At 50.1% G+C, this 69,585-nt stretch overlaps 4 protein-coding genes across 6 annotated transcripts; all 4 read right to left on the bottom strand.

Annotated features, from left to right (window-relative positions):
* Nucleotides 1-21,168: 21,168 nt before the first annotated feature.
* GJA4 (gap junction protein alpha 4) lies at nucleotides 21,169-23,935 on the bottom strand. 2 transcript variants are annotated; one of them, XM_034648863.1, is made up of 2 exons: nucleotides 23,848-23,935; nucleotides 21,169-22,688 (listed from the first exon to the last, which is right to left on the bottom strand). In XM_034648863.1, exon 2 carries the CDS (start codon nucleotides 22,669-22,671, stop codon nucleotides 21,670-21,672), a length of 1,002 nt encoding a protein of 333 aa, XP_034504754.1. In that variant the 5' UTR covers nucleotides 22,672-22,688; nucleotides 23,848-23,935; the 3' UTR covers nucleotides 21,169-21,669. The 2 variants fall into 2 exon arrangements, with proteins under 2 accessions (XP_034504754.1, XP_002917182.1); XM_002917136.4 differs by having other exon boundaries at nucleotides 23,654-23,927.
* A 7,266-nt stretch (nucleotides 23,936-31,201) lies between these two features.
* On the bottom strand, nucleotides 31,202-34,884 carry GJB3 (gap junction protein beta 3). Its single transcript, XM_011222233.3, has 2 exons — nucleotides 34,749-34,884; nucleotides 31,202-32,030 (listed from the first exon to the last, which is right to left on the bottom strand). Exon 2 carries the CDS (start codon nucleotides 31,994-31,996, stop codon nucleotides 31,202-31,204), a length of 795 nt encoding a protein of 264 aa, XP_011220535.1. The 5' UTR covers nucleotides 31,997-32,030; nucleotides 34,749-34,884.
* Nucleotides 34,885-54,023: 19,139 nt separating this feature from the next.
* Nucleotides 54,024-56,951, bottom strand: GJB4 (gap junction protein beta 4). Its single transcript, XM_019797408.2, has 2 exons — nucleotides 56,876-56,951; nucleotides 54,024-55,531 (listed from the first exon to the last, which is right to left on the bottom strand). Exon 2 carries the CDS (start codon nucleotides 55,443-55,445, stop codon nucleotides 54,645-54,647), a length of 801 nt encoding a protein of 266 aa, XP_019652967.2. The 5' UTR covers nucleotides 55,446-55,531; nucleotides 56,876-56,951; the 3' UTR covers nucleotides 54,024-54,644.
* A 1,609-nt stretch (nucleotides 56,952-58,560) lies between these two features.
* GJB5 (gap junction protein beta 5) lies at nucleotides 58,561-61,835 on the bottom strand. 2 transcript variants are annotated; one of them, XM_011222234.3, is made up of 2 exons: nucleotides 61,715-61,835; nucleotides 58,561-59,536 (listed from the first exon to the last, which is right to left on the bottom strand). In XM_011222234.3, the coding sequence occupies exon 2, from the start codon at nucleotides 59,507-59,509 to the stop codon at nucleotides 58,688-58,690; it is 822 nt and encodes a 273-aa protein (XP_011220536.1). In that variant the 5' UTR covers nucleotides 59,510-59,536; nucleotides 61,715-61,835; the 3' UTR covers nucleotides 58,561-58,687. The 2 variants fall into 2 exon arrangements, with proteins under 2 accessions (XP_011220536.1, XP_002917195.1); XM_002917149.4 differs by having other exon boundaries at nucleotides 58,561-59,533; nucleotides 61,715-61,832.
* Between the last annotated feature and the right edge of the window lie 7,750 nt (nucleotides 61,836-69,585).

Here is a 69,585-nt window from a genome sequence, read left to right as displayed (position 1 = left end):
AAACAGAAGTAAAAATAAAAATAACTTGAAAAAAATCACTCACAGTTTTGTCATTGGTATATGGAGGTTGTTCCAGGGACCCAACCAAAGCTCCTCATCCTCTGAATGCCTGTGGTCACTATGGAATTCCAAAGTCTCCTTGATGTTCTTACTGTCAGCCACAGACTCCTGTTCAACTGTGCTTTTCAGCCTGTGCCCCAATGGCTTCCCTGTTGTACTGTCAGTCCCCAAAGGGCAAGGGACAAATGTAACCAGAGTTGGTCTCGTGTTCATCTTCCCAGTAGAAATTGGCCCCTTCGATAATGTGTTCAGGGGGACAGTCTCCTCATGTGTCACTGCCAACTTCTCAAGTTTCTTAAAGGGCTTCCCCGGTCAGACAGGAGAAGTAACTTTTAAGGTGTCGGTGAGGCAGACTCCGTGGGTTCTCACTACGGAAACATTCTGTGCAGTATATAAATTGCCATAGATGTTACTGTGTGCGTTTGGATGGTGAAGACAGTTTCTCTGACATTCCGGAGCAATGTATTCTCCAGTGCACCTAGTTTCATATTCATGATTGATCGTTCTTTATCTCACCCACTGCCAAAATAAAGAACAATGAGTCACTGTCAAAGGAATTAAAAGGGCAAGGATTACAAGAGGCCTGTGAAATTCAAAACCTTTGATAGAAAGCTATGGGGTAAAAACTCAAGAGAAGTAGAGAGAAGAAACTCTTCATTTACATCAGGTTCTTTACCGCCAACTGTCCACTGGTTTTAGTGCTCAACTTCTGAAGAAAGTGTTGCTCAGTTAAGAAGCAGACATTTCAGGAAGCACTTGTATATTTGTTTCTTCTTGAATGTTCTTTGGTTCATTGTGTCTTTCAAGGAACTTGCCCATTTTATCTGAATTGTTGAATTTGTTGGCATGAAGTTGTTCATAATATTTCTTTACCATTCTTTTAATGTCTATAGTGGTGGCCACTCTTTGATATTTGTGATTTGTGTCTTTGATCAATCTGGCTGGTTGTTTATTAATCTTATATGTCTTTCTAAAGAACCAGTTTGGTTTCATTGACTTTCTCTATTGTTCATCTTTATCTCTTTTCTACTTTGTGGACTTCTGATCTCATCTTTGTCATTATTATTTTTTTTAAATATGGATTCACTTTGATCTTTTTTCTAGCTTCTTAAAGTGGAAGCTTAGACTTTTGCTTTTGGAACTTTTTCTTTTCTAATAGAAGCATTTAAATCTATCCATTTCCATCTAAGCACCATTGAGCTGCATCATAAAATTTTATGTTGTGTTTTCATTTTCATTCAGTTTAAAATATTTTCTAATTTTCCTTGTGACTTCTTTTTACCCCTGGCTTATTTATAAGTGTGTTATTTTCTAAATTTTTTTTCCAGGTATCTTTCTATTGGTGATTTCAAATTTAATTCCACTGTGGTCAAAGAACATATTTTGGATGATTTAAATTCTTTAAAATTAATTCAGGTTGGTTTTATGGCCCTAAATATGATCTGTCTTAGTGATGTTTCATGTGAACTCAAAAACAGTGTGTATTCTGTTCTGTGTTAGGTGGAGACTTGTATAAATGTCCATTGGGACAAATCGGTTGATAGTAATTTTTTTTAACCATTTATTTATTTATTTGAGAGAGGGAGAGACAGCACACGAGCAGGGGAGGGGCAGAGGGAGAGGGAGAAGCAGCCCTAGCTGAGTGGGGAGCCCAATGCAGGGCTTGACTTCAGGACCCTGAGATCATGACCTGAGCTGAAGTCAGATGCTTAACTGGCTGAGCCATCCAGGCATTCCAGTTGATAGTATTGTTAAAGGTTTTTATATCCTTAATACATTTTTTGGGTCTATTTTTTCTACCAGATTTACTGAAAGAAGGGGATTGAAATTGTTAGCTATAATTACAGATTTATCTATTTCTTCCTTCAGTTCTATCAGTTTTGCTTCATGTATTTTGAGACTTTTCCTAGGTGCATGCATACCTATTGCTATATCTTCTTGAACTGGTGCCTCTACATTATGAGATGCCTTCTTATCCCTGGTTATATTCCTTGTTCCAAAGTCTATCTTGTCTGACATTAGTATAGCTACTCAATTATCTGTTAGTATTTTCACAGTAAATTTTTTCCATCCTTTTTACTTACAAAAAAATATTTTTTTACAGCACTTTGAAGTTCACAGCAAAATTAAGCAGAAAGTACAGAGAGTTCCCATATATCTCACTTCCTGTCCCCACCCCCAAACCTTTCCCACTATCAACATCTGGGACCAGACTGCTACATTTGTTATAACTGATGAAACTACACTGATACATCATTATTACCCAAAGTCTAAGGTTTACGTTAGGGTTCACTCTTGGCGTTGTATATTCTATGGGTTTTGACAATTGTATAAGGACATGTAGTATCATACAGAATAGTTTCATTGCCCTAAAATCATCTGTTTGTTATTCATCTTTGCTATTCAGGATTATTCATCCCTCTTTCCTCCCTAATTCCTGGCAACCAGTACTGTTTTTACTATCTTCATAGTTTTACCTCTTCCAGAATGTCATAGTTGAAATCATACAGTATGTAGTCTTTTCAGATTGACGTATTTTACTAAGTAATGTGCATTTATGTTTCCTTCATCTCTTTTCATGACTTAATAGCTTGTTTCTTTTTAGTGCCAAATGATATTCTGTTATTTGGATGTACCACAGTTTATTTATCTATTTACTGACTGAAGGACATCTTAGTTGTCTCCAAGTTTTGGCAATTATGAATAAAGCTATAACCATCTATGTGCATGTTTTTTGTAGAAATGAAATATCAAATTTGGGTGAATACCAAGGAGCACAATTGCAGGATCAAGTGGTAAGAGTATATTAATTTTATAAGAAACCACCAAACTGTCTTCCAAAGTAGCTATACTATTTTGCGTTTCCACCAGCAATGAATTAGAGTCCTTGTTGCTCTATATTCTCACCAACATTTGATGGTTAGTGTTCTGGACTTTGGGGATTCTAATAAGTGTGTAGTGGTATCTTGTTTTAATTTCCCTAAGACATCTGATGTGGCTTATCTTTTCATATGCTTATCATCTGTATATCTTCTTTGGTGAGATGGCTGGTAAGGTCTTTGGCCAATTTTTTAATTGGGTTGTTGATTTATTATCATTGAGTTTTAAGAGTTCTTTGTATATTTTGGATAACAGTTCTTTATTAGATGTCTTTTGCAAATAATTTTTCTCAGTCTGGAACTTGTCTTTTCATTCTCTTGACAGTGTCTTTCACAGAGGAGAAATTGTTAATTTTAATAAAGTCTAGCTTTTCAATTACTTCTTTTATGGATTGTACCTTTGGTGTTTATTTAAAAAGTCATTGCCAAACCCATGTCATCTAGAGTTTCTCCTATGTTATCTTCTAGGAGTTTTATAGTTTTGCATCTTATATTTAGATCTGTGATCTGTTTTGAGCTAATTCTTGTGAAGAGTTTAAGATCTGTGTCTCGATTTTTTTTTTTTTTGCATGTGGATATCCAGTTGTTCCATCATTTGTTGAAAAGATGATCCTTTCTCCATTGTATTGCCTTTTCTCCCTTTTCAAAACTACCATATTTATATGGGTTTATTTCTGGGCTCCCTATTCTGTTTCACTGATCTACTTCTCTGTTCTTTCACCAATATCACCTTGTCTTGATTCCTACAATTTTATAGTAAGTCTTGAAGTTGGGTAGTGTCAATCTTCAACCTTTGTTTTTCTCTTTCAGTATTATGTTGGCTCTTCTGGGTATTTTGCCTCTACTTATAAACTTTATGGTTGGTTTGTTGATATACACAAAATAACTTGTTAGGATTTTGATTTGGGTTGCATTTAATCTATAGATCAAGTTGGGAAGAACTGACATCTTGATACCATTGAGTCTCCCTATCCATGAACACAGAATATCTCTCCATTTATTTAATTCTTTGATTTCTTTCATCAGAGTTTTATAGTTTTCCTCACATAGATCTTGTACATATTTTGTAAGATTTATACCTAAATATATAATTGGGGGGGTGCTAATGTAAATGGTATTGTGTTTTTAATTTCAAATTCCAATTATTTATTGATGGTGTATAGGAAAGTGATTGATTATTGTATGTTAAACTTGTATCCTGGCAACCTTGCTACATTGCTTGTTAGTTCTAGGAGTTTCTTTGGTTGATTCTTTTGGATTTCCTACATAGATAATCATGTCATCTATGAACAAAGACAGTTTTATTCTTTTCTTATCAATATCAATATCAACTAATCCAAATCCACTTTCTAATGATATTCTACCACTTCATGGGTAGTGTGGGTAGCTTATGATAATGAAATAATCCTAGTTCTTTCTCACTGTCCTTTTCATTTGTATGAACACACACGCACACATACAGACACACTTGAATAGATATTTGCTATTATTGTTTTTGAACAAACCTATCAGATCAAATAAAAATAAGAAAAATAAAAGTTTTTATTTTATCTTCACTTATTCCTTCTCTGGTTTCTTTCTTTCTTTATGAATTTCTGACCTATATAATTTTCCCTCTCTCTAAAGAACTTGTTTCAACATTTCTTTCATGGCAGGTATACTGGCAAACAAGTTCCTCAATTTTTGTCTGTCTGAGAAAGTCTATTTCTCCTTTATTTTTGGTTGGTGACTTTTTCTCTCAAATCTTTAAATATTTCACCCCACTCTCTTCTTTCTGAGAAGAAATTGGATATAATTCTTAGCTTTGTTCCTCCACAGGTAAGGTGTTTTTTTTTACTCTAACTTCTTTCAGGACTTTTCTTTATTTTTTGTTTCCTGCAATTTGAATATGATATGTCTAGGTCATATATTTCACATATCTATGTCATATCATATTCAAATTTCAGGAAATCAAAAATAAAGGTGTTAGTGTTTTCTTTTGGAGAGGGGTATTTATCTTGCTTGGTGTTCTCTGAGCCTCCTTGATCTGTGGCTTGTTGTCTGACATTAATTTGGGGAAATTGAGTCATTATTTCTTCACGTATTTCTGCTATTCCTTTCTTTCTTCTTCTGGCATTCCTATTATGTGTATGTTATTTTTATAGTTGTCCCACAGTTATTGTATATTCTATTCTGTTTTTTTTTTTCAGCTTTTTTCCATCTTGTTTTTAGTTTTGGAAGTTTCTATTGAGATATCTTTAAGCTCAGCGATTCTTTCCTCAGCTGTGTCCAGTCTACTAATAAGCCCATCAAGGGCATTTTTCATTTCCTTTACAGTGTTTTTGATCTCTACTATTTCTTTTTGATTCTTTCTTAGAATCCATCTCTCTGCTTACATTACCCACCTGTTCTTGTATCCTACTTTATCCATTAGAGTCCTTAGAATATTATTCATTGTTGTTTTAAATTCCCAGGCTGACAAATCCTGTCATATCCTTGTCTAGTTCTGATGTTTGCTCTGTTTCCTCAAACTGTGTTTTTGCTTTTCAGTATGCTTTGTGATTTTTCTCTTGATAGCTGGTCATGATGTATTGGGTAAAAGGAACTGCTGTAAGTAGGACTTCAGTAATGTGGTGATAAGGTGTGGGTGCAGGGGAAATGTTCTAGTCTCATGATTAGTTTCAGTCTCTTAATGAGCCTGTGCTTCTGGATTATGAACTTCACAAGTGCTTCTCAGCTCTGTCCCCATATCCCCTCCTCCCAATTATGTGGGACAAGTTGGCTAGAGTGGGCTGGGGTTGAGTATTTTTCTTCCCCTAGGTCAGTTAGGCTCCTATAAAATGCTGACAGATTAGGCTCTGGTTCAATAGTTTCTCTGAGGGCAGACCTTGTTCAGAACAGAACTCTCTGACGTATTTCAAAATGGCTACTTTTCCCTCCCATTGCAGGAAGCATGAGGGGACTTTTCTCTGATATTCACTGTGAGAACCTAGTTGAGCCTTTGAAGGTAAAGCTCACAGAAGTGTGGGGACCTCCCCACCCCATGACTGGGTCCCCTTGGAATTTTGGACTCAGACTTGTCTGTGCTGAGTTTCTAGGAATTTGTCAATTATTACTTAGGTTTTCCTACCGTGGCACTTGTTCTGTCAGAGGTCTCAGTGGGTGGGTCTCATCTGTTGTGATTTTCCGTATTCACCTCTTGGTCTTTCTTTTTGGGGGGCAGCAGTTTGCCTTATGGCCTCAATTCTCTTACAGATTGAAGGAAAGTTGCTGGTTTTTCAGTTTGTTCAGCTTTTTACTTGTTGTTAGGATGGAATGATGACTTCTGAATTCCTAACATGCGGGACTGGAAACTGGAAGTCTCACTTTCACTTTCAAAATCTATTTTCCCTGAGTTTAGAGTTCTAGATTAATAGTTCTTTTTTGTTGTTGTTGTTTTGTTTTTATTTATTATTACTTATCATTCTTTATTAGGAAACATTTCAAACCTTCAGAGATATATAGGATAGTAGAGTGCCCAGGAATCCATTCCCAGTATTTAACAAATGTTAATACTTATGTACTCTAGATAATTTAAAAAAATAACAATTTCTTGATTCAGCTGAAATGGACCTGCATACCTTCCCCAAACCAATTCCCTTCTCTCTCTCTCTCTCTCTCTTTTTCTTCCCGTCAAGATAAGTACTTCTTAATGGGACAAATAGGTGATGGGGACTAAGGAGTACAGTGATAGTTCTTTTTTAACTTTAGAAATATTGTCCCATTTTTCTTTGGCTTGCTTAGTTTTCGATGAGAAATTTTCTCTCGTTTTTTGTTCTTTTATATGCAATGCTTTTTAAAAATTGTGGGTGCTAATAAGATTTTCTCTGCATCTCTGGTTTTCAACTATTTGATTGTGATGTACCTCGGAGTGATTGTATTTATTCTTCTTGTGTCTTATTGTGCTCTTTCATTGAGGTGTTGTGGCTTCCATCAACATCAATTTTTTCAGTCATTTTTTTCTTTAAATATTTTTTCTGTCTTTTATTCTTTCTACTTCTAGTATTTTCCCACTTCTTTGTTAGACTACTTGATATTGTCCCATAGGTGGTAGGACTCTGCTCAACTGTTTTTTTTTTCAGTGTTTCTTTTGCTCTTCATTTGAATAGTTTCTCTTGGTATGTCTCCAGTTTCACTCATAATTTTTACTACAATGTCTAATCTGATGTAAATCTCATCCAGTGTATTAAAAAATTTCAGATATTGCATTTTTCTATAAGTTACATTTTGATCTTTCAAAATATTTTTCATTGTTGTCTTCAGTATGCTCATGTTTTCTTTTATATCCTTGAGCATAACATTATATATATGTTATATACACAAATTTATTAGATATATAAATTATTATATATATTATGTATAATATATAATAATATATTTTATATATAATAACTCTTTTAATTCACTTTTTTGGTAATTCCTTCATCTCTAATTATTGGGTCTGTTTCTATTTATTAAAATGTCTCCTGGTTATTGGTTACATTTTCATGCTTCTTTGCATGCCTGGTAATTCTTATTGAATTGTATTCCTTTAAACAAAGTTCAAATTGTTCTAGTGTACAACTAAGTTACTTGGGATTAGTTAGATCCTTGTGAAACTTACTTTTATTTTTTTTTTTAAGATTTTATTTATTTATTCGACAGAGAGAGACAGCCAGCGAGAGGGGGAACACAAGCAGGGGGAGTGGGAGAGGAAGAAGCAGGCTCATAGCGGAGGAGCCTGATGTGGGGCTCGATCCCGTAACACCCGGGATCACGCCCTGAGCCGAAGGCAGATGCTCAACCGCTGTGCCACCCAGGCGCCCCGTGAAGCTTACTTTTAAGTTCTGTTAGGGTGGGTCCAGAGGACCCTGTAGTATGCAGCTAATGTAACCCCACTACTCTGCAGTGCCCTCTCTGGGACTTTTTTCCATTGCCTCATGATTTATGTGGTCTTTCCAATCTGGCAGGTGGAAACATGAACTGTTCCCAGACCTGTGGAGTTCCAGGATTTGTTCAGCTTGGAGTTTTCCAGCGATTCTCGACTTGTCTTCATAGGGTGTCACCATGGACTCAAAGGACCCTTCTGAGGCTCTCTGGAGTTCTTTCTCTGTGAGGCTCCATCTTCTGTGTTACTCTGCCCTAGACAGCCTACCTGTCTTGGCCTCCCTTAACTCTGATCTCTTTCTCTTGAATTCGGCAAGACTGCTGGTCTCTGTCTGACCTGCTTCTCTACTCTGAACCCTGAAAACTGTTTCCACACAGTGAACTGGGGCAATTGTAGTGCCCGCCTTGTTATTTCCCTTCTCTGAGGGATGATGGTCCTTTACTGCCTATTGCTCGAAGCCCAAAGGAGTTGATTAATATATTTTATCTGGGTTTTCTAGTTGTTTGTAACGGGAGAGGATGTTTTCATAGCACTTGATTCTTTGTGAGTAGAAACACAGTTCTCTGTTAGTTTTAAATTTCAATAACTTCTAAAAATGGTTCCGTAAGTTTGATTTAGTTCTCTAAAATGCATGGACCTTAATTTCTTAACAATATCTTTTTTGCTTTTTCTTTTTTTTAAATCATTTTAAACATATTTGTGTAATTTACCTATTTATCTAATCATATTACCCCAAAACTTAGTAGCCTTCTTATGTATCTGTGTTGATTGGCTGGGACCGCTCTGCAGAGCGAAGCTAAGCTCAGCTGGGAGCCTCTGCTTAACGCTGAGGCGGCTGGCATGGCTCCACTTCTCACTGCAGACCTGTGGTCAGCTGGGGCAGCTCTGCTTCTAGAGTGTTTATTCAGGGCCCTGGCTGAAAGGGCAGTAGCCACTGAGGGGAGGATCTTCTTATGATGATTGAAGAGGCACAAAAGAACAAACAGAAATAGATGAGGCTTCTTAAGGCTTAGTCTGGGAACTGATCCATGGTTCCTTCCTCCACATTGGCATTGGTCAAAACAAGGCATCTACTTAAGCTCTGAGTTAAGGGGGTGTAAAAGTGCACTCTGCCTTTGATGAGGCCATTGCAAGGGTGTAGATGCAAGGAAGGATAAAGTATTGGGGCCAATCATTCATTCTATCACAATTCAATCTATTGAACCTATCCAATGATTCAATAATTTGAAGTTTTGGGGAGGTCAAATTCTTTCGTATGTTGTTTTGCTTACTCTAATTCATAGTGCATTATTTTCTTGTGTGTTTTGTAATTTTGGATTGTGTGCTCATATATAGTAGGACTCTTTCTTTTTTTTTTAAATGAATTCTTTTTTTTTTTAAAGATTTTATTTATTTATATGACAGAGAGACAGCCAGCGAGAGAGGGAACACAGCAGGGGAGCGGGAGAGGAAGAAGCAGGCTCCCAGCGAAGGAGCCCGATGTGGGACTCGATCCCGGAATGCCGGGATCACGCCCTGAGCCGAAGGCAGACGCTTAACGACTGTGCTACGCAGGCGCCCCCAGTAGGGCTCTTTCTATGGGATTTCCATGTGGCTTTGCTTAAGGAAACATCCCTCAAAGAGTGACTTTGTTTCTTCCAGGTATCCTAAGGTTCATCTTGGTTAAAGACTACTCATCATGTGCATTTCTAAGCTTGGGGTATCTGTGTCACAAAGCAGAAATTGAACTCCATAGTTGTGTGAGAACAGGTTTCTGGTTACCAAATCTCAAGGGAGGCATCCCCCCCGCCCCACCCCACCACCTACTAGCACCAGGGCTGAGAGAGAGAGAGAGAGAGAGAGAGACGCTATTGGCTTTATCAGGAGTCTCAGTTCCAAATCTGCCACAAGTGGGCCCAAAACCTTGTCTCCTGTTCCCATATCATTATTAAAGTGTAGGCTGGTACTCTGACCTCTGATTTCCTGACCTTCAGAACTGTGAGAAAGAAACAATTGTTGTTTAAGCCACCCAGTTTACGGTATTTTTGTTATAGCAGCCCAAATTGACTAAGACACCATCACACCACTGGGCTCATCTCTACCTGTCCTGTGTCTAGGCAGCATTTCCAGGAGGGTCCCAGGCAGAAACATCTGATTGACTGAACTTAAATCATGGTCCCTGGTTGCTAGGTTCCAAGGAGAAGGTGTTTTCTCTTCATTTCAGCTTCCATCATGGGAGGTAGACCCTGTCTTCAGTTTCTCCTAGGACTCCTTCACCACTGGGACGGGTGTGGATGCCTGTTTAGAGCGGCTGAACTTCTCTTATCCGCCCGGGTCTCTGCCCCATTTCCCCTACCTCTGCCCCACGCTCCAGGGATGTAGCTTCCTTTCCTTTCCTCTTGTGACACTTACATGCCTTCAGGCAATATCTCGGCATTCTCGCCTCTAAAATTGGTTGTAAATCTCTTGCTCTCTACTTCTTCATATATTGCAGATAAGCTCATGGACTTTTTACTCTTCTGAAAGTGTTCCTGCTGTGACCTGTCAGAATCTCTGAATTCTGTTCCGTTAAATTCTGTAAACTCTGATGAACCCATTTTTTTCTGTTTCAGAAAATGGATACTTTTTGTGGGAATTTCCTGACTGTGGGTTTTGTAGATGCACAGTCCAGACCCTCAGGGATCTCATGGTCTAGTGGAGGAGACCCAGAAACTCAGATTATTAAAATCCTTAGTCCAGATTTCTCTTTTCAAAGAAAAGCCTGGGCTACTTTTACTTCTTGAGGCTCTTGCCTATTAGATAGTAAATAATTGTCTATTAAAATTGTGGTAAGTTTCAAAGATGTAAATTTTGAATGCTTTTGACAGACATGCTAAAGCACAATTGTATGTATAATCTCACTTGGAAGTAGTGTCAGAACTTCCACGGATGTTACTGCTGGGTTGGTGTTCTCAGTCCAGGCTTGTCCCCTCATTGTCTCTACTCTAGGTATGTCTGGCTCAGATTCACCCTGCTGTTATCTCTCAGTTCCTCTGGGGGCCTCTCTCAAGCCAATCCCGGGAAGCTATCTGGGCTCCCTGCCATACTGCGTTTTGTTCTCTGTGGGGACTGATTGCTGTAAGGCTGAGAATAGTTCTTCCTATGGCTAAAGCTTGGGTTGGGCACCTGTAGTCCTAACCTAATGCCTGGGCATCTGGTCTTGAGAAGCTTTATGGGTCCTGTGCTGAACTTGACCTTCCATGTCTGTTCCTAATTCCCCTTGTAAGAATCCACTATCCCCTGATCCTTGGGTTTCTGTTTCCGCTCTTAGAGATCCTCTGGGTCACAGCCAAGCTGGGCTGATTGAGATTCTCCAAGTTCAGGACATGGCCTAGGTAATCAGGTCCCCCACATGCTCAGGTTCTCTGTGATACTTCGCTGTTCTGTGCTGACTTCCCTCCTGTGGAATGGGGTGGAGCAAGGGATATGGTCTTTTAGAAATAGTATTTTGCATTTAACAAAGATCCTAAATGTACAGACCCAGGAATAAATGTAGACTCCACCAGGGAAAGCCACTTAATTGTATTAAACTCTCAGACTTACCAGATGAAGGATAAATCCGATTTATCAAAGCTAAGAGTGGCTAATACTCTGGATGAGGGTCCAGATTTAAGAGGATGGTTCTTGTCAGTTGGCATAATGGGCTGAAATGGACATGATGGCATTTTGCTGTTGTAGATGTCAGATGTGTCACTTTTATTGCCCACATTCCCAATTACATAAGCTTATACTTCATAATAGCTTAGTGACAGCCCAACAAACTAGTATAACTCTGATACACAATGTCTCCACATGGCACAGAAAGAAGCCAAGGAGCCATTTTATTTAGGGCTTTTAGTTGAAGTGTAAGCAAAGTGAGAATAGATGGTGTGATTACCAAAGGCTGCCCAAACACCTAATTCAAATAGCATTTTCTTTTTTCTTTTTCTTTTTTTGTGGGAAAATATAAAGTACTAAGATTCATGAAGAAGGAGCTCTGAGTAGGCAAATAGTTGCTGGAGACAGTAAAAAAAATTTTAAAGAATGACATAAAAAAGGCATTGAAAGAAGAGTTACTTATTCTTCTCAAACTATTCCAAAAAATAGAAGAGGAAGGATAACTTCCAGTTTCCTTCTATGAGGCCAGTATCACCTTGATACCAAAACCAGATAAAGACACCACAAAAAAAGAGAACAAGAGGCCAATATCTCTGATGAACATAGATACAAAAATCCTCAACCAAATACTAGAAAACTGAATCCCACAATACATTGAAAAAATCATTCACCATGATCAAGTGGGATTTATTCCTGGGGTTCAAAGGTGGTTCAATATTTGTAAATCAATCAGTATGATACATCACATCAATAAGAGAAAGGATAAAAACCATACAGTCATTTCAATAGACGCAGAAGAAGCATTTGACAAAGTGCAACATCTATTTATGATAAAAATCCTCAACAAAGTAGGTTTAGAGGGAAAATACCTCAACATAATAAAGGCTATATATAAAAAAACCCACAGTGAACATCATACTCAACAGGGAAAAACTGAGCGCTTTTCCCCTAAAGACAGCAACAAGACATGGATGTCCACTCGCCCCACTTTTATTCAACATAGTACTGGAAGTCCTAGAAACAGCAATCAGACAAGAAAAAGAAATAAAAGGCATCCACACTGGTAGGGAAGTAGTAAAACTGTCACTATTTGCAGATGACATGACTATATATAGAAAACCCGGGGGCACCTGGGTGGCTCAGTCAGTTAGGCATCTGCCACTAGCTCAGTTTGTGATTCCAGGGTCCTGGGATTGAGCCCCATGTCGGGCTCCTTGCTCAGTGGGGAGCCTGCTTCTCCCTCTCCCTCTGCCTGCCGCTCCCCCTACTTGTGCTCTCTCTCTCTGTCAAATAAATAAAATCTTAAAAAAAGAGAAAACCTGAAAGACCACCAAAAATCTATTAGAACTCATAAACAGATTCACTAAAGTCACAGATACAAAACCAATGTTGCATTTCTATATACTAATAATGAAGCAGCAGAAAAAGAAATTAAGAAAACACTCCCATTTACAATTGCACCAAAAATAATAAGATACCTAGAAATAAAGCTAACCAAAGAAGTGAAAGAACTGTATTCTGAAACCTATAAAACGTTGATGAAAGAAACTGGAGATGACACAAAGAAATGGAAAGAAATTCCATGCTCATCTGATTGGAAGAACAAATATTGTTAAAATGTCTATATTACCCAAAGCAATCTACAGATTTCATGCAATTGCTACCAAAATACCAACAGTATTTTTCACAGAACATCAACAAACAGTCCTAAAATTTGTATGGAACAACAAAAGACCCCAAATAGCCAAGGTAATCTTGAAAATAGAAAAGGAAAGCTGGACATATCACAATTCCAGACTTCAAGTTATACTACAAAGCAATATAATCAAAACAGTATGATCCTGGCACAAAAGTAGACACTTAAATCAATGGAACAGAATAGAAAACCCAGAAAAAAACCCACAATTATATTGTAAGTTAATCTTTGATAAAGCAGGGAAGAATATCCAATGGGAAAAAAACAGTCTCTTCAACAAATGATGTTGAGAAAACTGGACAGCTATATGTAAATGAATAAAACAGGACTACTTTTACGCCACTCACAAAAATAAACTTAAAATAGGTTAAAGACCTAAACGTGAGACCTGAGACCATAAAAATCCTAGAAGGGAGCACAGGCAGTAATTTCTCTGACGTCGGCTGTAGCAACATTTTTCTAGATTTGTCTCCTGAGGCAAGGGAAATAAAAACAAAAATAAATGATTGGAACTACATCAAAATGAAAAGCTTCTGCACAGTGAAGGAAACAATCAACACTACAAGGCAACCTACTGAATGGGAGAAGATATTTGCAAATGACATCTGATAAAGGGCTAGTATCCAAAATATATCAAGAACTTATACAACTCAACCCAAAAAAGCAAATAATCCAATTAAAAAATGGGCAGAAGACATGAATAGACATTTCTCCAGCAACAACATACAGATGGCCAACAGACACATGAAAAGACGCTCAACATCACTCATCATCAGGAAAATGCAAATCAAAACCACAATGAGATACCACCTCACACCTGTCAGAATGGCTAAAATCAAAGACAAAAGACATAGGTGTTGGGGAGGATGTGGAGAAAAAAGAACCCTCATGCACTGTTGGTGGGAATGCAAACTGGTACAGCCACTGTGGAAAAGAGTATGGGGGTTCCTCAAAAAGTTAAAAACAGAACTACCCTATGATCAAGTAATTTCACTACTGGGTATTTATCCCAAATGTACAAAAACACTAACTCAAAGGGATACATGCACTCCTATGTTTATTGCAGCATTATTTACAATAGCCAAATTATGGAGGTAGCCTAAGTGTCCATCAACAGATAAATGGATAAAGAAAGAAGAAGTGGTATAAATATACAATGGAATAAAAGGAATGAAATTTTGCCATTTGCAATGACATAGATGGATCTAGAGGGTATAATCCTAAGCAAAATAAGTCAGTCAAAGATAAATCCCATATGATTTCACTGACATGTGGAATTTAAGAAAACAGATGAGCAAAAGAAAAAAAAGGGAGAGGGAAAGACAAATAAAGAAACAGACTCAACTATAGAGAACAAACAGATGGTTACCAGAGGGGGAGGGTGGGGGGACGGGTGAAATAGGTGATGGGGATTAAGGAGTGCACTTGTGATGTATGGAAGTGCTAAATGTTAACTGTACTGGAATTAAAATAAAACAATAATAAGTGAAGGCAAAAAAAAAAAGGCATCAAGTCCAACTGGCTTTAAAGGCAATTTTGGGGGCTCCTGGGTGGCACAGTCGTTAAGCGTTTGCCTTTGGCTCAGGGCGTGATCCCCGCGTTCTGGGATCGAGCCCCACATCAGGCTCCTCCGCTAGGAGTTTGCTTCTTCCTCTCCCACTCCCCCTGCCTGTGTTCCCTCTCTTGCTGGCTCTCTCTCTCTGTCAAATAAGTAAAATCTTAAAAAAAAAAATAAAGGCAAGTTTGTTCAGATCTTCAAGGAATCATGCTATTAAAACAATTGCAGAGTGTATAGTCTACCTGCATCCGTCATTGGCCTGCGTATAGAATTCCAGGTTGAAAATCACTTTCCTCAGAATTTTGAAGGCATCTATCATCCTATAGCTTCTAGTATTTTTGCAAAGTGTGATGCTATTTTGAGACCACATGTGGAACTCTGTTCTCTCTCTGCAGACTTGTAGGATCATCTCTTTTTTTCCTGTGTTCTGAAAAATTTCAGTAGAGTGGGCCTATGTTGTCCATTGGGCTGGGCACTCAGGGGTCTGTTTTAGACTCTTTCCTATAAGATACTTTCCAATGCTTGGCATCCTTGGCTCTGTGCTCATATTAAGGAAGGGTCACCCCAAAAAACCTGGGATGCTCAGAGTGAATGGGTGGGGCTTTCTGACCTCTCTTTCGTTGCATGGCCATACAGCGGTCCGTTTCCTTCGGCCACCCTTACTGGCCACATCTTTCAGTCTTTTCTTACGGGTCTGTCAGATTCCACTGAGAAGATCTTCCAAACACCTGCATAGAGAATATATACCTGGCTTTCAGGATTCTGAAGAGAAGTAAAAAAAAAAAAAAGGAGAAGGTATTCTACCAGATTTTAGAATGTATTACAAAACTACACTAGTGCCGAGTGTCAGTATCATATAAATTAATAAATCAATAGAATGGCATTTTAGGGAGTCCAGAAATGGATTGTTTTATGTATAAAAATGTAGTGTATGGCCAAGCTGATATCACAAATTAGTGTAGGAAGAATCATTCAGTAAGTACTGGTGGAATCATTAGTTAGTGGGGGGAAAAGTTAGCACCTCACTATTTTTATTATTTTTAATATATTAAAATTAATTTATGTCTTCACTATTTTATTCAACAATTATTTACTTGTCTCCTATTATGTTCAAGACAGGTCAAACATTAGAAGCTGAAAAATAATTGTGGAGAGGGGGAAACAGTATAAACATGAAATTATTATACAGAAAGAAATTGATAAATTTGACTTCATAGAGATTAGAAAGGATAAAATAATACACTAAGGAAATTTTTATAACAAATATGCCCCAAAAAAGAGTTGATATCCTCTCTCTATAAAGAGCTTAAATAAATTGATCAGAAAACACCAAAATCTGAGAGAAGAATGGGTGAAGAAAATCCACAGAAGAAACATCAGTGCTGAAGAAATAGTTTTAAAATGTCCAGCCTCACCAGTAATCAGGGCTCTTGTGTTAAAAGGTGAAATCATATTTTTTTCTGATTAATAATTAACAGAGAAATTAAAAAAATTTTTAATAATGTTAGCGTGGGTGCCTTGCAATGCTATTGAATATATAAATCATTTTTTTTTTTCTGGAAAGGAACTTGCAGGTCATATCGAAAAAAGTCCTAAACAATGAATAATATATCAAGCCCCCTTCTTTCACAGCCTGGAGAAAGTTGTTCCCTCTGCCTGGGATGCTCTCCCCATCTCTTCCCGGAGCATCCCTCCTCACCTTTCGGGTGCTGAGGCTCACTTCCTCAAGGCAGCCTTCCTCCGCCTGCAGTCTAGATCAGATTCTCTTTGTATAGCCTCATCTAGAACCAGCATTCTGGGAGCCAGCTGCAGGGGAGAAGAGGGTCTCACCATCAACTACGTAAACTTCTATTCAATTCCCCCCCCCCCCCCTTTTTTTTAAAAAAAAAAAAAAAAAAAAAATCCCATCCCCCCCCCCCCCCGCCGTGTTCTTTACGCAACTCCCACCCTGCACTCTGCATGGTGTCTCTCCTTCCATCTCTGCTTTGTCGTTTCCTGAGAACAAGCTCCCATCCCTCTCAGGGTGGGGGAAGGAGGGTTCTCTGTGCCCTGTGCCTTAAGTCAGCTCTCCTGTTTTCAGCTCCACCTTCTCCCCCACGCTCAGAGGTGGCTGGTGCCTTTCCTTCTTAGGATTTGCTTGTGCATTTCTGAATCATCCGTAGTGTATTACTTCCACAATCAGAAAAAAGCCCCTAACTTTTTAAAATGAAAAATGCCATACCTTTGACCCAGTAATTTCATTTCTTGGAATGTCTTTCTTTTAAGGAAACAGGCAATTTGGAAAACACTTTTGTACAGGCATCTGCATCACAGTACAATTTATAATAGAGGATAATTAATTGCAAACAACCTAAAAATCCAATATCAGGTCATGGTTAAGTAAATAATGATAAAGCCATTAAGTAGTGTTTCCAACTTGATGACATGGGGAAAAGGGTTATGACTTATGTAAAATGAAAAAGAATACTAAACTGTAGGTATACCTTCATTCAGATTTTATTTAAAAATATTCATGGAAGAGCCTGAAAAGAATTATTTCTGAATATTCATAGTTATTATGCCTACGTGATGGGATCTCATTGTCTTTAATGATCATGCGTGACCTTTATAATCTGAGAAAAATTTCTATATATGGAAAAGGGAAGAAAATAGAAAAGTTAATACAATCCTACGTTGCATTAATAGAGGTAGAAATTTTGTCAACAGAGGTGATAATCTGGATCCTGACCACCTTGGCTATCATGTCTAGCACCCAGGGGAGTGAGGCACACGTTAAGAGGAAAGTAGACAGATTGTTGATTGGCCAGAGACATCTGGAAATCAGAGTCAGCTGGAAGAATAGGAGAAGAGCAGACTCAGGACCAGCCTGGGGGCTATCTGCCTATGGCTACGGTGTTTGCATGGGAAGGACCGAATGGTTGAGCCTTGTGTGGCACTTGGGGTCAGAGCCAGGGCTGGTGGGGGAAGTTGTAAGGTGGAAAAAGAAGTTCTAAGAATTCATGATGGAGATCCCTTCCTACAAATGTCAGCGGTCATGCTGAGGTTCGTGTAAAAAGGAAATGAAGGCTCTCAGCGGAGGCACTGGAGGCTGGTGGTAGAATCATGAGGTCAGCACCCCAGTGGCCAGTGAGCCCGCACACTAGAGCCAGCATGTTAGGTGGGGAAGAGGTTTGACATCACCCAGCCTGACAGCTCTGTTTATGTGCAGCCCATGACGTTCACATGCTCCCGTGGGTCATAGATAAGATGACCTTGGGTTATGCAAAATTCCCAGTGCACTCCACATAACCCCATCCCTTTCTTTCCTACTCAGGAAGGCAGAGTGAATTCAAGTGACTGGAACTGATCTTATTATAGGAACAAGTTGGAATCCATTCTGATTGATGAAAATAGCCCATCACTTGTGGGCTCTAGACTAGTGATGAGTCACAGGTTACTTCCTGCAATGCTCCTCATACCTAATTGCCACATACCTGTTTCTCAGCTGAGGCCCAGAGAGGGAGAAGGACCAGCGTCAAGTCATTGTGGGGAGTGGGAGGCAGGAGTCAAGCCTCCTATGGCCCTTTCTGTGACTGAGAATTGCCTGTTACCATCTTAGATTTGGGTGGCGGTGAGGAATAGCCATGTGGGAGGAAGAAGCGAGGTGGAATGTGCTGGGTTCCATCCAGGCCCACGTCACCAAGGAGGTGCCTGAGTCCAATACCTACTTAACATTCTCCTTGGCCTCACTCGACTAGTGCTTAGAGGGGAGGTGGGGCTGGTGGGGTGGTGGTGTGGGTTGTGTCTCTGCCCCCCAAAGAGGTATGTTGAAGTCCTAACGTCTAGAGTCTCAGAATGTGACCTTATTTGGGAATAGGGTCTTTACAGAGGTCATCAAGTTAAAATGAAGTCATTAGAATGGCCTTAAAATCCAATATGGCTGATGTCCTTATGAATAAATGTGGACACGGAGACAGACACACACAGAGGGAGAAAGCCATGTGGAGATGAAGGGAGAGATGGGGTGATGCTTCTATAAGCCAGGGAATGTCAAAGATGGCCAGCAACTCACCAGAAGCTGGGAGAGAGGCCTGGAACAGACTCTGCCTCACGGCCCCCAGGAGGAACCGACCCTGCAGACACCTTGATGTCAGACTTCCAGCCTCCAGGATCTGTGAGAGAATAGGTATCTGGTGAAGCCACCCAGTCTGTGGCCCTTTGTTAGGAAAGCCCTAGGAAATGAGTACAGGTGGGTTAAAGCTTATAGTCACTCTTCATCCATGAGTCTTCACCCTACTGCCTTGCCCCCCTGCCACTCTGTGTGGCCCCATTCCCACGACAGTATTCTCATCCTTAAACCACAGCCTTTGTGTTTGTGTGGCCACCAGCCTAGGACCCAACCCCAGTCTTGCTCAAGATCCAAGTCCCTGGCCTGACCCCAGACCCCAGACCAAGCTCAGAATAGATTAACTTTGAGGGAAGGAAAGGATACCCTCCTTGCTCATCTACACCTTTCTTCTCTCACCTTTCCAAGCTAGGATGGGTAGGGAATACCTGCTGGAAGCACAAACTTCTAGAACCTTCCGGTTGGGCTGGCTCTAACAGACTACCCTCTAGCCCAGAGATCTGCCCTTTCACGTTGGCTGGCGGAGAATCTCTCGGAAGAGGACCTCAGCCTCTTGGATCATGCCCTTCTTATGCACGAACAGCTTGCTTTCCGCCAAGTCTAAGTCAGTCCCTCATTTCACAGACAAAGTGAATGATGGGCTAGGCCCATGGGGAATAAAAGTCACTCCCTGGCGATCCTTAGAGACTCACTGGGGAGATGAAATAGGCTCATAATAAGCAGTGGTTCAGTTTCCTGAGGTAGAGATCATCACTGGGGACTGGCTGGAGAAATCAAGGTGGGCTTCCAGGAGGAAGAAGGACCTATGGTAGCCTTGTCTGAGGCTGAGCTGAATTCTATTGCATGACTACTAGGATCCAGGGACAATCTTGTGCTTTCTCTTGTTTTTATGTCTTGTTACTTGTGGGGCAGGCAATGTTATCTGCATATTATAGATGATAGAACAGAGACTCAAAGAAGTGAAATGATTAAGACTGCATGGCATTGCACATGTCAGAAGCAGCATTGAAATGGAGGACCCTCTGATGTCAAAGCTCATCTCTCTCTCCGCACTCGGGTACTGCCTTTTTCAGGGTCCTGTAGTGTTTAAAGGACCAGTGGGTCTTGGAAGTGGGGGGAAGGGATGTTCTGGGCTGGCAAAGGACCAAGGTGAGAACACACCCAGATGAGTCTGGAGAGCTGTGGGGAGGCTGGTCTATCAATCAGGTCTCTGGGATTCAGAGGGAACAATGGGAAGCAGAGCTGGAGGACTTACAGGGCTGTAACTTTTCAGGCTGAGCATTCAGACTTGATGGGTAAGTAGTGAGTAAGTTAGTTTTGAGGTGAGAGATGCAGAACTGGTGTTTTGGAGACCTATCTTGATGGGAGGGGGACAAGTTGCCGACCTGCTGCAAAGGCTCTCAAGGAGAGGCATGTGGCCACTTGAGATGGACCCAGTCCCCTCTCCAACCCCAGCTCTCCTGCATAGGGGAGGACAGCTTGTTTCTGAGGGCCACTGTCAGTGTTCTCCACCCGTGTCACCTTCCAGAAGAGGTCCACTCTGCCAACACCAGGCTCATCCTCAACCATACCTCCCACATCCTGGATGGCTCATCAGACCCTAAGCACCCCCTGAACCCCCAACCATCCCTCTTCTCCATGCTTTTGCAGAAACAGTTTTCTTTGCCCAAATACTCCGTGATCTCTCCACCTTCCCAGTGAACTCCAATCCACTGGTCAAGATCTAGTTCCACTGTTTCTTTTTTTCTGCAAACTTTGTGAGTCAGGCAAGATTTGGTCCCTTTACAGTCCCTTCCACTTCTCTGTACTGCCGTCGTCTGTTCTTACTGAGTATTCAGTGCATGGGGAGGAGATATGATGCAGGCCCTTAAGTTGCTCCTTCTGGTGGACAGACTAGAAAGGCCAAGGTAGGAGGAGGCAAGTGATCTAAGCCTGCCTCCCCAAATACGAAGGGGTCCAGGATGGGGTGGGATAGAGTGCAGGGCCCACTTGAGCTGGACTGTGAAGGACGTGGCCGGCAGACATGCTTGGGTAACAGAGTGTCCAGCAAGGAGGCACACTGCACACAGTGTGGCCATGGCACTGGATGGCCATGGGGCGGGACTGACACGGCTCTGGCTGTTGTGGGGGGCTAGGGAGTGGGGATGGAAAGAGGAGGAGGACCGTGGCGGAGGCATTTCAAAAGGTGAGTGTTTGGGACTCAGGGCTGCGGAGAGGCAGGATATAGGGGTGTGAGGGTTTAAGGTACTGGGTGGAGTTGGGGCTGCAGAGGTCAAAGATCACACAGGGCTGCAAAGAAAAGGAAGATGGGAAAGCAACTGCTCCCCAACCCCCGGAGTCATATTGTGACAGCATCCGTACACATCCAACTTGTGATCAAGTCTTGTTTATTTTAGAAGCATAAACAGTGAAACTAGGAAGGAGTGATGAGAACGAGACACCAGTCCCCTGGACAGGGCCAGATCCAGCCCAGGCTGTGTGTGTATTCAAAGCCGACCCAGCAGCCTCGACCAGCCTTCCCCTGGGAGGACAATGTGGGCAGAGGTGAATCTCCCATGGGGGTGGGGTAAAACTGGCTCCAGGTTTGCTCGGAACCGAGTGAAAAAGTCCAGAGGCGCCACAACACCCTTGGCCAAGAACACGCCAAGCTGGCTCGGTCCATGCCTGGGGCCAAGTCATGTTCTGGAGGGGAAACCATCGTGTCCTCTGCTCACCAGGAAGGCCCCCCATGTTCAAAAACAGGCTGCAGTGAGGCCCCCTGGCCAGCAAGCACCTGCTTCCCCTGCTCCCCTGCAGTCTTCAAGGAGAGGACATCCAAAGCAGCCAGACTTCCCGGGGGCCCCTCTGGTGGGTGACAGAAGCCCCAGGCCCCTACACATACTGCTTCTTGGAAGCAGAGCTGCTGGGGCGACTGGGGGATTTCTGGCCATTCTCGGGGGGCGGGTCCAGAAAGAGGGGGGCCCTGGAAGAAGCCAGCCTCTCCTCTGTAGTCAGGTTGGCCCAATTCTGCTCACTGGATGAGAGCCCATTGTAGGTGGGGCACGGTGGGGACGAGGGTCCCTCGCCCATGGGGAGGTAGAAGAAGACCTGGTCAGCGTAGGGCTCCGAGGAGGTGCGCGGAGTGGGGGGGGCATCCTGGCCCTGCCGGGCCTTCATCCCCCGGCTGAGGCAGCGGCACAGCAGGTGAACCAGCTCCAGCAGGTTGAGCACCAGGGAGATGAGCCCAACCACCAGCATGAAGATGATGAATATCGTCTTCTCCGTGGGCCGCGAGACGAAGCAGTCTACGAGGTAGGGACAGGGTGCCCGCTGGCACACAAACACGGGCTCCATGGTCCAGCCGTAGAGACGCCACTGGCCGTACAGGAAGCCTGCCTCCAGCACGCTTTTGCAGAGCACGCTGGCCACATAGGTGCCCATCAGCGCCCCTCGGATCCGCAGGCGACCGTCCTCTGCCACTGAGATCTTGGCCATCTGACGCTCTATGGCTGCCAGGGCCCGTTCCACACGTGGGTCCTTGGCTGGCAGCGCCCGCAGCTCCCCCTCCTTCTGGCGCAGCCGCTCCTCGCGCCGAGACAGGTAAATGACGTGGCCCAGGTAGACCAGGGTTGGCGTGCTGACAAAGAGGAACTGCAGCACCCAGTAGCGGATGTGGGAGATCGGGAAGGCCTGGTCGTAGCACACGTTGGTGCAGCCCGGCTGGGCTGTGTTACACTCAAAATCGGACTGCTCATCGCCCCACACCGACTCGCCAGCCAGGCCCAGGATGAGGATGCGGAAGATGAAAAGCACCGTCAGCCAGATCTTGCCCACCACAGTGGAGTGCTCCTGGACCTGGTCCAGCAGCTTCTCGAGGAAGCCCCAGTCGCCCATGGCTCCCCGGCCTCCGTCTGCAGGGAGACACAGGACACAGTCAGCAGGGCATCCTCCTCAGTTGTCCTAGCAACAAGCCTGCAGGGAGGTTGGCCATGCCCATCTTGCCTACAGGGACACTGAGGCTCAAGGAGGGGAAGGGACTGGCCTGGGGGCTCATACCCAGCAGTGGAGGGGGGGCAGTAAGGACTAAAAGCTGATCTTTAGAGGATAGCTACTAAGTTCTGGCAAAATACAGCTAGGGTCCTTGTCTTGTCATCCATCTGTGGCCCTCTTGTTCCCAGCCCGAGTCCCAGGATGACACAAGATTTGGATCAAGTTGAGGCTCCTGAGCTAATGGGAACAGAGAATTTAAGGAACTTACCTAAGGTCACACAGCTATGCTATGCCCCTCCTTCCTTCTGCCCATGACAGGCTGTCTGTCCCAGATCGTGGGGGTGGTGGTGCTATCTTCAGCTTCTCAGGGGGCCCAAAGCCTCGGGTCCCCACTCTTCTGCCCATTGTAGCTCCCCCAGCTGCCCTCACTCTAACCTTTGAGCTGGTGGTGGGGGAGCGGGTGGGAGGGGTGTGAGATGCTAAAGGCAGCATCCTGTAATAGTTCCACCTGTCAGCAATAGTGACCACCTGCCACTTAAGCGTGGACACGGATTCCACCCGCTTTCTCCATCCCTCCCCCCTCCCAAGCTGCCCCAAGCTGTTGCTGCCCAATTCTAGACTCTTAAAAGAATTGTCATAGCAGAGTGGAGGCACAGGCCTCGAAGTTCCCAGAGCACTGGGGAGAGGAGGGGAGAGGAGAGGAGAGTTGGGAGAAGAAATGCAGGGAAGGGTGCAGGGGAGTGCTTCTTCCTTGGAGCAAACCTATTTAGAGCCAGGCTGTGGAATCAGACCTGGGTCCTCACTCCCTCTTGCTAACTAAGCTTGGGTAAGTGTCAGCCTTAGCACCTGAGTCTCCTGTCCTATAAAGTGGAAATAATGCTCTTACCTCCTAGAGTGATCAGAATACAGTGAAAGAAGGTTGGAACGTGGCTTAGCAGAGAGCCTGGCCACAGGCAGGCCGGGTGAGCGTAGCCGTTGGGGCTCCCCCGGACCCCGCAGCCACCCTTAGCCCCTGGCCGGTGGCGGACGTGTCCCCCGCTCGCTGGCAGGTGGCGCCCCGGGGCCCCCAGCCCCACTCACCGCCTGCCTGCCTGCCTGCCTGCCGGGCGGCCCAGTGGCGGCGGGGGAGCGCGACGGCGGAGCGGCGCCCGCGGGAGCCCTGCTGGACGGCGGCGGGGGCGCCTTAAATAGCGCGGAGGGGCGGGGTAGGGGCAGGAAGCGCGGCGGGAGGGCGGCAGGGCGCTTTTCAGAGCGGGGGGCGGGGACTGAGGCGGTGCAGGCTCTCTGAAGCCACGCTCAAGGAAGGCGCCCCGGAGGTGGCCCTGAGAATTACGCCGTGGAGGGGGCTCGAGAAGCCTCTGGCGTCCCGTTCTTCGCCCTCTGCACGGTCTTCCGGCCGGTAACCCTCCTAGCCTGTTTCTTTGGCTCTGGAACGGGAGTTCTCTGGGGCCAAGTGTTTTCAGGGTGGCTGGATTTGAAAGGGTCATAGCAAGAACTTTCTGATCCTGCAACTGATCCGAGGCTGTGAGGGATGGGCAGGTGGGGATGAGGGTGTGGGGGCCTCCAGGGAAGGGCCTTTCCTTGACCTGGGGGGCCTCTTGCCCTCGGTCGGAAGAAAGGAAGGAGAAGGCCACTCATTTTTTAGGTGGCCTCAGTGTGCCCCGCACTGTGCCAGGACTTGGCGTTCGGGGCTCCTCAGGACCTGGGGATCCACTCTGGCGGAGAGGGGTTATATCTGCCCTCCCTAGAGTCTGCGGTGGGGCTGGGCTCTCAACCCAGCCAGAATTCTTGCCGAGTTCTCAAACATCCCCTCTCCTGGGCAGGCGATCAGAGGTCACTAAGCAACTACCTTAGGTCACTGGAGACTGAAGAGGAGGGGCTCCCCACCTTTAGTTTGGATCCCATTTTCATGCCTCTAAATGGGGTGGGGGCACCCAACACAATTAGAGAGGTGGGCGGAACCTGTCACCGTTCATCACCCTGTCGATGAACCTGAACGAGGGTCTGCTGTGCCTCAGGCATTGTAAGTGGAGAGGGGGATTTGACCATAAACCAGCCAGGTGTGGTCTCTGGCCTCCGGCTCTCACTGGCTGGTACAGGAGGCAGAAATTGAGCGTCTCAGCCCTTGGTAAGGGTAAAGTTGTAAATATGGAAGGCTTTCCTGTGAACTACGGGGTGACCTAGAGGGGACTTGGTTGGGAACATTTCCTAGAGGAGACTGAATTAGCTGGTTGAGGGGGCTGGGGGAATCGTTCTAGACAGAAGGAGCAACGTGAGCAAAGGCCAAGGGTTGCAGAGACCTTGGTCGCTGCCCCTAGGGTGCTGAGACTTTGCTGGGCAGAGGCAGAAGACCCTAGAAGTTGAGACTTTGCTGTTGACTCCTGTGCCTCTAGGCAAGTTGCTTAAACCCCTGTGCCTCAGTTTCTTCCTCTGGAGAATGGGGATAGTAATGGTTCCTATTATGTAGGGTTGATAGATCCAATCAGCACATAGCATAATGTCGGTACACAGAAAGTTTTTGAGTGAGTGGTGGCTAAAAACGTGACAAAATTGTTGTGGCCAAAAGGGGTCTGTGGGTTGGTCTTGGTGCGAGCAGACAGGGCTGAGGGGAAGGAAGCTCAGGGGTGGAGCGGTGGGGGGATGGGGCCGCTAAGGAAAGGGAATGTGGCAGGTGGGGGCTGGGGACTAGGGCAGGTGGCAGAAAGGTCCTGGTTTTTCCACAACAGGATTCAGTCTTTGGACTCCCAGTGCCCCAGGGCTGGGTCCCTAGGATCCAGCCTTCAGCCCTAGCAGGGAGACTTCTGGGGCAGCAAGTGTGATGGGCTTGGCTCAGACCTCAGAACTTCAGGATCGGGCTGAGCTGGCTTCCCCTTCCAGGCCCGTCCCTCAGGGCCAGGCTGAGCGGAGCCTCCTGGATTTCCAAAACTGACAACTTCACCCACTTAGTTCTGACCCCTGAGGGCATGAGAACAGAGGTCCCTGGAGGCTAGTTCTTACCACGCCCCCAAGACAGCCTCTGCTCCCAGAGTTCCTCTCCTGCCACTGGGCCCAGGATCTCCCAAGCCTTTCTGATCCCATCTACTGGAACGAGGGAGGAGCAGGTAGAGACAGCAAGGCCCCTCGCCCTGTTCTCAGCCCTTCCTCAGGGGCTCTGGGGGTCAGGGTTCGAATGACCAGGGCCCTTTCTAAGGAAAAGCAGGGCAGGATCAACCTGGCCACTCCACCTGGGAGACATCCCCGGAACCCCACACCTCCCTCTGTTCCCACTGCCCTGACCCTCTTTATGGGCCACTGTCTCAGTGGCCTCCTAGCTGGTCTCCTGGCCTCCAGCCTCCAGCCTTCCCCAGAGATCGGACTGCACACTGCCTTGTTCAGAACCCTCTGGGGCTCCGCATTGCTTTTTCCAGACTCATCCCTCTCTCCATTTCTCTCCATGATCCAGCCACACCTCATTACTGTGGTTCTCCGTGCGCCCTGCCTGTGTCAGCGTGTCCCCCGGCATGGAGCACCCACACATGCTGAACCTGCGGGTCCTTCAGGATTTGGCTGTATGCCACCTTCTCCTGGAAGTCCCCTTGCTGACCTCTGCCTCCACCAGCTTAGGTGAGCCTTTGTGCTGCCAGCGGCTCAGGTCCTGCCTCTGGGCACATTGTTTTATTCTGGGATTTTTTTTGTTGTTGTTGTTTTGGTTTTAAAAATGTTTTTCTTAGGGGTCATAAAAAATGCGTAACATAGAATTTATGTTACGTTAATCTTCTTAAACATTTAAAAATGTACCATTTAGTAGTGTTACGTACATTCCCATTGTTTAGGAACAGAACTCCAGAACTTTCTCATCTTGCAAATCTGAAACTCTAGACCAGTTGAACAACTCCTCGTTTCCCCTCCTCCACCCTAGGCGCATCGTTTACGTGTGTCTACCTCCTCCCACTCTGCCCCATGAGGCTGCGGGGCCCCTTGAGGGCAGGCAGCTGGGTCTTGCTTATAGCCCCAGCACCTAGCAGGGCACCAGGCCCATGTATGAATTTACTAATTCCACAGATTTTTACTGAGCACCCCCTGGTGCCGTGGCACTGTCTTACACACTGGAGACCATCCAGGGGACGACCATAAAACTCCCTGCGCTTGTGGATTTTCCACTCTAGCTGTGGGGAGACAGAATACAGAACCTGCTTGGTGGTGATAAATGCTATGCGGAAAGCAGGGAGGGAGGGTGGAGGGTGCAGGGGGTGCGGTTTCCATGTTGAGTAGAAGAGAGGAGATACTCTCACTAAGGGGCTGACATCCGATGCATACCCTGAAGGAAGGAGGGAGAACGAACTATGGCTCTCCTGGAGGAAAGAGCCTTTCAGAGGAGGGAATAGAGAGTGCAAAGGCCCTGAGGCAGGAGTGTGCCTGGTGTTTCCTGCTTGAGGGCCGACAAGGAGGTCAGTATCGCTGGAGAGACGTGAGCAAGGAGAAGAGGTGCATGCTGGAGAACATGAAAGGTGTGAGGCGGGGCAGATCTTAGAGGCCCCTCAAGGCCTGTGTGATGTGTCTCGGGAGGTTTGGGCTGGGGTGTGACATGGCCTGACTTGGGTTTTACAGGCTCACCGGGGCTGTGGTGCTGAGAATAGACTGAGGGGGTGAGTGGTGAATGCGGACCTCCTGCTTCATGACAAGCCTTGTAGCCCAGCTGGGGAGTGTGGGCAGCTGACAGCCTCCAGCTGTTAGCACTCTCAGGTCTGCTCCAGCTGTCCAGGTGGCCAAGCTCTGCGGGGTAGCCCCAGGCAGGGGCTGAGCCAAGCGGTGGTCAGGGGCCCAGCAACGTGGGACTCCTCTGTCTAATGGACACAGCACCCTGGGACAGGTCTTGTCGCTCCATCCTGCTTCCTTCCCTTTCCTTTCTTCTGCTTTCCCAGGGTCAGGGCAGGAAGCAGGGACATTGTTGTAGTAATCCAGGGGCCAGATGACATAGCTGTCTTAGCTCAGGCTGCTAGAACAGAATACCACAGACTGGGGGGCTCAGACAATGGAAATTTACTTCTCACGGTTCTGGAGGCTGGAAGTCCAAGGTCGGGGAGCCGGCATGGTTGGGTTCTTGGTGAAGACCCTCTTCCTGGTTTTCGCAGGGCTGTCTTCTCATTGTGTCCTCACATGGGGAAGAGAGAAAAGTCATCCCTCTTGTGTCTCTTCTTTTAAGGGCACTAATCCCATTCTTGAGGGCTCCATCTCAAAAGGGCCCCACTTCCTAATACCATCACATGGGTATTAGGATTTCAACCTATGAATTTTGGGAGGACACAAACATTCAATCTGTAATAGGAGGCTTGGGCCAAGGGTGATGAATACGAGATACTCTGTTTACCTTAGGGTGCATGGTGGCCCAGTTACTTCATGCAGTAGGTGGGGCTGTAAGGGTGTGTATCTGAAATCTAAGTCTATCCTATCTCTGATCAAAGGAAGCTGGCAAGTGAATCCTCATGTAATAGGGAAGGAGATAGAAGTGTGGACCCTGGGAGGAGAAGGCCGGGGACATGAGAGCCACCTAGTGGTGACAGCCTGGTGTGCTGGGGAGTCTCTGGATGGTGAACACATCCTGCTTGGGGAGAGTGAGCTGCCCGCTCAGAACAGCTCTCAGACCACAGGTGGGAGACACGGGGGGGGGGGGACATTCCCTCATCCACAGTCCTTGTCCACAGCCTGGAGAAGCAGGGCTGGGATTGGAAGATCAGTCATACTGGGATAGCTGATGACGTCCTCTGGGTGCTCTGACCTCCAGGCCACCTCTGACCAGGCAGCTGGGATGTCTGGCAGCAAATAGGAGACCTCCCACTTCCCTGAGACCTTTGCAATCATCCAGTCCGAGCTGGGACCGACCTATGATGGGGGCTGGGCAGCGGGCATGCTTGTGCCTGGATATTTACGGGATACATTAGCACCGTATCCCACACTGCTGTGTTACCTTCAGTGTCTCCTTCTGTCTCTGCAGCAATCATAGGAGTAGGTACTGTTCTGAGTGCCAGGCTGAATATGTTCCCCTTGCCCCTCGGATCAACTCTCTACCCTGCTCTGTGCCCCGGGAGGCTGAGCCCTACCGACGCCTCACTCAGCTCCCTTGCCCTCTGGATTCTGGTTGGGCTGGGTTGGTGGGAGCCACTGGCCAGCGAGCAGGAGATGTGAGGGTGAAGTTGGGGTATTTATTTGGTCGCTGGGGTTGAATGCATCCTGCAGCTCCAGTGTGGTCCCCGTCTGTGGCAACTCGGGTACCAGCCCCAGGGCGGTGAAGTAGTCTTTGTGGTTTCCTTAATTATCCCCATACCTTCCAACTTTTGTTCTTTTTAGAGAGAGAGAGAGTGCGAGCTTGGGGAGTGGCAGAGGGAGAGGGAGAGAGAATCTCAAGCAGGCTCCATGCCCAGCACGGAGCCTGATGCGGGGCTGTTCTCATGACCCTGAGATCATGACCTGAACCGAAATCAAGAGTCGGACGCCTGATCGACTGAGCCACCCAGGCGCCCCAATCATGCCCGTACCTTTTAAAACAGTCCCTCAGGGAAACTCTATAAATTTAAAGTTGCTGGGTTTGAATGTGCCGTCTGTTTCTTGTTGGGCCCCTGACTGATGCAGTTCACACTGTACTGATGACAGGACCGAAATCCTGGAAGCTTGCCCACGGTGCAGCATGGTGACAGCGGTCATGAAGTGGTTAAGCTATGATTCAGACCTGGGGGGTGGGTGTCAGCCCAATCCCGGACCCTTGAAACTTGGCCGGCTTACCCACCCCACTAATGACCATACATAAGAACAAAGGTGAACCACAGCCTGTTCTGCGGACGCAGTGATCTGCCCTCTCCCTGCCTGCCGTGGCTCTTGGCTCACTGCGCCTAGATTTCTGGCTCCCGGCCTTGGCTCTGATAGTCACTAAATGTTTCTCTGGGTTAGTAGAGCCTCCACCCCCTTTTGCTTTCCCTTCAGGTCTGGCCTGGATATTGGTGTCCTCTAAGTTGCAGGTCACCACACCTGCTGGAGTGGGGCTGGGAACCACTCCAGCAGTTGGTGAGTGCAGGAGACGAGTGTGTTTCTGTCCCCCCCTCCACTGCCCTGCCAAGGCTCTGAGCTGTTGGAGTTCAGCTCCTATTCCCCTGTGCAGTCTCAAGATCCTGCCAGGGCCCTGGTGTGCCGAAACTGCTCAGGGGAAGTGGAAGGAGCTGAATAATGTTTGAGTGATGCTGGGACTCAACGCCTGTAGAGGAGACAACGGGCTGTTGTGAGAGTATCTATCAGGAGGGAGAGTATGAATAACAGGGATTTTGTGTACACAGGGTGGGGATGTGGGTTGTTGATGGCAGTGATTGAGCTATAAAGTGGAAGGGAGTGTGACTTGTCTACAGAGAGGACAGTGATTGTGTGCTCAGGGCAGGGTCTCCCTGTAAATGCTAGAAGCGCTGTTGCAGAGGGAGCACAGCGCCCTCTTGTGACCATACCTATAACCACAACATATATATTGGGAGGTTCCAACCCACATCCCCACGAGGATCAACCCCCCACCCCAGCCTAACTTCTGCTGCAGCCGTGGCCACAGCCCCCATCCTAGCTTCACCCACAGACATATAGCTCTCTCCCCTCCTGCGGGCTACCTTCCCTGCCCTCAGGGTCTCGTGGGCGGGAGTGGAGAACAGAGGACAGAGCCAACGTGTATAAAACACAGCCTTTATTGATTTCAAAGAACATCTACCTTGAGTCTCTGGGGGTGTGGTCTGAGAGGCTAGCACCAGGTTGAGCACATTTGTGGGGAGAAGATGGGAGCAAAGCTGTCTGAACCTGGGGGGGAGGAGGACTGGGTGGGGGGGGCTTCCCCTGAAGGCAGTGGGGACCCAGAGGGTCCCTGCATAGCTCAGGCAGCGGTTGGCGTCACCTCCTTCTGCTCTTCGTCACAAGCTCACTCGCAGGCCTTCAGACCTCCCACGGCTTAGAGACTACTTCCTTCCCACCCCAGAAATCTGGGCGCTCCTCCCCAGGAAATGGAGATTCCCTTTGATATGCATCCAACCAGGGCAAGCATCTCCCTCTTCGTGGCCTCCAGGCCTCTGCCCCTGCTGTTCTATCTGCTAGGAAGGGCTTCGCACCTCGCTCAAACATGGCTTCCTCAGCGAAGCGCCGCCTGAGCACCCCCTCCTCCGTGAGCCCCCTAATGTCCCTTTGCATGCAGTAGTTAATTTGCTTGTCTCAAGGTCTGTCTCCCCCCCAGGGCTGGCCCTGGCTCTGGGGTGGGAGACTTTTACCCAGGTAGACAGCACACTGCCCAGCGCTCAGAAAATCTGCCAGAAATGAAATGGGATAGATGAGTGAATTCAAAGGGGGGGGGGACACCCAGCCCCCGCAGGACCCCTCCACCAGCGCGGTACTGCCCCACCTGTCCCCATTGGTAGCCCCAGGGCCGCTCCCCAGCCCGCGGTCAGATGGGGGTCATCGTGGGTGCTGACGCGTGCCTCTTGTCATCACCGGAGTCGGAGCCCAGCTCCCCAGCCTCCACCAGCTTGTGGTGGCAGCGGCAGGTGGAGGCCCGGCTGCGGCTTTTCGGGGCCTTGTTCTGGGTTATGCCCCGCAGGACCCTGTGGAAAATGAGGTAGCAGATCTCGCAGATGGTGAGCACGATGCAGACGGCAGAGGCCCCGACCATGAAGTAGGTGAAGACCTTCTTCTCGGTGGGCCGGGCGATGTAGCAGTCCACGACGTTGGGGCAGGGTGCCACGTTGGCGCACTGCACCAGGCGCGGCATGCCGAAGCCGTGCCAGAGCGTGTGCAGCACGTACAGGAAGAGGAACTCAATGACGAGCTTGAAGACGAGGCTGCACAAGTAGGTCCACCACAGGCCGCCGTGCTTCTTGCCCGCGTCGGCGTACAGCTTGGCGCACTGGTCCCCGTGCTTCTGGCGGTGCCGCCGCTCGCGCTCCTCGCGGTAGGCCACGTGCAGGATGACCAGCAGCGAGGGGCACGTGACGAAGATGAGCTGCAGGGCCCAGAGGCGGATGTTGGAAATGGGGAAGAAGTTGTCGTAGCAGACGTTGGTGCAGCCCGGCTGCTTGGTGTTGCAGTCGAAGTCCTTCTGCTCGTCCCCCCACACGCGCTCAGCGGCCACCACGTACACCAGCACGCGGAAGACGAACACCACCGACAGCCAGATGCGGCCGAACGCCGTGGAGTACTTGTTGACCCCGCTCAGGAGGGCCTGCAGTGTCTTCCAATCCATGGTGCCTCGCGGGGGTGCCGGCCGCCGTGCCCACCTGACAGAATAAAAGGGAAAACTGTATGGTCATGACCAGGTGACGTTCGTTGAGCATCTCCTGTGTGCCAGGCGCTGTTCCCTGAGTTCTTTACGTGGGTGGATTCGCGTGGCCATCCAATGACCCTTTGAGATCAGGACTATTTCTTCCCAAGCTACAGGTGGGATACAGGCACAGAGAGGTTAAGTAACCTGCCAAAAGTCCCAGAGCTTGTAGGCGGAAGGAAGGGAATGTGCATTTGCTGAGAAACAATCCCCATTTACGCAGCATTTATGGTGAGCCAGCCACGGAGCTAAACGGTCTGGGCAACATTATGTCCTTTAGTCCTTATAATGACCTCACTAGGTAGATGCTACTATGCTCACATTTACAGATGAAGAGAACACTTGTAAAACACTTAGCACATAGTAAGTGCTCAATAAATGCTGGTCACTCACTGTGAAATCTGGAGAGGGCAAGCCACTCATTTAAAACTACAGTTGGATGCAAGGTTGGGCTGTCGCGGCCAGGGCTGTGCTCTCCACCACCTCCTCTCCCCTTCTGTGCTGGATGCCTGTCCCAACCCAGGTTCTTGCAACTTACTTCATTAATGCCTTGCTACCATCTTGTGAGGGTGGGGTTATGGGCCTGTAGGGGTCAACAGCAGGCCACCCCAAAACGGGCCACTTTGGCATGAAGATTGCTTTGCGTTAAAAGCAGTCAAAACCCATCAGATTCAGGAAAAGCTCTTTACCTCTCTTTCAACTGCCTAGAGGAATTCAGATAGAGGACTTGCTCCAGGAAGAGAGCTATCACCGTAGAAACTACATTTTTATATGAATAGGTATGGGAGACAGGGAGGAACCTAGCAAGGCTTGTTTGATCGAAGGCCTCTATATCCCATTGTTTCTGAGTGGCCTGGCAAACATTTGTTTCCCAAATATTTATTCCTTTTCGTCTTCTGTGCATTGTATTCCTTCCCTTTGAAGTCCCTGACCCCTATTCCCTTCTCTTTAGTTCAGGATGACATATATACCTAATTTTGCCTGTCTTTGGAATTTCCTATCTGTGTGGATTCCCCATATATATGAAATTAAACTAGATTTTCTCCTGTTAATTTGTATCAAGTCAATTCCGTGAGAAGGACCTTGAAGGACAGAGGAAATTCTTCCACCCCAATAAGCCCCATTCTACAGAGAGGAAACAGGCTTGGAGAGGAGACCTCCCGAAGGTCTCACAGTCAGCAGGTGGTGAAGTTGGGGGACCAGTTCAGGTTGGGGTTGAGTGGGGGATGTAATAATGGCCTGGCTCCTGGCATACCAGATCCAGGGAAACTCTAGAGACAGCCTCCCCTCCCTGTGCCAGAGCTGGGGGGAGCCCTAGCTCCCCCAGCCATGCCGGATGCCCGGGCTTTGCGGTAGGGAGACATACTGTATTCAGGCCCCCGAATCACACATTTTCCTTCCAGTGCTGGAATGACTCAGAGGGTGTGGACGGGTGGGTCTGCATGAGTACATCTAGTGTCTGGGTGCTGCCATGGGTGTGGGAACACGTGTCTCTCCATGTGCGTGTGTGGGCCTGTGTGCACATGTGGGTGCTCTTGGAGTTGGGGTTGTGGCTCTGAGTATGCATGATGCCTCTGGATCCAAACCCTGCATGACTGCTTCTCGCCCCTCTGCTGCTACCGCCCTCCTTCAAGCCCCCATCATTCTCGCTGGTATTATTACCATGGCCTCCTCACTGGCCTTTCAGGATCCGGTCCTGGGCCCTTAGAGTCCATGAAATTGGATCATGTCACTCACTTATTTAAAACTTTCTATTAGCTTCACGTTATGCTTAGAATTAAACCCCAGATTCTACATTCTTGCCCTCCTCTCTTATTTTCTCACCCTGATTCTCTCTGCTCTGGCCACACTGGGAGATCTGGGGGTTCCGCAATTATTCCTGCTGCCTGGAATGCTCTTTCTCCAGAACCCTGTATGGCTGGGTCTTTCTCATCACTGAGGTCTCTGCTTAAACATCATCTTAGGGGCCTCTACAGATTAATCTGGATCTAGGAACACCTGCCCTCCTGGTCACTCCACTCCTGTCCCTTTTATTTTCTTCCTTGAATTTAACCACCATTTGAAATTAAAATATTTGTTATTATTATTGTTTGTTCTTATCATCTGTCTCCCTTACTAGAATGTCAGCTGTGTCTTGCTTGCTGCTTTATATTTAGTGCCTAGTGCTTGGCACATTGGAGACACTCATAAATGCTGGGTGAATGCACAAATGCATGCTGACTTCTCAGAGAGGCAGCTTGGAGGGGAAGGGCTCTGAGGTGTGGGCAGGAAGCCCCAGGAACAATCTGGACAAGGTAGCTTGCAGGAAGGACTTCCCCACCCTGAAGAGACGGAGAAAGCACAATTGCTTCTCAACACCTCAGCTCTCCTGATGCCTTTTCTCTGGCAATCTCCAACAGGATGGTGTGACTGAAGAAGGCCTCATCCCAGGAGACCCTCCGCTTCTCCCCCACTTGCTCCTCTGAGACCTGGCTTTTGGAGAGGGGCAGTGGAATGTGCTTTGAGCACCCATCGTAGCTGGATTCCAGCCTCTGCTCCACCATTAGCCAGGAGACTTCCAAGAATCCCTTGATAGTTTTAACCTCCATTCCTTATCTCTAAAGGGAAAGAATTCCTACTTTCTTGAGCTGTTGTAAGAAACGTTAAAACCATTCCCTCCCCAGCCAACACTCACCTGTTGGGAGTTCAAAAGTACTGAAGTGGTGGTTGGAGCCCCCGTCTGTCTGCCAGCCCTTGGAGAAGAGGGGCCCTGTCACCGGACACCCATCGGGGTGCAGCCCCCTTCCCCACGTTCCACCTGTCTGTCCAGTCTCTGACACACCCCAGGGGACTGGACTCACCTGTAAAGAATTTCCCTGCAAGCCCAGAAACGACTGGTGGAGCCAGTCTGATTACCCGCAGCTGGCCCCCAACACCACCTCCCAGCCCTTCGCTTTTTCCTAGCCCGGGGACCAAGGCTCGTGAGCTGTCGCCACGCTCCAGAAAGCCACCACTCTGACCCCCCCCCCAACTTACCTTCCTCCTCCACCAGCCCCACCCCCTTCCCCAGTTTTCCCTCCATCCCGGGCAGCTTGCAAGTTTGCAGACGTGGGAGGGAGGTGTCCCGGAGCCTTCCAGCCCCTGGAGCGCCCACCTCGNCGCGGTGGCCGGCGCAGCCGGGGGCGGCGCGGGGGAGGGACGGTCGGGGAGGAGCCTGGGCGCCCGCCCGGCCGCGGGGGGTCCGCGTCTAGTGCCGCCGCCACCCGCTGCCGGGGCGGCCTTCCGAGCGCCCCGTCTCTGCTCCGAGCCTCGGTTTCTTCGTGTGGGAAATGGGGGCATCGGTGGCCATGGGCAGGGCTGTGGCGAAGGCTCCAATGAGATCAGGGGAGGCGCTCTAAACTGCGAAGTGCCGGGGCCCGGGACCGCCTGCAATTCCGACTCGCCCACACGCGTTACCACGGCTACCGTGGCCGCGCCCTGCCGGTCACTGTTCCCGCCTAGCGTCCGGCCTGGACCCGGCTCGGGGGCGCTGTGGGGGTCTGCCCTCCCGGCACGACGGCCCTCCACGGCGGCGCCCAGCTCAGACGCTGAGTCCTCCCAGCAGACACGCGCCCTGTGGAGAACCAGGTGGGGGGCAGACTCTGCGTCCACCCTGGAAGGGGCAGGGCGAATCCGGTGCCCGGAAAGGAGATGGGGGGATCCTTTGTCCAGGGGTGAGGGCGGGATGGAGAGCGGTCGTTGCCTGAGTTATGACAAGGGGCAGATCCTGCGGGAGAGGGATAGGGGTGTTGAGGGCAGAGAGAGCCTTTGCCCTAGACATTCTGCGGAAGGAGGCGCGCCTGCAGCTGGGCTGCAGCTGGGCTGGGCTCTGCGGACAAGGACGCTTTGTCTTAGTTATTAATGTGCTATGACAAGGAGCCTTCCCAGCCTCCTTGGAGAAACCCCAGCGTTTCTGGCCACCCTGGGAGTCCCGGGATCTTAGTCACCTTGGGCCCCGAGCCCTCAGTCTCTACAGAGATGGTATTGCTAACACAAGGGTGACTGTACATGGCACTTTCCCAGGACTGTTCCGGTTCACACCTGTGGCCCCAGTATAATTAACGTCAAAAATGCCCCCAAACCTGGGAAGATTAATCACATGATCGCCCTACCTACTACTCATCGTGATAGAGAACTAATCCTGTATTTGGTGCTCAGAGACATCTGCGTGCCAGGCATGGCCTGAAGACTGTTTCATCCTCACAGCACGGGATGAGGAAGGCATGATCCTTCCTGATTTTAAGAATGAGAAAAGCAAGGTACAGAGAAGTTAGGTGACTTGCCCAGGGCCACACAGATAAGGAGCAGAGCCAGCTCTGGAGGTCTCAGCCACGTGGTTTCTGGATAGCTCAAAGCCACAGGGCAGAGACCATCTTTGACTCATTGGATCACGGCCCCTGAAAATCGTTGCTGAGGCTCAGTGCTGGGGGGTCTGCGTGCTTTGGGTATGTGTAGTGCGGGGGGATGTGTGAGTTTGACAGTGTCCTGTGAGGGTCCAGGACTCAGCCATCTGCTCCCTACCACCTGTTGCTCTCCAGCATTTCAGAGCAGACGTGCTCCCCGCATTCTTATTTTGAACAATATTTCCATCCCTATAGCGTGTTGCAAAGGCGGCCCTGTCAAGGTCACCACGGACCTCCATGATGCTAAATCCAATAGTCATGTCTCCGTCCCCATCCTCCTGGGCGGACAAAAGCACCTGACACCATTGACCACTGCTTCCTTCTCAAAACACTTTCTTCCTTTGGTTTCCTTGACATCACCCTCCCAGTTTCCTCGCGCCTTGGAGGCCTCACACGCTAGTGTCCAGTGTGGGCATGTCCCAGGACTCGGCCTCTTCTCTCCTGTGTGAACTCATCCAGTCTGGGGCTTTCTATACTCTCCACCACTGATGAGTCCCACATTTCTAGTGCTGCTCCTGACTTCTCCCTGAAGGGCTGCCCGCCTGACCACTGGGTTTCCAGTTACTTGGTTTTCCTTCCTGAGATCAACTATCCATCTTTGACTGTATAGATACTCTTCTTTCCACACTTACCCAAGGGAGGTATGCTATGCACATGGTTCTGCACTTTGCTATTTTTAAAAAAAGATTTTTTTTTAAAGATTTTATTTATTTATTCGACAGAGATAGAGCCAGCCAGCGAGAGAGGGAACACAAGCAGGGGGAGTGGGAGAGGAAGAAGCAGGCTCCCAGCAGAGGAGCCTGATGTGGGGCTCGATCCCATAACGCCAGGATCACGCCCTGAGCCGAAGGCAGACGCTTAACCGCTGTGCCACCCAGGCGCCCCTAAAAAAAGATTTTATTCATCTATTTATTTGGGGGGGAAGGGGCAGAGGGAGAGGGAGGGAATTTCCAGCAGATTCCACACAGAGCATGGAGCCCTAGGCAGTCACCCCGAGATCGTGACCTAAGCCAAAACCAAGGGTTGGACACTTCCCCGACTGAACCACCCAGGTGCTCCCTTTGCTATTTTTAAAATTTATTTTATTTTATTTATTTTTTTTACGATTTCATTCATTCATTTGACAGAGATAGAGACAGCCAGCGAGAGAGGGAACACAAGCAGGGGGAGTGGGAGAGGAAGAAGCAGGCTCACAGCGGAGGAGCCCGATGTGGGGCTCGATCCCACAACGCCAGGATCACGCCCTGAGCCGAAGGCAGACGCCCAACCGCCGTGCCACCCAGGCGCCCCCCTTTGCTATTTTTTTTAAAGATTTTATTTATTTATATGACAGAGAGAGAGAGAGAGAGGGAACACAAGCAGGGGGAGTGAGAGAGGAAGAAACAGGCTCCCAGCGGAGGAGCCCGATGTGGGGCTTGATCCCAGAACGCCGGGATCACGCCCTGAGCCGAAGGCAGACGCTTAACAACTGAGCCACCCGGGCACCCCCCCCCCCTTGCTATTTTTATTTAACAAAATCTAGGACATTTTTCCTCTATTGGTAGATATAGAACCACCTCATTTTTTCTTGTATAACAGCTGACTCGTATTCTATTTCTCCCGTCAGTAGATGTACACCTGTCTCTTTAAAAAAAAAAAAAAAACCCGAACAGCTAATAGTATGTATACTATAATATACTTAATCAGTCCCATATTGATGAAAATTAAGGCAGCTTCTAATCGTATATTTCCTTCTTTCTATTATAAGCACCACTGCAGTAAACATCCTCGGACAAACATCATTTAACACATTTTAAAATTAGGTCTGTAGTATATATTCCTAGAAGTGGAATTTTCGGGTTAAAGTTGTATGCTCATTTGTACTTTTCATAGATAATGCCACAGCTTCTCCACAGGTGGATTAGTTGATGCTGCCACCGGACACGAGGGCCTGTTTCCCCATCTCCTGGCCCGTGCGGAGTGTTCTCTCCCTGTGCCATCTTTGCCAGTGGTCTCATTATACTTCTATTTTGCATTTCTCTTATCATGAGTGAAGAAAGATGAGTGTCTTTCGATATACTCCACATCCATTGTGTTTGTCTTTCTGTCAGTTGTCCTTTGTTTTTGCCCATTTTTTTACCGGATGGTTGCCTTCTACATTATTGATTTCTTAGGAGCTCTTTATATATTCAAGAAAGAAGCCCTCTGTCTCTGATACAAATAAAAAAGATCTCTCCCTCCCAGTTTCCCACTTGTATTTTGACTTTGCCTCTGGAGTTTTTCCACGTGCACTTGAAACATTTTTGATGCCGTCACATTTATCAGTCTTCTCTTTTATGGCTTCTGGGCTTGGTCATAATTAGAAATGTCTTCCCCACTCTGAGAGCTGAAAACGTTTTCCTCCCATGCTTTCTCCTAGCAAGTAGTACTTCAATGCTGTAAACCAGATCGTTGTCACTCCCCTATTAAATCCTTGCAGTGACTTACCATTACTCTTAGACTAACACCCACTCTCCTGACACCGGCCCACAAGGTTCCGAACCACCTGGTCCCGCACTGCCTCCTATCACTCTGCCTTCCATTCCGTTCCACAGACAAGCCTTGTCCAGTCCAGCCGCCTGACCTTTGCCATTGCTTCTTCCTCTGCCTGCACTGCTTTTCACCTGGTTTTCCCCGGCACCCCCTGTGAAGCCACGTCGCCCACTTCCTCAGCAGTCATGCTCAGAACATTCCCTGAAATTCCCTCGGAGAGAGCAGCGAGCTTGCGGGGGGCACTCCTGCGGCACCTGCAGGACTCAGAGGCTCAGTGATTGTTTGCAGATTTCATCTTGGGAGCACATAAAGTTATGCGTGAGAACTATCTGGTGTGTGCGACTGGGTAGTGGGGCGTTAATGGGGTAGTGTGGGGAGTAGGCAGGTGGTTGTGAATGGGTATGATTTGCAGAGGTGGCTGGTAGGGTTTTGTGAGGTTGTGTGCGTGTGTGGTTGTGTATGAGGTGGTGTCTCTGTGTATGGTTGGGTTATTCGGCTCTGGTGACCGGGTGATTTTATGGCCTAGGTCCTCTCGTTCTGATCTTGCCGGCACTGCTCCCTCGCTCCTGACAGCAGGCAGTGCCTCCAACAACTGGCCTTCGCTTTTTCCGGAGGGATCTGGAAGAGACCCCACTCAGAAAGAGGCTGTGAGGCTGCTGTCCCACTTCCAAGTTCTGCTCCCTGAGCAAGGGAATGTGTGGGAGGCCATGTAGGCCATCCCCTCACCTCAGGGCAAGGCTGTGTCGTGCCAGGGCTCGGAAGCTGCCCAGGCCACCCACACTCAGTTCAGGGCCTACACCTGGTTTCTGGGGGTGGCAGGCCCTAAGCTTGGCCCTGTGCTGCCTCTGGCCCACACCTTGGCACGGGCCGGTCTTATTCCCAGGTCGCCCCTTGTGTCTGGCAGGCCTCAGGCAGGGGCTTCCCTCTATGGCGGGGGTTTTGCTAGTATTTGCATATGGGCAGTAGAGGCCCTGGCCCTCCCTGGGCCTCAAGGCCTCCTCCTCCCTTGAGCAGAGTGGGGCAGGCAGAACCCACTGGGAGGCAGGTCGAGTGGAAGGATGGGGGCTTTCCAGCCATGCTCCAGCATGTCCGGGACTCTGGGTAGGAAGGAAGAGCTATCCCAGGATCCAGGCTAAAAATGTGGCTTTCCTTCCAAGATGCCGAGAGTTACTTGGAACTCCTGCCCACACATCCGCCACCAGAGGTCACACATGGCTTTTCTGCGTTACTGTCGAGCTTCAAGCATTCCACATGTGCCCTGAATCCCACCCCTTCTCACCCACCCTGGACCTCACCCGCCTCTCTTTCTCCTCCACCTCCTTCCTTCTGCTCTTGACTGCATCTTTCCCTTTACAGTAAATGCACTCGTCCTTCCCTGTCCCAGAAACAAACAAGCCTCCCTCACCCCACTTCTTTAGTGTTTGCCTCATCTTCCACTGCTTTGGAGTCAGACTGCTTAGAAGAGTTGTCTTGATGTTGAATATCCATCCGTTCTCTGCATCCCTCCCTGAGCTCACTCTCATCGGGCCTTTGCTTAGTGCCTTCCACCCGGACCCTCTTGCTGGGGCTCCCATGGCTGGGTCTCTGCACTCCCGGCAGCAACTGGTCACCGGGACGTCACACTCTCCTGACTTTTCTTCCTTTCTGCTTTTTCTTTCTCTGTCTCCTTCGTGGATCCTCCAGATCTCCCTGACTTTGAAGTATTGGGGTGCCCTGGGGCTCAGTCCTCGGCTCTTTCTCTTCTCTGTCCCCACTCACTGTCTTGACAATGTCATCCAGTCTCAGGATTTAAAATATCAGAATTAGGCTGACAATGCCCAAGTGCTTATCTCCAACCAGGCCATCCTCCTGAACTCTGGGCTCACATGTTCAGAGGCTACCCTACATCTCCTGTGGGCATCCAGTAGGTATCATAAACTTACCCGGTCCCACATTAAACTCCTTCTTTATTAGGATTGTCAGACTTAGAACCAAAACAAGCAAGCAAACAAAAACCCCCAAAACAAAACAGAACCCAAAAGCATGGGCTCTGTTAAATTTAAATTTCAGATAGTGCATGGGACTTACTTATACTAAAAAAACTAACCTATTCTTAATTTGACATTAAAATTGAGCTAGGAGTCCTGATTTTAACCGACACCCTGCTCCCTATATCCCTCTCCCATCTTTCTCCAGCCTTTACTCATCCAGATGAGTAAGTGGCAATTATACTCATCTACTCGTTAAGGCCCCAAACTTAAGAGTCATTATTGACTCTTTTTATTTTTACCCCACGTTCACTGCCACCGAGTCATTTTGGTGCTACTTTCAAAATGTTTTCGAAATCTGGCCACTTCTCACTGACTCTGTTAGTGTTATCCTAGTAACATCAAAGCCACAGATAATTTCTTTCCTGCATTATTGCAGGTGTCTTATAACTGATGGCCCTCTTTATCCTTTGCCCCCATGCATCTATTGTAAACACAGCCACCAAGGGGATCATGCCCCCCCCTTTTTCCCCAAGGTACTCCCCTGGCTTTTTGCTCACTCAGAGTGACAGCCAGAGGTATGGGGATGGCCTGTAGGACCCCGTGTCAGCTGGTCCTTCTCGGGCCTCATCTGAGCACTCTGGCCTCTCGGCTGTCTTGCTGCACAGCCTCTCCGGCTTCTTTGCTGTCCGTGGTGTGCCTGGGCTCTTCTGCAGCCTTCGCGCCCATGTGCCTGCTTTTCCTTTCATCTGACACACTTTCCCCCATCTCTGCATGGTGTGCTGCCTTGCCTTCCCCGGCCTCCCCATCTAAAATTGCTACAAGTCTCCCCCCCACACTCTCCTCCTGCTTCATTTTTCTCCTTGCCAAGTATGATCATGTAAGGTATTGTACATTTTGCTTATTCTTGTTAATTGTGCCTCCCATCACTAGAGTCTGTGAGGACAGCCATTTTTTGGGGGGTCTGTTGTGTCCTCTGCTGTATTCCCAGTGCCTAATACAGTGCCTGGCACTTTGTGGACAAAGTCCTTGCCAAATGAGTGAATAAACCCATCATGCAGAATAAGGCCCCATCCCAGGCTGACACAGAGCTGCTGTTTGAGCAGGTCCTTCTAGCTTAGATCCCACCCACCTACCCCTCTAGAAGTCTTTCCCTGACCACCTGCCTCCTCCAGGAAGCCTTCCCTGACTGAGTCTCATCTCTTTCCCCTCCCTTCTGCCACCAGGCCCAAATCCCTGGTCTGGTATTCAAGGGGCAAGTGGGCTATGTGGCTGGGTCTGTCTTCACCCGGCCTCCGCTCTCTCATGGGAAGAGGCTCTTTGCCTGAGATGTCCTTTGAGCTACAAGGGTGTGGGCAGCTGGGCAGCTGGGGAAGCCAGCCTGGGGTGAGGCGTGTGCCAGATTCCTGAAATCAGCCTGCCCCCTGCACTGTGGGAGCTCCCGGAGCCTTGATTCTAGGTGGCAGAGGGGCTGGGCACTGGGCATCAGGGATTAGAGCCTAGACGGGGTCTGGGCTGCAGGGTCATGGTTCCTGAACTCGCTGTTCCTACCGATTGGGGAGGTCCTGACATTGGTGCCCGAGTCGGTGATTTCCCATTGGCTGAGCTGGAAAGCACAAGAAGGGAAGCAGGTTGGGAGAAGCAGAAAGAAATGATAAGGTCATTGTGTCCAGAGTTGGCTAAGTGATATGTGTGTTTGTAAATGAGATTCCAGTGCAGCCATTTTGACAAGAGCATCGGAACATTCTGGCATGACTTGTAAAAGCCCCCCCCCCTTTTTTTCTTATGATGCAAGGATGCACCGGGCAGTGTCACTCCATCCCACACTCCGTCCCCGAGCTTCACCAAGTGCCCAACACAGCCCATCCCAGAGCCTCGGGGATGGGATGTGGCTCAGCATTGGTTGTTTTCATGCAACCGAATTTTCCTTTGCATCCAAAAGCCCCACCGGGTTGTGTGTGGAACACACATGTCTGGATGTGCGAAGGCAGCAGGACGCATGGGACAGGAAAGAGAAGAACAATGGCAACTTTGTACTTTGCCGGTACCCATGTAAAATGGTGCAGCTGCCGTGGGAGACAGTTTGGCGGTTCCTCCAAAAAAAACGTTGAATGACCATATGAGCCAGCAAGTCCACACCTACGTGTATACCCAGATCTGAAGAGAGCGACTCAGACCTGTCCGTGGACGTTCATAGCAGCACCATTCACAATAGCCAAGACAAATGTTTGGAAACAACCCCGAAGGCCATCAAGGGAAGAATGGATAAACGGAATGTGGTCTATCCACACAATGGAGTATTATTCAGCCACTCAGGGGACTCGAGTCTGATACATGCATGCTACAATGTGGCTGAATCTTGAAAACAATATGTCAAGGGAAATAAGCCAGACACAAAAGGACAGAAATTGTATGATTTCTAGGGTACTAGAATACATAAATTCAGAGAGACAGCAGTCATTGGAGGCTACCAAGGGCTGGATGGAGGCGTGAATGGGGGTTATTATTTAGTGGGTACGGAGTTTTTGTTAGGGGTAATGAGAAAGTTCTGGAAATAGTGGTGATGGTAGTACAACATTGTTAATGGAATTAACACTACTGAATCGTGCACCTGGAAATGGTTAAAATGGCAATTTCATGTTATGTATATTTTATCACAATAAAAATATTCAGGAAAATTAGGAATACTAGGGATATTAGGGAAAAATAGGAGACAAGAAAATAATCCGTGAGGAGATACAGATTTGGAAATCAGCAGTGACCAGATGGTAATGAAGGCCATGGGAGCAGAGGAGCTCACCCAGGGAGGGAGTGGAGACCGGGAGAACAGACAGCCTGGGAAGAGCCCCAGGGACCCCCTCAATGATGGGGGGCACTGAAGAACATTGACGAGGCATGACTGGAGCTTCCTAACTGGAAGAACCCTGGGCATATTAGTCAGTGCTCCTGATTGCAAATGACAGAAATCCAATTTGAATTAGTTTGGGCACAGAGGGGAATTGATTAGTTTGTAGAAACATGGGGAGAGCAGGGGTGCCTAGGAGCCCCAGAAGTACCCAGCTGGAGCCAGGTCTGGCTTCATCTCTCCTGCTTGCCTCCCCTCTGCTCCTCTCTGCCTGTTGGCTCCTCCTTTCCACGTGCTGACAGGCTTTTGCCCAGGGTCACCAGGTCCGAGCTCACACCTTCCCAAGATCCCTCCGAAAGGGTTCAAATAATCTGGGGAGGAACCTCGAGTGGCCCCACCTGGAGCACATACCCACCCTGAGGTCGAGGGGCCAGGTTGCATGACTGACAGTCGCCCATAGCTCCCCCATTTGGAGCCGCACTGGGCAGACAGCACGTACAAGGTATCTGTGGTATGGGCGAGGTACAGAGGGAAGGCAGTTTGCCCTGTGAAATGGCTCATGGCACGAGGACTGGTAGCATCCGCTGGGCTTGGTGGCGAAGGAATCTTAGGTGTGCTCCATAAAGGCAGGGTGGCTTGGGTGGCGTTGATGGAGCAGGGACCAGATCATAGCTGGTGGGAGGGAGTGGGAGCTGAGGAAGTCCAGATGGGGAGTGCAGACCTGTTTCACGAGGTGCAGTTGGGAAAGCCAAGAGAGAGATAATGAGGTGGTTGTGGGAGACGTGGGGTCAAGGAAGGATTTTGTTTTAGCTTTTGGATGGGAGAGATGCGAGCCTGCTGAAACTCTGGGAGAGCCAGGAGAGAGCTAGAGATTGAAGAAACAAGAGGGCGGGAAGAGGTTGGAGAGCGGCGGTCCTGAGAATGGGGCGTGGTGGGATGGGGGAGGTTAAAGCAGTAACAGGAGTGGGCTCACCCCTTTGACTATGCTGGGGGAAGGAGGGAGGGCCAGTGTGGATGCAGGTTGGTCTGCGGGTCTGGTGGCAGTCAACGGGAGAGCATTCTTGGAAGCTTTTGCTTTCTCTGAGACGTGGGATGAAGATCAGATAGAACTGGCTAGAAGTTTCGAGGAGAATGGAGATGCCTGAGAAGGCCAGGCACCACCACGAACAATGGCAGAGAACCGAAGCAGAGAAGAAGGAGGGCTGTCAGGTGGGGCTGGAGAATATGGATTTGCAGTGACCTCACTCTGGTTGGCTGCTGGGTTCGCTGGAGCAGAGCCCAGCACAGGGTGTAGCCATGGGAAGGACAGTTGGACTGATGTGGGCTCAGCAGGAGGGGCAGAGGGATGATGGGGATATTGGTTGGACAGCAGTTCCTTCCAGTCATTATCTCAGCAAATATTGATTACCTTTTTACTGTATACCAGGCACAGTGCAGGGCCAACTGGATGGATACTGTTCTGGCCTTCAGAGAGCCTGCGGCCTTGAAGGAAGGACAGACATCAGTCTAAGAGCTCCCGTGGATGTGAGGGTGATGGGAGAGACTGTGGATCCCAAGCCTAGGCTGGATGCAGAAGGAAGGGAACGTAGGAAGGGCTGGCAGATTAGGAGAAGGTCACTGGGTCAGGTCTGGAGGTGCCTATGTGGTCCCCTGTGGATCTGTTGAACAAACATGAACAGTTGCTGAGGGAGGAGCTAGGTGAGGGGGTTGGGGGAAAGTTATGGTCAGAGAGTGGGTGACCTGCACCTGTCTCACCCTCTCCTCCTTCCCTCTTGTTACAGTAGGTGACCTGTCCTTTCCCTGTTGAAGTCCGAGCCTCCATCTGGGCTCTGCATCCCATTCCCTCTGGCCCTATGAGGACCTTGACCTCCTTTCCCTTCTACTGGATTCATTTCACCCTTATTTAAATATTCTCAAGTCTCTCTCACTGTAAAAATAAATTCTTGACTGCTCCCATCCTTCAGCAAGGAACACCCTTTCATTTTCTATTCTTCTCCCAGCCACTATTTTCCAACCAGTTGTCCACACTTGCTATCTCCATTTACTTGGTCCTCATTGTCCCCCCTCTCCCTTCACCGGGACCTGGTTTCTGCACCCCATTCTTTAATATGATGCTCCTGCTATGGGTGCCAATGACATCTATGTTAATTGAATCAACACTTTTCAGTCTTTATCTAATTTGCCCCATGGCAACGTTTGGCCCTGGTGATCACTTTCTCCTTCTCTAGATCTCCTCTTCTAGAAAATTCTAGTAGTTCTAGAAACCTCTCTAGAACGTTTGTCTCTTGGCTTCTGTGACATCATCTTCCTTCTCTGTGACATCATATTCCCTTGGATTCTTTGATATCAATTTACCCTGCAATCCCCTTTCTTGGCTTTCCCCCATTCTATTTGGGCTTTAAGCCTCCATCCTGGGCATCTTCTCATCTCTACCCCCACAGACTCTGTACAATATCAGCCACCCTCCTGGCTTGAGTTACCACCTACCATAGAAGCCCAGATAGAAGATGACTTCACATAATGAGCAAGTCCCTAAATTCCCAGTGAGAAGACCCTCAAAAGTCTGGGGGCTGATTTGAATACATACACTTTCAGTGTGGTTGAAATAATAATTGACTTTATTAACTTAGTTTGCTACCTATTTTTTTTTCTTTCCAAGTTTTCCTTTAAATTCCAGCGAATTAGCATACAGTGTAAATTTAGTTTCAGGTGTAGATTTTAGTGATTCAACACTTACAATACCTGGTACTCATCACAAGTGCACACCTTTATCCCCATCACCTATTTATTTATTTATTTATTCCCATCCCCTATTTGCCCCATCCTCTCATCCTCCCACCCCTCTGGTAACTTTCAGTTTGTTTTCTTTTTCTTTCCTTTTTTAGATTTTATTTATTTATTCGAGAGAGAGAGTGAGAGAGCACAAGCAGGGCGAGTGGCAGAGGGAGTGGGAGAAGGAGACTCCCCGCTGTGCAGGGAGCTGGAAGCTGGAAGCCAGAAGTGGGACTCGATCCCAGGACCCTGGGATCATGAGCTGAGCTGAAGCCAGATGCTTCACTGCCTGAGCCACCCAGGTGCCCCCAGCAGTTTGTTTTCTAGAGCTAAGCATCTGTTTCTTGGTTTGTCTCTCTCTCTCCCCACCCCCATGTTCGTTCGTTTTGTTTCTTAAATTCCACTTCTGAGTGAGATCATATGGTATTTGTCTTTCTCTGACTGACTCCTTTCACTTAGTATAATACTCTCTCGAGTTTGCTACCTATTTTAAGATCACATATTATGTAGAACAATATAGGGAACCTGTTATTTTTTTCCTCCCGTGAACAGTTTATGAAGCAATTTTATTTAAACCTCGAACATTTTTCCGAAACACCTGGGTTAACATCATAAGAGTTTTGTTATCATTAACCTTTTACAGAATGCACAAACTTTATTTTTGCCCAAGTTATTTGTGACATAGTGCTTTTTAAATCTGTGAATGATACTGGAAACTTCATTCTCTGCCGTAAAAGCCATGTTGAGTAATCCTAGGTTGCATAACTTAGAAAAAATCATCTGGTAGCTGTGTATTTGTCACCTCCATGACATAACCACTTCCTTTATTGTTCTTAAAGTGTGTGTGTGTTTTTTAAAGGGCTTGCCTAGAAAGACAATACTTGCTATTGTAAGGTCATAGCACCAGGAGTCATGATTGAATCTGTGTGAAATGTCTTTCTCTCCATTTTTTCTGATTCCCCCCAGTGACTGCAATGAATATCCAGGACTTCATTGATTGCGGTTATTTCAGGCTAATGAGTTTCCCCCAAAGAGCATCCTGTTGTTCAAAATGCAGTAATTGAGAGCATGCCCCACAACATGGGAGATTTTGTAAGGACTTGGGTATAAGACAAATCCTTCCTACTTGAGGGCTAAATTTGGAGCAAAATCTTTTTTTTTTAAAGATTTTATTTATTTATTTGACAGAGATAGAGACAGCCAGTGAGAGAGGGAACACAAGCAGGGGGAGTGGGAGAGGAAGAAGCAGGCTCATAGCAGAGGAGCCTGATGTGGGGCTCGATCCCATAACGCCGGAATCACGCCCTGAGCCGAAGGCAGACGCTTAACCGCTGTGCCACCCAGGCGCCCTCTGGAGCAAAATCTTAAGCTATCTTCAGGCATTTTGCTGACAATTCCCAAGGCAGTATTTCCTCATCAGTCCTTTCCCCCCTGGCATCCAACAGCTTACTAGACAGCTCCACCTGGGTGTATTTTTACTGAGGGCCTACTATGTGCCAAGCACTGTTCTAGGTGCTGGTGGATAAATGGGTGAACATGACGGAGGCCCTGTTCTCAGGAGTGCGTCCTAGTGGGATGATACCGAGAATAGACATGTAAACAAATAACATTTCATGTGCTAGCCCATGCTACAAAGAAGATAAAATGGGAACATGTGGTGGAGAGTGACTGGGGTGCACGTGCTTCATCTGGGGAGGGCAGGTCAGAAACGGCCTCCTGGGGGAGAGGAATTTTGAGCTGAGATGTGAATAACGAGGAGACAAATCACGTGAAGCTCTGGAGGGGAAGAGTGTTGCCAAGAGAAGCCAGTGCAAGGACTCTGAGCTGGGAGAAGACCAGTGTGGGTGGGTGCGTGCAAAGGGGAGAGCTGAAGAAGAGGGGTTTGGAGAGGCAGCCAGGGCCTATCCGTGCAGGGCTTTGCAGACCACAGCAATGAATTTGGTTTATTTTCATTTTTATGGACATTATGGGAAGCCACCTGGAGGGTTTTAAACAAGGGAGTGACTTGACTGATCTTGGTAGAAGATGTCTCAGGCTGCCATGGGCGGGAGGAACGGCAGAGGAGCAAGAGAGGAAGCAGGGACCCGCTACTGCAGCTATCCAGGTGCTCAGTGAGGTGGCTTGGCCTGGGGGGGAAGCACTTGGAGATGGTGGGAAGGGAATGGACTTTGAACTTGGAATTATACCCCATGTGACTAACTAGTGGTGTGGATGTGCTTATGAGGAAAGAGACACCTAGGTTTTTGAATTGAGCAGCTGGGTGGGTGGGGATATCATCTTCCAAGGTGGGAAGACTGGGAGAGAACACAAATCTGTTCTCTGGTAGGGGGATTAGGAGTTCTGTTTTGAATGACCAATAGGAAGTTGGATGCATGAGTCTAACACTCATGGGAGTGGTTAGGTCTGAACCTGTAAATGTGGGAGTCATCAGTTTATAGATGGTTTTATAGATGGCACTGGACAAGATCACAGAGGGGAAGAGACGGTAGAGACCTGGGCCCCAGGGCACCCTGCATTTAGAGGTCACCAAGAGGAAGATGAGGCTTCAGTAGAGATCAAGGAGGACCCTTCAGCAAGGTGGGAGGGAAGCCAGGAGAGCAAGCTGTCTGGAAGCCAAGGGAAGATGGTCTTTAAGGAGGGAGCTCTCGATGGCCAAATGTCGCTGAGAGAGTAAGATAAGGATGAAGAACTGACCACTGGATTTGGCAGCTTGCGGCCATTGGTAACCTTGACTAAAATGGGTAAATGTGATAAGGGAGTGGAGATGGCAAGCGTAGACAACCTTCGGAGGTGGTTAGCTGGAGAAGAATGGAGGTGGTAGCTGAAGAAGAATGTGGTGTCAAGAGAGCATTCAAAAAAGAGAGAGGACATTCTAGCATATTTACAGAATCGTGGGGCAACAACTGTGGCGCACAGTCCAGAGTAGGTGAGAGGTGAGGGCTCCAGTGTCCAGTGGAGTGGGTACCAGGAGCAGGAATGCTCATTTGTGTCCCAGGGGAGAAGGCAGAGTCAATGGGTGCATAATGCCTGCCTGTCGGCCGAGAAGGTTTAGGGGAACAGGGACTGGAGCTTTGGGGAAAGAGGAGAAGGTCTGATACAGTCATCTTGGAGATGAGGGTTAGAGTTTTAGGAAAATGTAGAATTTACCAGAGGGGCTGAGTGCCCACCTTCGGTTTGTGGTCAGAAGTTTCCATTGAAACCAGTCAGTCTGTGGTACAGGTGCCACGTGGAGAGTGGGGGTTGAGCTGGGGTTGGGGGTCTTGTCTGCTGAGAAACTTTAGCAGCAGGCAAAGGCAAGGGAGTGGAGGATCCATCTACGAAGGGCCCTCGGAGTCTAAGCTAGGGACGGAGGGAAGGGAGGTCATAGCGGGGGTGATGGGCAGCGACATGGGGGAGCGCCCACAGATGTGCAGAGGGAGTGCTGGAGCGGGAAGCAGGTGGCTAGGAGGTGATGAGCTCTTGGTACTGGTGAGGTCTGGGGCGTGAGCATGTGTGAGGTCTGGGGCGGGTTTCTCAGTGAATAAAGATCGATGGGAACAAGGAAGTCAAAGCACGGAGAGGTAGGTGTTAGATGTGAAGTCACCAGAAATGGTAATAAATGTAGTTTTCCAGAGAGAGAGAAGGTGATCCAGGGGCTGAGCTGGTCCCGCAGAGGGAGGGGATGACCGGGATAGCTTATCTCTCTCTCTGACTCCACGTGTCTGCAACTGAAGTTCTCTGCGTCTCCCACAAACCTGCTCCTCCACTGGGGAGCTGACACCGCCATCCGGAGAAGAAATCGGGGTGTCACTTTGGTGCCTCTCCACCTGGTCCCCACACCCGCTCAGATCACCAGATCGACCCGATTCTATCTCGTAGATCTTTCTGAAATCCAGCTGCTGCTTCATCCCCACTGCACACAGCTTCGTTGAGGCCATTGTTGTTTGTCCCTTGGATGGCTGTGTCAGTTTCCAAATAGGTGGCCCTGCCTTGGTCCCTCTGCACATTAACCAGAGGCATCGTGACTTAGCTCACGTCACTTCTGTGCTGAGTCTCTCCGGTGACTTTTTGTTGTCCTGAGGATAAAGTCCGAGATCATTAACAGGGCTTTCCCAAGAAAGTGCTGCATGACGCAGCCCCTGTCTGCTTCAGCCTGACTCTTCCCACGAGACTGAGCCCCGTCGCGGGGCTCCAGCCCTCCTCGGGTACTTCCTGTCCTTGTCATCAGGCTTGCTCTCCCTCAGGCCGGCAGCCCCTCCTGCTCTGCTTGGCTAAATCCTCCTCTTTCTCTGGGTGTCAGCTTAAGAAGTCTCAGGGAAGGGGCACCTGGGTGGCTCACTCAGTTAAGCATCTGCCTTTGGCTCCCATCATGATCCCAGGGTCCTGGGATGCCATCTTGCATTGAGCTCCCTGCTCAGTGGGGAGCCTGCTTCTCCTTCTTCCTCTGTGCCTCCCCCCTACCCTGAAAATGAGGGCTCCCTCTCTCTCAAATGAATAAATAAAATCTTTTTTTTAAATTTTTTAATTTTTTTAAAGATTTTATTTATTTATTTGATGGAGAGAGAGACAGCCAGTGAGAGAGGGAACACAAGCAGGGGGAGTGGGAGAGGAAGAAGCAGGCTCCAAGTGGAGGAGCCTGATGCGGGGCTTGATCCTAGAATGCCGGGATCACGCCCTGAGCCGAAGGCAGACGCCTAACAACTGTGCCACCCAGGCACCCCAAATGAATAAATAAAATCTTAAAAAAAAAAAAAAAAGAAGCCTCAGGGAAACTTCTCTTGCATCCCTGGACTTTGGATCCACCTTCCCCCTCTGCCCAGCACCCTGTGCTCCCCAGCATGCCACGAGCTGTTCTCTTCATGGATGTAAACTCCATAAGATCGGGGACTGTATCTGATTCTTCTGAGATGAATCTTTGGCACCTAGCATGGGGCATGTCACATAAAAGTGAACAATAAATATTTGTGGACTCGAATCCAATGGGAGATTCTTGAGCTGGAGTAGTTCTGGGTGACGACAAAGTCCCAGGTGTCGTCCTGTGAGTGGATAGCTAAATGGAGCAGAGGAGGAGGTCATGAGAGCCACAGAGGGCATGGAATAAAAAGGACAGAGTGACGCCCAGATGGTCCCCGCAGCCCTGGGCTGTGAGAGAATACCCGAAGGCCCTGACTGCTCAAATCTTTCATGAGCGGGGAAAGCAATGAGGTGGCAGCAATGGGGGTGGGGCAGAAGGTGTAGGGGACAGATGGCAGGGGCCCAGCTGAGAGAAGAGATTTCAAGAAGGGGGAGGTGTTAAGTCTGAGAGTGGTAGTGAGGGTGGAGAGGGGCGGTGGGGGGCAGTTCTCAAGAGTGTGGGTGGGACTGAGGATAAAAGTGCCCCAGCTGAAGGGTTTCCCAGAAGATTCTTCCAGCTTCTCCGGGGCCTCGGGCTGCTCAGATGGTGTTCCGATTCTGTCTGGCTCACTGGGTCGGGATTGGGGACTTCTGGGAACAGCACCCATGAAGAGGGCTGCCACAGTAGTCAGGTCCCCGGATGCCCTCACCCTAGGCTGGCCCCGCAGCGGAAACTGGAATGGAGACTCTGGAATCCCAGAGGGAGCGGGCTATGGCTGGTTTGCGTCCGCACGTGGGAGCTACGTTGGGCTGAGTAGTGTGGGGCCCCCTGGTTCTGAACGGGTTGAGAATGCCAGCCTGTTTTCTGGGATTGTGTGGTCACAGCTCTGGTCTGGGTTGGCAGTGGAGTCACCCTTATTTCCTGGGATCAGGAGTTCCGTGGATGGTGTTGGCACTTTGCCCAAGTCCCCTTTACCGGGGAACACCCATTCCCTAGTTGCTGTGAATATAGGGTGCTCTTGCTTGTAGCTGCCCATGGAGAATTGACCTTGATTGAATAGGAGTCACCTACCCTTCCTGTAGCCCTGCTGCCCACGGGCTGGCCTGAAGCCAGCGACTGACTGGTACGGAAGCTCCAAAGCCTGATGCCTTCTCCTCCAGCGGGGACAACGCAGTGGTGGCATTTATGATCCAAAGGTCCCTCACCGCACCGGGGTCAAGGCTAAGGTTCCCTGAGCCCACACCCAGCTCGGCCTCCTCCCTAGCCTGCTTCCCTTGCTCCTTCCTCCTCATGCACATGAATTCCTGCCACTGGTTCTCTCCCGGGGACCTTGACCTAAGACAAAGTGACACCTGATCTTGTCCCATAATTGGGGGAGGGGGAGGCACAGAGGCTTTCCATGGACTACCGGAGACACAGCCCCCTATAGACTCAGCCCATCTGGGCGGGCTTGGAAGTATCCCTCCCCTCTCTAGGCCAGTTTCCTCAACAATAAATGAAACATTTAGGCTAGATTTAGTTAAAATAGCAACAATGATGGAACTTACAAACAAATGAGAGGACAGCTTATCTGTACTCCCTGGCCGAGGTGTGGTGAAGGATTCAGGTAAACCAGACTTGTCCCTTCCCCCAAGCAGCTCATAGCCCACTCATTTACCAAACATTTACTGAAGGGAGCTGGGGACCTGGGTGAGTCGGTGTCCTGCTTGTGAAGGGCTCACAGACTGATGGGGAGAACGGCAGAGGCACAAGCTAGGCTTCAGTGTTCGAACCTTGGGGTCTGAGGAAGGGTCGCAGAGGAGGAAGGAAGGGCACTCCAGGCAGAGGGAACACGTATCTGAAGGCCCGAGGCGTGACACAGCGTGATGTGTGTGGTTGGGGACCGGCAATCCCTTTGGTATTACTGGTGAGTGCAAGGAGGGAGGGAGCAGGGTTGACGTCAGGGAGGCCAGCAGGGACCAGGTGGAGGGGCAATGGGCGGTCGTGAGGGTAGTGGAAGAATTTTGGAAGCGGGAGGAACGCCACCATCAGGTGCGTGTGTGGGAAGACTGCTCTGTCCCTGCAGTGGAAGAGCAGTGGGGGAGGAAGGGCAGACTCAGGAGGCATTTAGGGTTGGAACTGGCGGGATGTGATACTGCACTGGGCTGTGTGTGTGAGAGGCTGGAAGAAGGGACGGCATGAGGATGTCAGGCCGGCTCCCGGCTCGGACAGCTGGGTGGGGGCACACCATTCCTGGGAGGGGGTGGGTGATGTGTGAGGAGGGTAGGTGCGGTCCATTTGGGAGCGGCTGACTGGAGGAGACCTGGGGGCCTCCCAGAGGGTCGAACCCTGGGCAGACAGTGGGAGGCTCTGGGACTCAGGTGTGGTTCTGGGAGTGGTCAGGGTCTGAGTGGTGGGGGTGGGGGTGTGTCCAGGGAAGAGAAGGGGAATTCCTCAGACTTGAGGTTCTGCGAGGGACCCTTTAGTTGAGATGCTCTCAGTAGGTCCTGGGCCTGTGGGGATATCCCCCTTGGACATCCTGGCAGACTCCCCATCCTGGGTGTGCTCTCAGCACCGTTCCGCCCCCTCCAGGCCCTCCCCTCCTGCCCTCAGAGGTTGGCCTCCCTGAGGCCTGTGCGGGGCAGGGTGAGGGAGGCTGGAATGGCGGAGGCAGAGGCCTCCCGAACCACATGCATTCACCTGAGGGACTCCGACTGAGAACAGAGCCATGCTGGACCCAGGGTCTCCTGGGGTCCCACTCCTCTGGCCTCGGCCAGCTGCTTGCAGAGTCCAGAGACCCCTGGAGCGGCCTCTCGGCATTCCTGGGGGTGCGCTGTGTGCGTGTGTGTGTGTGTGGCGTGTGTTGTGTATGTGTGTGCGTGCGTGTGTGTGTGTATGTGTGTGTGATGAGCTTGGATCTGAGGTCCCGGGGCTCAGGTGCCCAGTGAGTGGTTGTGGCCTCCTTTCTGAGGTCCATGGTGAAACCCCCTGACACTTCTACCTGCCACGCCCCACCTGGTCTACAACATACTGGGAAAATCGTATTTATTAACGGTTTTCACATACCCCATTGCCATATACAAAATTCCCATCAGCCGTCAACCTCCCTCCCCTGGGGCTCCTGACCCAGAGACCAAACGGCTCTCCAGCACTGGCCCCCAGGGGGGGTTCCCGAGCCCTGCAAGCATCTTCCTCCCCTGCCCTGCTGTGGCTTCAGGGAGCAGGCCATGGCCCTGGTGGTCCTCGCTACCGACCTCACAGGTCATGGAAACCCACCTGCATCCATCGTGGCCGACCCAGCCTTCATTAGGACAGAGTTCCCATCTTGGGGGCGCTCTCCCTGGGAGAGGACGTACGGGGGGCATGTGTCAGACAGGTGATCCCGGTGCCGAGACCGCTTGCGCCTCGGACTGAAGGTCTCCAGGCACCTCTTGCCCACCAGGTAGGTGACCTCACTGACGCTGAGCAGGATGCAGATCACGGCTGTGGCCACCATGAAGTAGGTGAAGACCTTCTTCTCCGTGGGTCGGGCGATGTAGCAGTCCACCGTGTGGGGGCAAGGCGACTCGGAGCAGGCCACCACCCGGGGCATGTCGTAGTCCTGGTAGAGGCGGTGGAAGACGTAGAGGAAGCCGGCGTCGACGGCGGCCTTGAAGACGAGACTCAGCAGGTAGGTCCACCAGAGGCCGCCTCGCTTCTTGCTCGGGTTGTCGTACAGGGACGGGGCGTTGGGCCCGTGCTTCTGGCGGTGCCGGCGCTCGCGCTCCTGGCGGTAGGCCACGTGCATGACCACGAGCAGCGAGGGGCAGGTGACCAGGATGAGCTGCAGGGCCCAGAGGCGCACGTGGGACACGGGGAAGAACTCGTCGTAGCAGACGTTGGTGCAGCCCGGCTGCTTGGTGTTGCATTCGAAGTCCTTCTGCTCGTCATCCCACACCTCCTCGGCGGCCACCACGTACACCAGCACGCGGAAGATGAACACCACCGACAGCCAGATGCGGCCCAGAGCCGTGGAGTACTTGTTGACCCCGCTCAGGAGGCCCTGCAGGGACGCCCAGTTCATGCTGACCGTGCCCTTGCTTCCTCTCGTGGACCGTCTGCACCCGTGAGCACTCACTCGGGGCGTGGGGGCCACGAGGCTGGGAGAGCCTGGAAATGGGTGCCTTTTATTAAAGGTGCAATTGGCAAAACCCTTTCACAAACCCTCTGTCATCACGTCCTCGCTTGCAATGACTTGGTGGGGTCGGGATGGCCATTATCCCTGTTTCACAGGGGAGTAAGCTGAGGCCCAGGGAGGCACCCACCCAAGGCTCCCCAGCTGGAATGGGCAGAGCTGGTCTTGGACCCCCACCTTTCAGTTCCAAAATCAGGGAAGATTTTATTCTATGAAGTAATGGATGAATGTGAATATAACCATAGTGCATGAATGCACCCGCCAGCTTCTTTGACCCCCAAGTTCCAGCCCTGCGGGTCACACGACTTCTACAGAAACAGGAAGAAGGTGTGGACTGGATGATTTGCCCTCCTCTCGGCTGCCAGGACTGGACAGGGACAGAGGGGAGGGAGATGTGTCTTTCAGTTCCTCCAACCCCTACTGAGCGTGAACAGGGGCCAGGCCCTGTACCGGGCGTGTTCCTATCAGCCTCCTCCGGGAGCTTGAGTGTTACCCAACCTCACCGAGAGGCCCAGGACATCCCCAGGCCTGACATTTCCTTCCAGACTAAGCAGGCTCTTTGGGGCTGTGGGGGGTTTGGCATCATCCACCCCTCCCCCACACCGGTGCTGACTGTCCTGACCACACTGGGTTCCTCTGGAATTCCAACCATTTCAGCTTTAGGAGGGGAAGGGACAGAGGCGTTATTCCGGCTCCGTCCTCCCCCCATCACTCACTTTTGCTCTCAGGAACACCCTCCTTCTCTGTTTGCTAGCCAGGTCCCCCATTATCCCCGGTCAGGCCCCTGTCTTGTGCGCGCTATCCTCCCCACCCCTTATCTGGGGCGCCATCAGGTTCCATCTCGGGCCCCAGTCCCTCCCCTGTCCCTGATCCAGACCTCAGCATCTTAGAGCTTGTGACCCTGGGACTTTCTCCGAGCACCCTCCTCTGCAGGCTGGATCACCGGTACTCAGATGCTCTGTTTTCCCGTCTCCTGTGCCAGACTGTCAGCATCTGGAGGCCCTCTGCAGCTCATTCATTCCGTTTCCCCAGGACTCGGCACCTGGCCTGGCCTGGTAAACACCTGATAGACATTTACTAAACTAAAACTCCCTCTTCCTGATCCTTCCTCTTCCTTGTCTCTTCTCTGGTCCTCTGTCCTCCCTTTGGTCTGGCGGGACGTCCCTGCCCCTTCTTGGGGCTTCCTTGGGGTTTCTCTAGGGATCCTCTGTCCCCTCTGTTCCTCCCAGGAGCCCAGCCTGCAGCCCAAGTTCCCGGGGATCCTCAGCCCACCTGGTCCCTGCTTCCCAGCCCGGTCTCCTGCCCAATTTTGTCCTCACCTTTCTCAGGTCTAGCAGCGACTCCGGCCCCTGGGCTTGTCTGTCTGCCTGGGGGCCTCCTGGAGGCAGCTTTTGTTCCTCACTCCTCTGCTGGGTGGAGCTTTCTGAGCCAATGAGCCAAGGGAGAGTGAGCGAGCGGGTGGGCAGGCGGGCGGACTTCTCCGGGCACACATTCAGAGCAAACACCTGTGGCCCTTCTCCCCTGGCCCACGCCTTCTCTCCAGCCTGGATGGGCATGGCTGGGTCTGGCTCCCTGGGCTGGCAGGTGTGTGGGTGAAGCTGTCTTTGGGGGGGCAGTGCAGGAGCCTGGTATCCTAATGCCAGGGCCCAGGTCAGCACCTGCAGCTGCTATCTATTGTCCCAGCCCCTTCCCGTTGCCTTATTGCCCCTGGTCCCTCTGTCCCCGGGCCTCTCTGCTACCCTTTTCTCCGGAAGCACGGTCCTGGGGTCTTCAGCAACTGACATCTATGGAGAGGGGCAACCGTGATTCAGCCCAGGATCACATCCCACCCTGGTAGGGACATTTCTGGGGACTAGGGCTTGGGCTGCTGGTGAGCTGTGTAGGGGATGGGAAGGGCCAATTATGGTTCTTTTAAAGATTTTATTTATTTATTCGACAGAGATAGAGACAGCCAGCGAGAGAGGGAACACAAGCAGGGGGAGTGGGAGAGGAAGAAGCAGGCTCCTAGCAGAGGAGCCTGATGTGGGGCTCGATCCCATAACGCCAGGATCACGCCCTGAGCTGAAGGCAGACGCTTAACCGCTGTGCCACCCAGGTGCCCCCGATTATGGTTCTTTTAGACAAGGATACCCGCTGCCCTGGTGGAGACAGAGAATGCAGGCTGGCAGCATGAAATGCCCCAGTTGGCATGGGGCCAGGCACAACCTCGATGTCCACCCTCTATGGGCCTGGGGCTCTGGGGAAGTCAGGGTACTTCCCAGTGGGGGCTGCAGAGGGGCCTTGGGCCTGTGTCCTGGCTGTCCTGGTGGCTGGGAGAGTGAAGGTTAATGTGCAGCCAGGGAGGGGCTCCTCTGTTTCATTTCCCACAAGCATTTATTGAGCACTTCCTAATACCAATGATTAACATTTATGTGGCCTTTTACAGCTGGCTTACCCCATCCACAGCCATGAGCTCATCCAGTCCCCCCACCCCCAGGCTCTGTCTTATTAACCCATTTTGGAGAGGAGCTGAAGTCCCTTTCCCAGAGTCCCAGTGGAACTTGGCTACAAATGCAAGTGTTCTGACTCAAAAGTTCATGAACTTTCCATTGCAACACACAGCTCCCACAGGCTAAGCCCCATTATGTTTGCAGATAGCCCTCGGACCTCAATTTGCAACTGGGGAAAAAGGCTTGTCTTGAGCACGAGCAGGTGGTATGACCTCCAGTAGCGCTGAGGACCCTTTGCTGGGGGAGGGAATGGCCCCTCACCTGGCTGGATCAGGTCCAGCCCTTTGCAGGGACAGAGAGGTTGACCCAGTGACCTGAGAAGGGTCACAAAGGTTGAAGGACCGAATGGCACCTTGAATCAAGTGGATGCGTTGACTTTTATTAAGCCTTGACCGTGCCTCCCCCTGCTAAAGGTACTTGCACATCCATTCTCTAAATAAACCCTCCTCACAGAAACCACCCCGTGACGGGGGCTTCGCCTCCATTTTACCCAAAAGGAAACGAAGGTTCAGCTCAGAGGGAGGGGTGACTTGCCCAAGGCCCCACAGCTGGGGCCAGTGCCGAACCCTCCCTGCTTTCTGCCCCCACGGCTGCACCTGTGGGAGACGCCAGGCCTCTCCACCGGCTTTGACTGGGCGGCTCTCACAGGGTGGTCTTCTTCACGTGGTCTCGAGGGAGGTCTGGTAAGAGAGGAGGGTGAGAGTCTGAGCCCAGAAAGATGAGGTCGCCTGAGAGGAGGTCGTCCCCCTTGCAGGAAGAGGTGGCACAGTCCGGGCAGTGGGCCACACCTGTGGCCCTGGCTCTCCTCGCTGCCAAGCCCTCACGGCACCTCTTGCTCACCAGGTAGACCAGCTCTACGAGGTTGAGCAGGATGCAAATGGCGGCCGTGACCACCATGAAGAGAGTGAAGATGTTCTTCTCCGAGGGCTTGGAGATGAAGCAGTCCACCGTGTTGGGACATGGAGCTATGTGGCACTTGACCACGTGAGGGAGGGTATATTTGGGGTAGAAGGAGTGGAACACATAGAGGAAGGCGGTATCCACGCCGGCCTTGAACACCAGGCTGCAGACGTACGTCCACCACAGCCCACCCCGCTTCTTGCCGGGGTTCAGGTAGAGGCGCCCGCCGTCCTCCCCCATTACCTCTCGGTGCTTCTTCTCCCGAGCCTCCCGGTAGGCCACGTGCATGACCACGAGCAGCGAGGGGCAGGTGACGAGGATGAGCTGCAGGGCCCAGAGGCGCACGTGGGACACGGGGAAGAACTCGTCAAAGCAGACATTGGAGCAGCCCGGCTGCTTGGTGTTGCAGTCAAAATCCTTGTGGTCATCGCTCCACACTCGCTCAGCCGTCACCAGGTACACCAGCACGCGGAAGATGAAGACCAGAGACAGCCAGATGCGGCCGAAGGCTGTGGAGTACTTGTTGACCCCGCTCAGGAGCCCTTCGAAGATCCCCCAGTTCATAGTGGACCCAGGCGTTGGCTGGTCCTGCTGGGAAATAATCGTCATTTCCCACATTTATAGGATACTGACTCTGAGCACCTTATGGAAATATATAATCTGTATTCAATTGTCACAGGCACAGAGGAGCTAGGTTCTGTTATTGTCCCCATTTTAAAGATAGAGGAAATGGAAGTTTGGGGGGTTATAAAGGTTGCACAACTATTAGGTGCAGAGCTGGGATTCAAACCCAGGTAATTAAGTCCAGAAACCATAAAAGTGGGGGAGGTGGGTCCAGGGAGCCACCCTTTCCTCCTGGGGCCAAGACTCTGGTTTTGCAGTCCTGCAGTCCTTAAGTAGGTGGGGCATTCTGCCCTCTCCTGTTCCAAACCTGGCCCTCCTCCTCAGGGTGCGGAGCCTGGGGAAGACTTCTCTCCTTTTGAGCTCCGCTCTGTCCTCTTAGCCTCTACTAAGGGGAACCTGCTTCTTGCCCTTTACTTGGCTTAGGGGATTGGGCAGGAGAGGCTGCTGGAACTTTGTCCCCAAACTCCCATCTGGTCTAACACTCAGTAAATATCCAGGCAATGTCTTGCTCAGGTGCAGCTCACTTGAAGCAAGGCCAGTGGCAATCCAGCTGAGAGGTAAAGTAGGGGACAATGGTTCTCTTTATCCAATAGCCTTCCTAGAGTAGCCTGAGATTCTGGGGATTCCCAAACTGGTGTTCCATGGAACCCTGGCCACAGTTTGGCAACAGGAGCAGTGAGAGAAAAGGATTCTGTGTTCGAGAAAGGGAGACAAATATAGGTTCAACAAAGTTAAATAGGTCCCTTTACTTGACCAAGCTAATACGTGACACCTGAATCCCCAAAGGGAAGGAATAGGAATATGTAGCATTACCTAAACTCCTTCGACCACAGAACTTTTTTTTTTTTAAGATTTTATTTATTTATGTGACAGAGAGATAGCCAGCGAGAGAGGGAACACAGCAAGGGAGTGGGAGAGGAAGAAGCAGGCTCCCAGAGCAGGAGCCCGATGTGGGACTCGATCCCGGAACGCCGGGATCACGCCCTGAGCCGAAGGCAGACGCTTAACGACTGCGCTACCCAGGCGCCCCCCCCTTTTTTAAAATCATTGTGTGGAATAGTCTTGTCAAAACAGCAAAATGGGAAGTGCTGCTCTGGTCAGTTTTTCTGGCGAGTTTGGTGCGATGAACACACAGGTATCAGATTTACCTCCATTTACGGAGTGTGACTGCCGTTCAGAGCAAGAGACCCCCACTCCCTCTCTTGGAAGTCTTCTGCCTGGTTCCTGGTGGGGCAGGGGTGGGGGGTGGGGTGTCCCCTGAGACCCAGGCACTGTGGTCTCACCTGCTGGGCTTCCCTGGGACCTCAGGGAGACTGCATAGCCTCTTGCTCTAAGGGGTTCTTGATGCCCTTCCCCGGGGCCCGTGGTAGGCTCTGGTCCCTGTGCTGTCCTGACCGCCTGTGGCACAGGGTCCTGGTAGGAGCCAACATTCATTGAGTATTTATGCGGCACTTTGCATGAATCAGAACAGCAACTGTATGAAAGCGTATGATATTTTTTATTCCCAATTAACAGATGAGGAAAGTGGAACACAGAGAGGTTAATCAATTTGTTCAGAGTTGCACAGCTGGGAAGCAACTGAGCTGGGATTTGAACCACACTCTAGGCCTGGGCCCCTTTCCTTAAGTTGCAGGAAGCTGCTTGCCCATCTGGTCCATGCCCACCCTCTCCTCCAGCAGGTGTCTCTGCTCTCAGCCTGTCTCTCCACGGTTCTGTCTATACCACCTACCACTTGGTGGTGAATCATCGGCTTGTCTTCGCTCAGTCCCGCCTGAGGTGGGCGGAACTCCTGGCAGCTGAACAGGGAACAGCCTGGGAGGCTCCAGCCCTTAGTCCCCAGAGGCTCTTGGCCCAGCCCACCTGGGGTGTGGTGGGTGGGGCTTTGCAAGCTCAGGCAGAGCGGCTTAGCATGCTCAGTTCCTGGCACCCCTGTGAGCCCCTCTCCCACTTGGTCCCTGGCTCCCACCTCTGCTCAGCTGGGGAGAGCAGGAAGGGTGCAGGGCAGAGGAGGGAGGAGCCCTCCATTCCTCTCCCATCAGAACCCAGGGTGGTAGATATGTCCAGGCCACCTCTCTCGCCTCACCACCAGAGAAGCGTCCCTCTGCCGGGTATGCCCAGGGTCCATCTGGACACAGGTGACCTTACCTGGATGGCTACTCCTCTGGACTCTCTGCGTACTGGCTCCTGGCAGCTGGAAGTCAGACTCAGCGCGGCAGCTGGAACTCATGTCAGGACCAGGGAGGGTGTTTGGGGCAGCGCATTCCCGGGACGGCGCCTGCAGAGTCGGCAGGCAGCCTGGGTGTGCCGCAGGCCCGAGGGGAGGAGTTGCTGCACCCAACACTGCCATTGGCTGGGCCGCAGCCTCCCCAGACTGCTTCTGCTGAGGCCCAGAAACTTAAGGGTTCATGGCTCACTCTTCCTGGGGCGCTGAGCCCAGAATCCTGGCATCCTCTGAGGGGAGAACTGCAGGTCCACCTTGAGCCCCTGCTTGTCCTCTTATCCCTGGCCTTGTGTGGGAGGAGCTGAGGTCTGTCCTGCCTTCTCATCCTTCTTCAGAAAGTCCCCATGCCACTTCTGGGGACTCTAGGGGCTGGTCTCTGGCCTTCTATTCTTCTGGCTTCGGTTATTTTCTGAAATGCCGTGACTCCCAAATTCGGTCTCCAGGCCATCTGCTTTTGCCCCATCCACTGCCTCCCCTTGGATGCCCTTCTCTTGCCTTTCTCATCATCTGGTACCCCTCCAAGAAGCCTTCCCTGACTGCCGCTCCAGGTGGCCTAGAGCCTCACCTCTGGGCTTTCCTGGCCTCGAACTTCCCCATCATCATGACTGTGTTGGAATAGTTGATCTTAACTGAGCTCGTTCCAGGTAGGACCTATCTGTTGAGTAAACAAATCACTCCACACCGACAGGGACTTGTGAGCAGGACATAAAGCAGACCAGCCCCTGGCCCCCGGAGCTCACCCACTTGGCTTTGATGACCAGCTGAGAAGTCTAGTACCAGCTTCATTGAGACTCTCATGGCTGCTAAGGGGCCACGGGGCAGGTTTCCGGGCCCAGGCTCCCCTTCCCCGCCATCCCATGGCTGCTGGAATCCAGTTCAGTCTTTGTACCCTTATGCTGGGTACGTGAGGGATTGTGCAGAGAGCCGCCCCCATCCCAAAACAGACACATACACGGAACACCCCACCCCCAACACCACACGCAATGGCCTTTCCACCAAGAAAGGATCCGGAGAGCCTGGGCAGGCACACAGATGGGGGCCGGAGATATCCTGATATCAGAATGGCCTCAAGGGGGAGCCCCAGCAGGAAGGCCTTGGGAATGGACAAATCCTGTCCAGGGCAAGGTGCCTCCCTGTCTGATGGGGGAGGCATTTCAGGGAACTGCCTAAGGCAGGGGCCCTCTGCCTCTGGACCCCACATACCTGCATCTGGAGCCCCTACACCCTATATCTGGAGCTTACTCTCCCACATCTGGGGCTCACACCCTACATCTAGAGCCCACACTGCTGCCTCTGGACCCACACCCCTGCGTCTGGAATCTCATACATCTGGTACTTTCAGATCCGGGCAATTTCCCTGTCCTCCAGAGTACAGTGAGACATTTTGTGCCCGTGAGGGGTGTCCGTGCGCAGAGAGAGCACGACGCAGCACAGTGACTGAGCCCAGCCTGTGTGGCCCGGATCCCACTGCTGCCTCTTCCTCTCCACGGGATGCCTCAGTTTCTTATCTGCATAGTCGAACAGTAACATGGCCTACCTGGTAGGGTTGGTGTGCTGGTTAACCCAGCTCACAGAGCTCTAGAACAGTGCCCGGCACAAAGGAAGCCCTTTTTAGGACTACCTCTGATGTACGTGAACTGAACTGAACAAAAAGTGACTTCCTCCCCTTTTCCTTATTCCTAGGCCTTTTCTCTCTGAGACGTGAGGAAGGCAGAGAAGGGAGGGGAAGACAGACATACTAGAGAAAGTCTCATGTGGAGAATGTTGACTTTGGGTTGGAAAGGCAAAACCCGAGCCATGCAGAGAGGTGGGGAGGGGGCAGGGAGCACTCCCAAGGAGTTTCTCATTAGTGCAGAGACACAGCCTGTTGTCCTAATGAACTTCTAAGATGCCCTTTATCGGCAGGTCACACGGGGTCAGGATTCAATGGATTGTGTGTCCAGGAGCCACAAATACTGCAGACCCACAGCAAGCATGGTGTGACCACACAGGTACACCCCCATACACACGGGCCACACCTTGCAGGCACAGTGTTGCATGATGGGGTAGTGTTTTGTTTCGTTCACTGTTGTACCCCTGGGACCTAGGATGGTTCCTGGTACCAAGTCAGGCTGCGTTTATGTTTATTGAATGACTGATGGATGAAATGCATGCACCTTGCAAAGATTCACACACACCTGTCCTTCTCTATATGCTTCTCCCCAGTGATTACCAAGTACAGGAGAGGAGAGACATTTGGCTGGCTTAGGTACAACATTGTGAGAGGTCCTATAAGGGACATGCAACAGAGAAGGGAGTGTCAAGTTCTGCCAAAGGGACATCCAGACAAGGTAATGTTTAAGTTGGGTTTTGAAGGATGTATAGGAGTTCACCAAGAAGAGCCAAGGAGGAGAGACCTTTGAGGCAGAGGGCACGGAACATACATAGGAACTCTGTGAAAGACAATGGAAGGGATGCCTGGGTGGCTCAGTCAGTTAAGCGTCTGCCTTTGGATCTGGTCTTGATCCCAGGGTCCTGGGATCGAGTCCTACAACGGGCTCCCTGGTCAGAGGGGAGCATGCTTCTCCCTCCACCTGCTGCTCCCCCTGCTTGTGTGCTCTCTCTCACTCTGTCTCTCAAATAAATAAAATCTTAAAAAAAAAAAAAAAGACAATGGAAGAGGGGCGCCTGGCTGGCTCGGTCAATTATGCATCTGACTCCTGGTTTCCATTCAGGTCGTGATCTCAGGGTTGTAGAATCGAGCCCTGAGCTGGGCTCCATGCTCAGCGGGGAGGCTGCTTGGAGATTCTCTCTCTGTCTCTCCCTCTCTGCCACTCCCCCCACTCTCTCTTAAATAAATAAATAAATAAATAAATAAATAAATAAATAAATCTTAAAAAAAAAGAGAGAGAAATGTAATGGAAGAGCTTTAGAGAGTGGACTGGGTGGGGGGCTGAGGGGGCACCAGGAGGTGCCTGGAAGGTCGGCAAGGGCAGTCTGGACCATAAAAGACCTAGAACACTGTGTTAAGGAGTTTGGATATATCTTGTGTGCAGAGGGAGGCATGAGGGAAGGAAGGAAGTTACATGGTCATATTGGTACCGTTGATTCTTACTATTCGCGGTACTTACGTTCTGTAAAGTCACTACAAACACAGAATTAGCAAATACTGAACCTTTGCCCTCGGCGGAAAGGCAGTGTTAGCTTCTGCGAGGCTCTGGTTGCAACATGTTCAGCAACTGATCATTGTTGTATGTGTGTTTCTTCTTAAAGACACCTTATCTAATACACCTTGTTGAGTCATTAGCATTGAACTCATGGACAAGGCACCATAAGTCACGGCAGAACGAAGCTCGTTGACCCCACGTGTTTTCTCCCTGAGGCTTATCCCAGCCTCCCTGCGCTTAGGAACTAGACAGCTCTTCAGGGGGCCCATTTAAACAGAAACATCACCAACAAAAAGCCCCCAAATAAGAAAACGTGCCAATAAATCGTCCTCAAATAAGACGTTTGTTCAAAGTCTCAGAGCTGAAAGAAGACGGCAGAATGTCGCTTGTTCAACCTCAGCCTGGAATGTGCACCTCGTGGGGGAGGGGGACTCAGTTTCGGTTGCTCTGTGTACGTCCAAGAATGACTGCGAAAGCACTGGGTGTATTGATTTGAGGGTTAAATGCATTTTAGTGACTAGACGAACCCATAAATAGGGAATCCGTGAGTAACGACTGCATGTTTAGAAAGCTCCCTCTGGTCAAGAGGAGAGGCACGCGAGACGCGAGGTAGAACTTATCACAACTGATTGAAGCAAGAGAGGAGCCAGAGGGACGGATTTGGGAAGCAGTTGGTAAGTACAACTGGTGTATGGGTCTGACTGGAGGCAGGGGCCAGGTAGGAGGAAGACCCCCGATGATTCCCCGGTTGCTCATTTTGGGGATTGGGCAGGTGGCAGGTCCATGGATGGGAGTAAGGACTCTGGGAGGAGAAGCAGGTTGTTTGGGGAGGGAAAGGTGATGCACCAGTTTTTTCCAGATGTTTGGGAGTTAGTGAGTTCAGCGCTCCACGTGTTGAGTGGGAGGGGTTGGAGGACAGCCATGTGGACTGTCCACAGCCAGCAGTTGGCGGCAATGGCTGGAGATGTCCTTGGGGAGTCCTTAGCCCCAAGGGGGTGATGGGAGCCGCAAGATGTAGCCTCGGAGTGCGTGCTGGGAGACAAGGGAAGGGGATCCAGGCAGAGCTCTGGGGAGCACTGACATTTCAGGAAGCAGGTGAGAAAGAGCATTTTCTGTGGAGGAATAAACAGGGCAGGCAGAGGAGGGGAGGATGTCATCAAAGTGTCCTGCAGGAACCTCATCGGCAGAGAGGCCCGTTGAGGTCCCTGGTGACTTTTGGCCGAATAATTCAGCAGAGCCGTGGGGACAGAAGCCAGAGGGCAGAGGGTGGGGGACAGTGCAGATCGCACCTTTTCAGGAAAAAGGCAGGGCAGAGGCATGGGGCTGAACAAGAGTTTCTTTCTTTCCAGGGAGACGGGAACACATGGAGGGGAGGAGGCTGGAGGGCCCTTTGACCTGCAGACGGCTCTTGCCTTGTATCTGCCAGCCTTTCCCCTCTCATTCTTCTCTTTCCCGGTTCTCCAGCCCCACTTCCACGTCCCCCAGTCCTCAGCCAGGGCATTCCTGACTCTCCTTGTCATCTTTGACAGGTCCTTCTGGCTCAGACCGACCCTTCCCTCAGGCCTAACTTTAGGAGACAGTGCTGGCCTCCCTGCGGGGTCAGCTCTGCCTGGTTCCTGCCTGTTCTCCCTGTTAGCAGGTGTGGGGTGGGTGGGAGCTGACTCTCTTCTGGAGAACCGCCCCCCCGCGCCTCCCCCACCCCGCCGCCCGGTCAGGCTCCCTTCTAAATGCAGCAGGCAAAGGGCCGTATGAGCACCGTGGCCTGCTACCCCCCTGGTGACTATTGAAGCCGCTGTTCCCCAAGAAGAGCAACGTTTTGGTCCTTTTGGCAAAAGAAGTCAGCCTGTGGGGCCGAGGTGGTGCCCGTTCCCTCTGCTAGGGAGTGGTGGAAAAGCTGGAAAATGGGATGATAATGCTAGCCTCATTATTGAGCTCCTCTGTGCCAGAAACGAGGCCACGTGCTCTACGGGCACCAAACACGTAACCGTTCTGCCCTCACATTGCCACTACAACAGAGTCTTCTTTGGAAAACGCAACTTATGTTTTAAAAAGTCTGTTCAAGACCTTTCAGTGGCTCCCACTGTCCTGAAATAAAATCTCATATTGCTGATATGGTCCGTCAAGTCCTGCACCCTCAGCCCTCTAGCACCTTTTGTTCTCAGCCTCTTTCCTTCTATCTTTGTGCTCCGGTCACATTGGCCTTCTCTCGCTTTCTAGAAGGTAGGAATCTCTTTCCCACCTCAGGGCCTTTGCACATGCCATAATGCTCTTTCCTCATTTTCTCTGAGCTAGCATCGACTCAAGTTCCAGATCTTGAGTGTAAGGTCCCTCTCAGAAAAGCCACCCTTGACCCCTGAAACGAGATCAGGGTCTCTGTTATCCATTCTTTTGGTACGTGCTTCTCCTTTGTGATTGTATCATAATGCACATGTAGTTGGGGGGTGCTTGTGTGTTTCATGTCCTCTCCCCCTTTTGACTGTCGTCGTCGAGAGGACAGGCCCAGAGGTTGGGTCATGGAAATTGTGTTCAGTCTTGTCTCCACCACCTGGCACAGCACCTGTGCCTAATGAGTGTTTGATGATGAATGAATGAATTTATTTATTTTCATTCCTCTTCGTTAAGAGGAAGGGAGCCAAGAGCACCACCAAATCTGTGGGCAGGAGGGTGTTGTAGAGATGCTGCCTTAAGAGCGTGAGCTCTGGAGCTCTGCTGCCCAAATTCCCACCCCAGCTCTCTTGCTTACTGGCCCACAACCCTGGGCATCATTCTTGGCCCCTCTCGGCCTTACCATCTTCGTTTGCAACATGGGGGCCATGCTAGTACCTACCTTGTAGGGTCATTGTGAAGGGTAGATGATTAAAAATCTATAAAAAGTGCATCTGGCACATCATAAGTGCCTAATAAATGCCACCTGCTATTCTTCTCAGCTGGACCAATACCTGCGAGCGAGGCTGAGTGGATGCTGCTTTCCAGCTTCTTTTTCCCATGATTTGGTGGTGGTCTTTGGAGGAGCCTGTCTCAACTCTCTGAGGGGAAATGGGGGAGGGGAACGGCCACGTGGGCCTGAGCAGTCCAATCCTTCACCATCACTGGAAGGATACAGGGATGCACAGATCAGGTCCCTGCTTCCTGTTTGCTTATGACCTCGAGGGGGATGGAGGAGACCCATCATGTCGGTTCTGGGGGAAGGGCAGGGTCCAGCCACTGGGGAGCTTCCTCTAGAGATAATCTGCGTCTGTCTCAAGGCCTGGGCTGATACAGCCCGAGAGCCTGCTCCTTTGCTGAAGAAGCTTTGATTTCTTCTGGAAATGGAAGGACTTGTGGTGAGACTTCTCGACTATTCTTTTGCAGAAGAATGGGAGCTGTGGTATGGCAGGAGTCTAGGAAGGAGGTAGGGGTGGAAGGGTAGGAGGCAGGCAGGGTGGAGAAGAGGCAGAGCTGGGAAGGAGGGAGGGCCGTGCGACAGGCAGAACCCACACAGACCTGGGTTCAAATCTCACTTCCTCTCCCCGGCCATGCCCAAACCCTTTCTCCTTTCCCGGCCTCAGTCTCGGTTCTGTAGGGTGGGGGGGTGACAGAGCTGTCATGGGAGAGTCTGCAAGGACTTATGGAGAACATGGGAGTTACGGTTGGCATGCTCCCCACCCTTCTCTACTCCCCTGCTCTGAAGGCTGTCACTCTCTGGTTGGTAGGGTGGACATTCTTGTCTTTTCTTTCTGGGGCCCCAGGTGAGCACTCATTGTCATGCCCTTCTCTGCTGACCTACTTCTCCTGGGCCCCTGCAGCCACTCCACTGGTCTGCCTCTGCTCCCAAGCTCAGCCTGGTGGGGGGGCTGGAGCTGGCCTTCCCTCTTGGTCTCTCTCTACTATGTCTGCGGCTCTGCGTGGGCTGGGTCACGGCAGCAGTGAGCCCCCCATCCCCGAGACTGGGGGCCCAGTGCCTACTTGTCTCCCTATCCCTCCAGCCAGGCCCACAGTAACACTCGTGCCCTACTGCCCATGGGCAGCTTGTCTCAGTTCTCTGTGGGGTTTCTTTAGCCGAAGATTGAGAGTCTCAGTGGCAGCTTTGGCCACTGGCCACCCCTCCCCCCACCAGCGCTGGCATTCCAGGGCCAGGGACTCCCCCTTTGGGCTCTGGCAGGAATGCCTGGGACCTCTGCTCACTGATGGTCTAGTGTGGGGCCCACATGGCTTATTGCAAATAATCAGACAGATCTAGGTTTTCGACTTTGTTTCACCAGGTAGTAAGGTGCTCTCAGTTCCCACCTGCCTCTCCTTGGCCTGCTCTGTGTTGGGGACTGAGAGGACTACGTAAAGCACGGTGGTTCACAGTAGGCAGGCCCAACATCCCACGGCCAGCACCCGCCGCTCTGTCTTGGCCTCTCTGGGCTTCTGGGGCTCTGCCTGTGTATGGGGTGGGCTGGAAGTGCCAGCAGATTGACGTCTCACCGGAGTAACCCTCCACCAACGACTGATAGAAGTTAGGGGGTAAATCCCCCATCTTCCACACCCTTTGGTTGACATAACTCTGAGGGCCACAGAGGTCCCCAGCAGGATTAAGCTCGCTTGTCCACGGCAGTAGCTCACTCGACCACACCCCCTTCATCAGCTCCCTTTTCTTCTTGGCCTCACTTCCCATTCCACGCAAA

The sequence above is a fragment of the Ailuropoda melanoleuca genome, chromosome 2, assembly GCF_002007445.2.
Source record: "Ailuropoda melanoleuca isolate Jingjing chromosome 2, ASM200744v2, whole genome shotgun sequence".
NCBI classification, from domain to species: domain Eukaryota; kingdom Metazoa; phylum Chordata; class Mammalia; order Carnivora; family Ursidae; genus Ailuropoda; species Ailuropoda melanoleuca.
Note: the sequence above shows the minus strand (reverse complement) of the source record. Positions and strands in the feature narration are given on the sequence as shown.

Excerpts from the sequence above, each read along its gene's own strand:
- GJA4 (XM_034648863.1), bottom strand. The coding sequence starts at position 22,671 with ATGGGCGACTGGGGCTTCCTCGAGAAGCTGCTGGACCAGGTCCAGGAG.
- GJB3 (XM_011222233.3), bottom strand. The coding sequence starts at position 31,996 with ATGGATTGGAAGACACTGCAGGCCCTCCTGAGCGGGGTCAACAAGTAC.
- GJB4 (XM_019797408.2), bottom strand. The coding sequence starts at position 55,445 with ATGAACTGGGCGTCCCTGCAGGGCCTCCTGAGCGGGGTCAACAAGTAC.
- GJB5 (XM_011222234.3), bottom strand. The coding sequence starts at position 59,509 with ATGAACTGGGGGATCTTCGAAGGGCTCCTGAGCGGGGTCAACAAGTAC.